The sequence below is a fragment of the Lactuca serriola genome, chromosome 8 (genome assembly GCF_051521515.1).
Source record: "Lactuca serriola cultivar US96UC23 chromosome 8, Lser_US96UC23_V15, whole genome shotgun sequence".
Lineage (NCBI taxonomy): Eukaryota > Viridiplantae > Streptophyta > Magnoliopsida > Asterales > Asteraceae > Lactuca > Lactuca serriola.
The window spans coordinates 159,934,188-160,006,276 of NC_136415.1; the positions used below are offsets into that span (position 1 = coordinate 159,934,188).

The 72,089-nt window shown below is 39.5% G+C and overlaps 1 pseudogene; it reads left to right on the forward strand.

Moving 5' to 3' along the window:
• The first annotated feature begins 16,773 nt into the window (after positions 1-16,773).
• On the forward strand, positions 16,774-17,803 carry LOC145067556 (acetyl-coenzyme A carboxylase carboxyl transferase subunit beta, chloroplastic pseudogene; annotated as a pseudogene).
• The last annotated feature ends 54,286 nt before the right edge of the window (positions 17,804-72,089 follow it).

Below are 72,089 nucleotides of genomic sequence, written 5' to 3' on the forward strand. Positions count from 1 at the left end.
CTGCTGGATCTGTTCTGTCCTCTGAAGCACAATCTTGGTGCTGCCCATCACACGCTGCCCTACTTCTCCCCAGCAAATAGGGGTTCGATACCTCCTCCCATACAACAGTTCAAAGGGCAGCATGCCAATGCTCGAATGATGGATGTTGTTATAAGAAAACTCTGCCAAGGGCAAATACGTGTCCTAACTCCCGCCGAAATCCAACACACATGCTCGGAGCATGTCCTCGAGCGTCTGAATTGTCCGCTCACTCTGCCCGTCAGTCTGTGGGTGGTATGCGGTACTAAAATGCAGTTTTGTACCCAATTCCTCATGAAACTTCTTCTAGAACCTGGAAGTGAAACGTACATCTCGATTTGAAACAATCGAGATCGGCACTCCATGTCGCAATACCACCTCTCTCACGTACAATTCTGCCAACCTCTCCACGGTAGAGCTCTCACTGATGGCCAGGAAGTGAGCACTCTTCGTCAACCTGTCCACAATCACCCAAATTGCATCGACACCCCTCGCGGTCCTCGGCAATTTGGTGATGAAATCCATGGTAATCTGTTCCATGCGACATCCCTCTTCATACAGGGCCACCAATAATCCTTTTTCAGGTCCAAATACATCTTAGTGGCCCCGGGATGGATCGAGAATTTTCGATCGATGAGCCTCTTCCATCAAAATGGTACATGTTCCGCCCACGGACGGTACCCATATCCGACCCTGAAATGTCATAAGCCCCCGGCTATCGGTAACTCATTCTGATACCAACCCGACAACTTGCTCTCTCTTCTGGCTTTCGGGCTTCACAGCCTCAACGTGGGCCCCACGAATAGCATCCAACATCAGGGTCATCACTGTCAATCTCAAACAGACATCTCGAATTAGGGCGCCCTCCGCCCTACGGCTCAAAGCATCGGCTACAACATTAGCCTTGCCCGGGTGGTACAGGATCTCACAATCATAATCCTTGACCACGTCCAACCACCTCCTCTGGCGCATATTCAGGTTGGGCTGATCCATCAAATACTTCAAGCTTTTGTGGTCCGTCTATATCGTACACCGAACTCCATACAAATAATGTCGCCAGATCTTGAGGGCGAACACTACCACTCCCAACTCCAAATCATGAGTGGGATATTTCAACACATGAGGCTTAAGCTGCCTTGATGCATATGCTATCACATGCCCCCTCTGCATAAGCACCGCTCCCAATCCGTATATCGATGCATCACAATATACCACAAAATCTTCCATCCCTTCCGGAAGGGCTAACACAGGGGCTTCGCATAATTTATGGCGAAGTGTCTCGAACGAGGTCTGCTGCTCCAGACCCCAAGAAAACGCAACACCCTTCCGGGTCAACTTGGAGAGTGGCACAACGATCTTGGAAAAATCCTTAATAAATCTCCAATAATAGCCGGCCAAACCCAAAAAACTCCTGATCTCGGTAGGTGATCTCGGCACCTCCCACCTCATGACCGCCTCAATCTTGGCCGGATCGACCAATATCCCATTCTGGTTGACGAGGTGCCCCAGAAACTGAACCTCTCGTAGCCAGAACTCACACTTGGAGAACTTGGCATAAAGCCTCTCCGATCTCAGACCTCCGAGGATCTCCCTCAAATGCTCCTCATGCTGCTCTCTGGATCTCGAATACACCAATATGTCGTCGATGAACACGATCACTGAGCAATCCAACATCGGTCTGCACACCCTGTTCATGAGATCCATGAACACCGCCGGTGCGTTGGTAAGTCCGAAAGGCATCACCACGAACTCGTAATGCCCATAACGAGTTCGAAATGCTGTCTTCTGGACGTCCTCCTCTCGCACCCTCACCTGATGATAACCAGACCTCAAATCGATCTTGGAGAATCAAGATGCTCCCTGCAACTGATCGAACAAATCATCGATCCTCGGCAATGGGTAACAGTTCTTGACCGTTAGCTTATTCAACTCACGATAATCAATACACATCCGGAGCGAACCATCCTTCTTCTTGACAAAAAGAATAGGCGCCCCCTATGGCGAACTGCTCGCCCTGATAAACCCCTTCCCCAGCAGCTCCTGAAGCTGCGAGGATAACTCCTGCATTTCCAGAGGCGCGAGACGATAAGGCGCCTTGGTGATAGGCGCAGCTCCCGGAACCAATTCAATACCGAACTCTACCTACCTCTCCGGAGGCACACCCGGCAACTCCTCTGGAAACACATCCGGAAACTCATGCACTATCGGGACCTCATCAACTGACTTCGGTCTCTCTGAATCAACCCTCGCATCCATCACATACACCACAAATCCCCTACAGCCCTGCTGTAGACTCTGTCTCGCTCTGGCAGCCGGACAAAATGCTGACCCCGTACTTGTACCCTCGTCGTACACCGTAAGAATTCCCCCACTAGGGTCTCGAATCGTCACCAATTGAAGCTCGCAGTCTATCACAGCTCCATATTGGCTCAGCCAATCCATACCCACTATAACACACACGTCCCCCATCACGATCGGAACCAGATCTATCGGGAACTCCACATCGAAGATCTCAAGGACACATCCTCGAATCACATCCGAAGCATACATTGCTCGCTCATCAGCTATGGAAACTCGCAGAGGTCGATCCAACGCCTCTCGACGGACACTAATATGCTGACCAAATGCTACGGAAACAAACGACCGACTCGCACCTGAGTCAAATAATACCAACGCAGGCACAGAACTCACAAGAAAAGTACCTACGAATATCATCATATAAGCATAAAACTCAACTCAAATAAAATATGAAAAGAGAATACATACCAGCCACAACATCGGGCGCCGCGTGGACCTCCTCCGCGGTCAACTGAAATGCTCTCCCATGAGCCTTCGGGGCCTCGGCCTTCACCGGCCGGACCTCGGTAGCCCTAGCAGCATGCGTAGATCCCTATGTTGTCCCCTGAAGAAGCTGAGGGCACTCGGCCTTCCGATGGCCGGTCTGGTTGCTCTAAAAGCAAACTGAAAATCCCTTGGGGCAATCCCTCACGATATGCCCCTCCTTCCCACACTTGTAGCACACCCCAGCCCTGTACGACCCCTCGTGACTCTTACCGCACTTCCCACAAGTGCGGCCCTTCGCGCCCCCAAATATCAAATCAGCGGGTCTAGCCCGCTTGGCTGCCGGTTGAGACTGAGACGGTCGTCGATCCGCTCTCTGTGACTCGGCCTCCTCCCTGGCCTGAGTCTCCAACTCGATCTCCCTCTTCCGGGCATTTGCCTGGAGCTCAGCAAATGTACGGTAATTCGAGTTCGCCACGAACTCCCGAATATCCCTCCTCAGAACACTCAGATAACGGATCATATGAGCCTACTCAGAAGACACATGCTCAGGGCAAAACATCGCCCTCTCATGAAACTTCCTGGTGATCATTGCCACAGAATCAGTACCCTGCTTGAGGGTCAAGAACTCCTGAATCAACCGTTCCCTCTCCACCCAGGGAACATACTCCTCTCTAAACATAGCGGTGAACCTCTCCCAGGTCACCTCGGAAGTCTCAGCCAAAGTGAAGTTCGCCATCACGAACTTACACCATTCCTTCGCTCCCAGGCGGAGCTGGTTGAAGGCGAACCGAACCCTCAAGTGCTCTGGACAAGAAGACGTATAGAAACATCCCTCGATGTCAGAGATCCACCTCATAGCAGCAATCGGGTCCTGCGTCCCGTCGAACTCTGGTGGCTTCGTGTTGCTAAACTCCCGGAACAACAATGAGTCACCTCCCTGAGGTCTGGCAGCAGCAACAGCAGCAGTAGCCGCAGCTGCAACAGCCTCAGTAAGCGCTGCGTACCGCTCATCAAAAGTCTCAATCAACGTGGTCTTGATGTCCCCAAACATCTCAGGAATCTCAGCCCGGATGGCAGCAGCCACCTCCTCATGAATCAATCGACGGATCTCCTCGTCGCTGACACCACTGCTCCCAGGTGTGTGTCGAGTCCCAACCATGATGCCTCTAAAATACAACGAAAATTATCAGAGACTCGATCGAGCATACACATACTCGATGACGCAACCCTACTTGTCCTCTGTTGTCTAAAAGATTCTTACTTGGAATGCCCACTGATCCGGTGTCTTCAGTAGTACGGGCCCAATACTACTGACCACACCGCATTAGCATTCACTCCAATTCCTCCTCCTTGGATCTTGGATTACAAGTACTCTATTCACATGAGCTCCTAATTGCTATCTACTCGCTCTCAAAGCATCTCAGCAGCAGAAATCTCTTAGGCTAAGGCATCACAAATCAGGCCACTCTAGTCCTAATATGTATACCTAGCCTACTCTAGCATGCATAATGTAACATAACATATCTCATATCACATAATGTAAGGGTACTTTTGGGGATTCACCGTTCGGGCGCTGGCTGATCGTACACATGGCTCTGCTCTGTTGTCTCAAAACACTTTTTACTCTTTTCAAAAATTTTACTTCATTATCAAAATTTTCCTCAAATCCTCAGTTTGAGTTCAGATACGCCCGAAGATGCATCTGAATCCCTCAAACCAAGGCTTTCATACCAACTTGTAACAACGTAAATTTTCAAAACAATTTTTTTCATTTTTAAAACATTCATTCGTTCACAAAATAATGTCAAAACACATCACATTGTATCAAATGTTATCATCACAAAACATCTCCCCAGAATCTCAACATAAACTCCAATACGTGTGTGTGTACGAATCATGTCGGCGCCTTCCCGCGCTCATCAATAGTACCTGAAACACATAACACAACAACTGTACGCATAAATGCTTAGTGAGTCCCCCAAAATACCGCATACAACACATACGCCACTCGAGGCTAAAATACGACCCTCCGGTCGATGTGTCTCAGCGGGACCCTCCAGTCTCGTAGCTCGTTGGACCCTCTGGTCCGGTCATAGCTCGTTGGACCCTCCGGTCCGGTCGATAAAATCATACAACATATAAATATCACACAGCACATAATCTCATACATAACACATAAGACCCTCTGGTCATCGCATAATACCACTCTAGGTAATGTATAGTGAGAAGACTCACCTCGATGTCTCGGTAAATATCTGACTCGGAAGAACTGTACTCAACCCTAAAAGTCGACAAGGTCAACGGTCAAACTTTGACCCGACTCGTCGAGTGCACTAGGGCGACTCGGCGAGTCTACACGTGTCCACTGACTCTCTTAGTCTCTCTCTTGGCACATCGAGTCCTCCCCTTACTCAACGAGTTACACCTGGCATGAATCGCGGGACCACTCCGACTCAACTCGCCGAGTCTCAAGAACAACTCAGCGAGTTCCAACGTGAACTCAGACCCCTGACTCTCCCTGACTCACCGAGTCATTCCCCCAACTCGGAAAGTCCACTCAAAGAGTGATTAACGGGAAACCTTCAAACTACTCGCCGAGTCTGTTCTTCGGACTCAGCGAGTTCATGCCATGCACAAACTCTATACAACTCCTAAGGTCAGATCTGTTCCATACAATCATATATCTGGCCTCCCCAAGCATGATAATCACGTAAAGTTCGGACCTTGGCACTCATATAACATCTAAATGGTCCAAAATGGTGATTTAGCCCCAAAAATGACATCCCTAGCTCATGGTTCCCAAAAAGACTCATAAAGCTCCAAGGGTTAAGGCCTCTGGACCTCTTTGGGTCCAGATCCAAGACACAAACTCGAGAAGGGACCAAATGCTCCACTTAATCAACCTCTAAAAGGGTTAGAAAACCCTAACACTAAGAATCAACACCAAAAACTGAAGAAGGTCCGAGAATAATACCTCAATACAATCTCTATGAGCTCAAAAACCACCAAAATCGCACCTCCTTCAGCCTCCTCTTTCCTTGATCACTTCCTTCTTGCAAAAATACCCACAAAAGGACCAAGAATGGCCTCTCCTTCCTCAAAAACGTTCTAGATCTCTTAGGGTTTTTCTCTGGGGGTTGGTGGCCGCAAATGACGGCCCTAAGGGCCTTTAAATAGGTCTCAAACCCTGGAAATTAGGGTTTTCTTAAACAGCATGGACTCGCCGAGTCCACTCGTGAACTCGCCGAGTCCAGCTGTGAACTCGCATACGAATCCGCGACCATACTCGGCGAGTTTAGACGCCAACTCGCCGAGTCTCCCCACAAAACCCAAAAATAAAAGAACAAAATATAATACCTAGGAATCCGGATGTTACAACTGTACCATAATTTTAGGTATTTTGGTTGCAATTCGAGAAACGATTTTGTAATCTCGTGGGGATTTCATTCTCGAATTGATATTTTGCGTAATTATTTTTGTTTGTCAAGATAACTACTTGCACTATTGTGTGTCTTGGAGGAGCTATATGACTAGGAGCTCATCATCAATTTTAAGAGAAGCAATCAACGATCCAGAGAATATTATTTTAACAGCTAATAAGAAAAAGAATATATGAGAATATTGAAGATCACGAAAGTCCAAAGACTGGAAACAACAACATGACAGAGAGAATGAATTTGGAGCAATATATGATGTGCAATAGTAAAAGCAGAGGCTTTGGAGTAAGAAAGACAACCTCTCAAAATCTTAATTTTGAACTAAAGGGGCAATTTCGTCATCTATTGAAAGAAACGCCATTTGTTGGAAAGGATCATGAAGACGTCATCCAACATGTAGAAGATGTAATCAAAATTGCAGACTATTTCAATCTACCAAATGCTTCTCAAGTTCAAGTAATGCTATGAGGTTTTCCTATTACACTCATAGGAGCATTTAAAGACTGGATCAATACAACACCATCAAAAATTTCAACTTGGAATGAACTGAAAGAAAAAAATCCTTGTAAGATTACGTCCTCCATCGAAGATTGCAAAGAAAAGAGAGCTGAAATCCAAAATTTCCAACAAGGAGACGAAGAAACATTTTATGAAGCATGAGAGCGCTACAAATGAATGTTGCAGAAATGTCCTCAACATAACCTTAACGATCACCAAGAGGTATAAACTTTTTATAATGTTTTAGATATTACAACTAGGCAATTAATAGATATTAGGGAACTGATACCTAAGAAATTACCGGTTGAAGGTAAAGAAATAATAGAATACTTAGCATAACACTCATACCAATGGTTATCTATTAGAGACATTTCTGTTAGAAAGAAAAAAGAAATAAATCATTTTGATGAGATAGAATCTTTGAATGCTAAAATTGAAGATGTGGGCAAACTAATGTGAAAAATACCTTAATTTGTACATGCTATACAATTAGGTTTTGATAATTGTAATGGACCACAAACACTTTAGGTATGGAATAAGCAAATATATGTTATGCAATAGATTGGTATGAACTTATAACCAAGAAAGGATGTATACCTCATGATGAGTACATAAAGGAAAAGGAAAATAGATATAAACAAACTAGTGTTGGGTTTTATTTAAGAAAAACATTAGAACAAGTTCTTTCTCAACCTGAAAAGAATATTCACTTAGAAGGTATAGTTACAGAGTTTAATTTAGCTTCTAAGAAATGACATGATGAATTAGAAGTGGCCATGAAAAGACAAAGTGCTATAAGAGAACCCGCCTTTAGGAATCAACAAGCTTCAATTCTAAACATAGGAAATCAAGTTGGTCAAATTTGCATAGTTCTATAAGAAAATTTTCATGGGACACTACCAAGATATAATGAAACTAACCCAAAGAAAACGTGGGCATAAGGAGTCCAGCTAAAGACTCCATAAAGAAGCGCTTGCGGGAAGCAACCTGACATTTGGTTTGAAGTTTTCTTTTTTTTTTGTTTGTTTAATGACTAAATCTCATTCATATTTATTTATGAATTAATAAATTATGTTTTAAGGTTGAAATATAGAAAAAAATCATAAAAATCACAAGTTTAGAACTTTCCATAAGCCACGCCGCGACAAGACAAGAACATCGTGCCACAATTTTTGATAACGAACTTTAAACCCTAGAGCGACATCTATCGCGGTGCCAATATATTATCACCCTAAGATTGAAGCCGCAAAAGAAATCTATAAATATTGGATGTCTAATTCTCAAAAGTCCATAACAATTATTTAGCTCTCTAAAAGTTTAAAAGCCCTCATTACTTTTCTCCTCTTCAAAAAGAAAAAATGTATGATATTTCTCACTTTTATTCTCAAATTTAATTATTGTTCGATTACATTCTTGATTTATACTAATTTATATTCGAAGACCCATTCTTTCTTCATAAGATGATATTTTATTATGCTAAATTCCTTTTACTAAGAAAAAAAAATTTCTGAATTTAAAACTTTTGTTTTCTATTAATGAACTTTAGTGGAATATATTTTTATTGAAAGACTGTTGTTTTAGAAGAAATTTTTGAAAAGAACATTTTACCAGTTTTCGCATCGCGATTGGTAAATTGTGTCAAGAAAATCATACTGATCAGAAAATATTTTTATTTTACAAATTATTACCTAATGACTTGATAAAGTTATTACAAATGTCAAGGCACAAACAAATTTATGAAGTTTAAGAGAATTCCTTGGGTACAAAAGAATCTATTTAACTCTTGTTTGACAAATCTAAGAGAAAGGGAAATCAAGATTCCTAAAGCACTTGATTGGGGAACCCTTGCTTCAATGGGAATTGATCAAGATATAGTTGTGCATCTTACAAAGTCAATGATGTTAGAAGATGAATACTTGACCCTAATTTCTATAACATGGAACACCATATTCATCATGAAGGATGTGATTTATAAAGAGTAGGTACAAGAATTATATGCAATTGTAATCTTGAAATTTGAAGTTAGTAATTATCATGAAAAGGGAGACATAACTTTCTGTCTAGGAGGAAAGGCTAGAGAATGTAGGTTATTAGAATTGGCATGGAGGTATGAACTATACACAAAAGAGGAAGCTATGATCAAGGAATGCAACCAATACATATTAATGTTTCCAAGAAAGAAATCAAAAGATTTTGATCACCAAGGTGCTTGGGAAAAAATGGATATGAATGCTTTGATTTAAATGCACCATTTAAAAGAATCAAAAGTCTTGTGCATGGAATCGTACACCAAATAATTGTAAATACCATCGCTTATCACGAGAATGAATATCTTATTTGTCATAGTGACCTTTACCTCTTAAGCAAGCTATTGAAATTTAAAGAAGATGTGAACTTGCCATATTGTCTTGTAAACTATATAGGAGTTCATAGAGGGGCACCACCCCATAACAATGTTATTGAGGATTCCACTTTATAATAGGGATTGCCAACTCATTTGATATCTTATCAAATGAATTGATATTGAGTATGAAGGGTTATGCACCAAAAATCATGGATATGGATTTCCTTAAATCCATTAATGCTTTCGAAGAAATTCAAGGATTTAGAAGATTGAACAAGGTGAAAGAAGAAAGTGAAGAAGAGAAATGGAATGCAAAAAAGGGTATCGATCAAGAAATATAACAGGAGGCAAAAGAAGGAAAGGAAAGGAGAATACTAGAAAGACTACATCTAAATTGGATGAAGAATTGAAGAAAGCAGACATTAGAGGAACCAACAATGAACAAATGATTAAGGGCCTCATGAAAATAGTTTCCACTGTAAGAGAACACTTGGATGAACTTCATAAGATGGTGTATTGGGCAATATATAAGATATTGATACTAAAAGTAGATAGTGACAAACAATTACCTAAACCCTCGAGTGAGTTTGAATAAAGTAATAAGGACAAAAACAACGAAAACAAGATAGAAAGTGATTATGAACCTAAAGAATATCCAAGTAAGGATGAAGAGGATAGAGATGAAAAAGATAAAAAATGGAATGATGATATGTTTGAAGAAGAGTTATCAGATGGAGAACCACCTGATTACTTCAATGATGATGATCCAATGGATATTTATAACATTTCAAATGATAAAGACTAAAAGGAGCAACAAGTAAACTTGGGATGTTGTTAATTTAGTTATCTTGTTATTGAGTTTTAGTTTTAAGCATTGTTTTTAAGCTTGTTTGAGTATGTTTTTATTTTGTTTTCTAATCATTAATGCAACGAAATTATCATTTTGCATGTCAAATTTTTCTTTGAAATTTAGGATTCGACTACATATGCTTTTTATCCACTCATCCATAGTAAATAATATACAATAAAGCTAAGTGAGGGGTCAAGACACTACAAAAGAAAGAAATATACGCCTACAAGAATAAGGGAGTTTAGTGCTCGATCAACATAAGCCTCTTTATCTACATGTAGAAAATAAAAATGCTTATTGTATGACAATTGCGTCGAGAACATTGTGTTCGCACCAAGAAAATATGTCATTTACCAATAATAAAGACTAATTTTTGCATCGCAAATTCAAATTCTTGTTGAGAGTATATGTTGTACAAAGAAACGAATGACTTTGAATATATATAATTTTCAGTTTTATCAAAAAAAAATAATTATAAACTCAGTAAATGTGTGTATGTGTGCGTCTGTGTCTGTGTCTGTGTCTTTCAAAGAAATTCAGGTGTTAAAGCTAGTAAAATTAGTACTATATGTGAAAAAGCAATATCTAGGAAACATACAAAGGAAATGTGGAAAGTGGTATCTCAATAAGAAACGTCATTTGGGAATAGCATCTAAGAGAATATATATATATATATATATATATATATATATATATATATATATATATATATATATATGTGTGTGTGTGTGTGTGTGTGTGTGAAGATACCCTTATTAAAGACTTTTAACCTCAAGGTATTTTTTTTCAACTTTCTATATATATATATATATATATATATATATATATATATATATATATAGTAACCTGAAAAAATACCTTGAGGTTAAAAGTCTTTAATAAGGGTATATTCGAAGGGATGCAAAAGTGTGTATGGATCATACTAAGTAGTAAACATTTATGAAGAGTGTGAGTATTTGTTGTTTCGAAAGTTATTTAGGATTACACACAGATTATGTGCATTGTAACTGAGTTTATATGGAAGATTTAAATTACGGATTATCTTAAGTAATTGTTGATTAAACTAATTGTTTTTTGCTCAATGACTAGCAAAAGTCAAGTGTGGGGTATTTTGATATGTCATAAATTATACATATTTTAAGGGATATATTTTATACTTTTTTGGACACTTTTATAGATATTTGATACTAGAACATTATAAATTTGTATTTTGCATATTAAAAGGACTAAATGATAAAATGAAAGATTTTAAAGTGTATTATAGAATAAAATTCATGACTTAGAGACCAACCATATTGGTCCCAAACCCTTTGTATATTCATAGATTGGATAAAAACAATAAAGAACAATGAAGAACACAAAAGTATCAAAAATATATCTTTCACCAAGAAAGAATGTTCACACCAAGAGAACGAGTTTCACAAAGCAAATGACATTAAGCCGTCACAAAGACCTAATTAGGGCTTTACTCGAAAACATGAATATATACCAATCTAATCTAGTGAATCCCTTCAATCAAGGGATTGTATCTAATTTTCCTATAAATTAATCTAGTATATAAGCAATGTATCAAATCAGATCTTCACCGTATTCGGATATCAGTACCAACACATCATATGCTAATTAGAGCATCAACATCAACGTCAGGGCGACATGCTGATCAGCTTCAGTAAATAGTACCATCGAGGTATAAGAGTTCAGCGTATCACCTAATCAGTGTGTCATCAGGGTATAACCATTAGCGTCTAGACATACTGATCAATCTTCAATAGATTGTGTCTTCATTCCTTTGGTGCCAATAGAGTCTTTAGGGTCTCTTAGTCATCAGAGCATGTTCTTCAGTCTTCGACATATGAGTTTCCATCAGCATATCTTCATATTAACTAACTATAACTAGTGTATATATTTTTCATCATAAAATCTATAAAATTGAGTGACTCAAAAATCTTCCCACATTTGATGGTGTCAAAACTAAACTAATAAAGAATCAACTAATAAATAAATACAATTGAAGTAATGTGTTGATTTTTGCTCCCCCTTACATTTAGCTCCCCCTTAGATTTATAACATTCCTCTTTCAAGAGTGTCGGTTATAAAAAAAAATAACATCAAATAAAGGTAAAGGATATGATAGGTGTATCACACTAGTGTACTGTTACAATAGTAGATCATTTACATAGTTTTACGTAGCCTCATCATCGTATGGTTTTATACACTAAATCATTAGCTACTTCGATTAGAAGAAAAAGGTCGAGAGTGGGTAGGTGTGTGCAATACATTACGGTACATGATATACCCATCGGCACAGAGTTTTCAAGTTCTCATCAGTGTCTGGCATTTTGAATTGAATCATAATGTTGGATTAGGTGTCTAAGCCCATAACTATCATTGGTATGTACTTGAATTGATTGTAGCACAATCCTTTTGGGTTGCCCTCAAGACTAGCAACCGGGAAGAATGATTATGGAGAAAGAGGTTGATTTATTAATTTGATTATTAAATTGTATTAAGTAATTTGTTAATATATTATGAGAATAATATGTTAATTACAAATAGTAATATTTAAATAATATTTAATCAAATATTAATTATAATTAATTTTGGGATTGAATGAATTAATTAAAAGTGTAGGGACTAAATTGCAATTGTTTAATAGTTGAGCAAGAGGCATTCTAGAACCCTCCATAGGCATGGATGGTTTTGACATGGTTTAGGGTTTCTAGAATGGTCCTTATTGGATAATCAAGAAAGTGGATAATTACCCGGTTTAAGATTATATTGGACTTGGGCTTATCTAGGGTTCCTGACTGTAGTATATAAAGGGGTTTACCTTGAGGATGTTGGCACTTATTCTTACAGAACCCTAGCCAAAAAATGTCCTCCTCTCTCCTTCTCCTTAATCTCCTTTAATTTCTCGTGTTGGGTGTGAGCCATTAGAGGTGTGACAATTGTGACACATTTTATCAAAGCTTCAACAACATCAAGGAATTAGATTGTTATTACTTAATAACAATCAAGGTATGTTTTATAACCCTTTATAATGTAATTTTCGATTATATGCTAGTATCCTAGGGCTTACACATTGTTCACATGGTATGTTCAGTTAGAGAAAGCGTAGATCAATTTTTAGGGTTGCATGCACACATAGGATTATTGGTATGCTCAAAACCCATCAGTGGTATCAGAGCGTAGGTTTAGTTTTCTATTGAATTGATATTAATGTGAACTTGAATAAGGAGGTTTTAAAAGAATTATCATTTTGTTCTCGCAACACGTTGTGGACATCCTCCAACACGGCGTGTTGATCTGTGTTTTCCAACCCGACACGGCGTGGTGATTGCTCACCACAGCATGTTGTGCCGTCAGATCCTAAAAATTTGATTTTTCAAATATCTCATGGACTGATAAAGATAATTACCTAAATATTGTTTTGATTGGATAAAACTGAATATTTTAAAATGTAATTTGATATCCATATCTTTAATTCATGGTTGGTTATATTTTTAATTTAATTAATTGAACATTAATTTTGAAATTTTAAAATACAACCTAGTATTTTTGAAAAGTTTTAAAAATACACCCTTATATTATATGTAATATTAAAAGTCTAATATATATATATATATATATATATATATATATATATATATATATAAGCCAGTCGAACCGCTAATACGCATCATTCACGAAGCCGATCTATAAAGGGAGTATAAGGAAATTGTCTATAAAATGACGATTGAATGGATATCTACTCTAGCCCACCGCTTCCTTGGTTTGTGGAGGGTTGTCAGCCAAACGGGTTTGATAGAACACTTAATCCTCATTAATAATTATAACGAACCATAAAGTAACTAAATACACTTTTACAAGAATTCTCAATCTTAGTTACTTTAGGAAAAATATGAAACTGTATTCTAACTCATGAAATTGCACAATGCACCTTATTGGTCGTTAGTGCAGCGTATGTAGTTAACCGACACACTAATATGGACTAATAATGTTGGTAATGGGTATCTCGTAAATTATCATAGATTAATGTAGCGTGTGTGGATAACTGGCACATTAAAATGAGATGATAAATGACATTGAGAGTACCAAGTTAATTTGCATGGTTATTCACATCTTGCTTGTCATCCTCGGTATCCCAGTCACAAATAGAAGAGCATAATCGAGATTAAACATGTCATTGAAAAGTTCAATGATTCTCAAAAGATCTAAGAATTTCATTCAAAACTTAATTCGTTAAAATCTCGTTTTCGATGGTGAAATTGGTAAATCGTCATTTACCTACCTTTATATAATTTGCAATTAGATTACGACGTCCCTTTTCTAAGTTGTAAATTATGTAGTTAGATCCTAGCCTTGATATTTTATTTGGGTGTTATATTGAGGAATTTTCTTATCTAACTAAAACTTTCCTTTCTTTTTATTCTGATGTATACTCTGTGACAACTCAAAAATTTCTATCTTGTAAGTCAATCAAATCAATCAAAAGTTCATACTTGTTTCAGTTATCTTTTTATGAGTTAAGGGTCATATTATGAGTTTTGGGCCTAGTACACTTAAGGGATTGTGTGTTAGGAAGTGTTAGCAAGAGATCATTGGACTGCATTAAAGCCGGAAACACCTTCAAAAGAGGTTCATGTCCACAAACTAGGTTCACGGCTGTGAACTACCCTCCCCTATATATATGGGTGTTAGCCATTTTTCTCATCACTTCTTCATCTTCTAGTCGTGAACATCAAGGTCTTCTCTCAAGTATCATCAACTGTGAACCCTCCTTTCTCCTCAAAAGTGTAAGAAACACTTCCCTTTTCTTGTTATTCGTATGAAACCCTTTGATTCCATCTTTGATTCATCACCTTTTCTTCCAGATTATTAGGTGTTCTTGGGCCATGAACCATCCCAGGGGCGTGAACACATCATCTTGGCCATGAACACATCAAGTGTTCTTGGGCCATGAACCGCTCTTGGGCCGTGAACCCTTCTCTCTTGACTGTGATAATCTTTCAGCCTTTCATTTTCGGTTCTAACACTTCATTGTAAGTGTTTCCTAGTTCCTAAGGTTGTCTTTTAGGAATGAATGAATGAATGTTTTTGTTGTTCTAAGAGAAAAAACAATTACGTAGTATTTTTGGGTCCTTACAAGTATTATTCCCTAGTCTTGTTATTTTATATTTTATTGACCTTCGTAGATTCATTTTTTGTTTGTTTTGGCCGCATTCTAGATATTTTTTATTCATCCTCTAAAGCTTGATTCGTTCATGTTATCCATTATTTAGGTGTGTTCTGACCGTTGTTCAACATTTTAGAGGCTATCTATGGAATTTGTAGCATCACCAACAAGTAGATTCAAATAAAAATAGACTATGAAATGTTGTAAGATTTACATCATACATCCTATTATCATGTTCATTTATAACATTACCATTATATCTCAAATCATTGTTATACCATTGTACAACAATAAATATAAAAATTGTAGTTTAATTTCGGTATCGTGTTAATAGTTGTTTTAATTATGTATAAAAAATTTCTTAAAAAGATTACTTAATATATATTAATGTTATAAAATGACAATCAATAATATGCAATTTGTTGTTTATACCACTTATCTTTTAATTGAATTCAAAAGGTCACTAAATTTTTTTCTTTATTTTCATCACATCATTAGAGTGCATTTTGATCAGGTAATTAGTTCATATTTGATGTCACAGTGAATGTAATGTCAACGTTAAATAGACATAAACTAACAAATTTTCCATATTAAATGTCACAATGAACGACATAGATGATTCAGTTATCGTGTTGCAATTTACCTCAATAGTGTAATGAGAACATATATGTATATTAAATACAATTTTGAAGATAAGTGAAAAAAAAGGAATTTTGTTACTATCAATAATAGTCATTTTATGACATTGACAAAGATGCACAAATGGTCCATGTGGTTACAAATAAATCACATATGGTCGTGATGAAAAATTTGTTATAGCAGGGGTCCTTAATTTTAGAAAACGTTACACAATAAGGTGTTGTTTATTTTTTTTTGAGGCAAAATGTCTGCAGTCTGCGGACCATATCTGTAGACCTCTGCAGCAGAAGAGGTGGATCAAACGCCTGCAGTCTGAAAAAAGAAGATTGTTTGTTTTTTTAGCATCTGCAGACTACTGAAATAAAATAAAATCTAAATAAACTGATTTTTTTAATATTTATATGACTTTTTTATAAATAATTAACAAATCTAGATCAACTTTTATGTATTATTGTATAAAAGATGAAAATAAAAATGGTACGAATTAACATATATATTTGATAAAAACCAACAATTTTGATCACAAAGTTATATCTAAACATTGTAATTACGAATCAAAGAATTTGATACATTAATCGATGGAAATAAACTCTGAATTTTTCAATTAAATCAATTAAAAACGTACCATAAATATTTTTCCAAGAAATTGACGATAGTGTATTAAATAATGTTTAATAAAATTTGGCATAAAAATATAAGAATGTATCATGATTCTTTTTTCATATTTATATAAACAACTTCAACAACCATTATTGTAATAAATCTTTATTTATAAATTTGTCAAAATATCATGTTTGTGTCATCAAACTTTTTTTTTTAAGTATTGTAATTTTTTTTCTTCAAATTGTTTATCATTAATAAAGTCAGAATAAATATAAATTTAAAAAAATAAAAAAAAATAAAGATATATGTGTTTTTTAGGCTTGAAGAGGTTAGAAGACTCTGGTCTACATCTACGCCAAGAAGAGGGCACACATACATTTTTAGGTCGGCAGTCTTCAAAAAAACAAACAGTCTGCGATAGCTAATGTCTGTGCGTGGTCTGCGCGACGCAGACAGAAGAGGCCAAGAAGATCTGTAAACAAAAAACAAACAACACCTAAGTCCTTGTGACTAAGACCCTAAAATTAAGGGTTAAATATTTTTGAATGAGTGATACATCATTTTCTTTAAATAATATTTTTTAGAAAATGATCCCCACCTCATCCCCATTCTCTCTCACTAATTTCATGATTTGATGGTACTTTACTAGAAATGCAGAATTTTGTAGGAATTAGATATGAAGAACGAATTAACCAATAGAAGTTATGTTTTTTGATTCGTTGGTGATCAAAATATAGAGTGAAAGTGAAATTAAGATTGTTGAGAAACATATAACAAATAGAAAATTTAGAAAAAATCGAGGATGGATGAACAACATATTGATTTCCTTGATTAACTTTTGTAGTTTTTGCAATGATAGTTCCATATATGGTACTCAATATATTTGGAATAATCATATTAATAGTTGCATGGGTAGTCTTTAGTCCTATATTTGTAATGATAGTTACATTGTAAGTGAGTAAAAATTCAGTAACAATTACAATACTAATTTCGTTTTTGGTAAAACTGAAATAGTAGTCAAAACCAGGATACCATAATAAGTGAACAAACTATACCAAAAATATCTACTAATCTGGGCGTAACTCAACAATATCGGTATTTGTGGGTTTAATGTAAAATATTTTATGAATTAAATTATATTTTAAATAAAAAATGAATCTTTGTGAACAATATGGATACCATTTGAAAATGAGTAGTTTAGATGAAAATCGATCTTTTAATCGACTTCATATGAGCCTATGGACAAATACATGCTATCTCTAGATCCCATTGAATTTCATTCGAAGGAAGATCCTTATAAAAATCAGATCGATTCTTATAAAATAAATACAAGATTAACCGAGGTATTTCAAACATTCAGAAGGAAACTAAACGGTAATATTGTGGAAATTAGGGTTATGGGTTTTCAGTTTATAAGGGTATTATGGGATCCAAATGATGGGTTTTGGTCATAAGAACATCCTATGTGCTCATACAAACCCTAATGCTTGGATCTAGGTTTCTCTATTGTACATGCAATTCATCCAAGACTATAAACCCTAGATCTAGCATATGATAATCAATATAACATATAATTAAGGGTTTAGATCATACCTTGATTGTTATGTAGCAATAACAATCTCAAATCCTTCTTGTATTGACTTTAGAAAGCTTAGAGTCACAAATGTCACTCATCTAATGGTTCACAAACACCAAGAGCAAGAGGATGAAGAAGAGAAGAGAAGGAGGCTACCCAAAACGTGTGGAAACCCTAGAAGGAAGCTTGTCCACGTTTTTGGGGCATAAGGGTTCTATATATAGTGAGGCTATTAGGGTTATCTAACAAGGAAACCCTAATTTGGGTGCTTAAGCCCTAAGCAAGCCATGGACTCCTTTCCTTAAAGGCCTTGGACGATTTCTAATGGGTTTCCCCATAGAATTCGTCCACTCCTTAATATAAGGCAATCCATAGCCCAATTGCAATTATCTTATAATTACAATTCCAGTCCCTTAAGTTTAATTAATCTCTTTTAGCCACAGACTTAATTCTTATTAATTCTTGACTAATATTAATTAAACAATATGATTTCTCCTTTAATATATTATTCTCATAATATATTAATAAATCATATTTAATCCTTTCTCTCCATAATTCATCCTATCAAGTTGCTTTGGTGAAGGCAACCCAAAAGGACCATGCACCATCGGGTCAAGTACATACCAAAATAGTTATGGACTTAGACACTAATGGTGGACTTGATCAACACACAACTTTGTGTACTCGATCTCCTAGTCCTTCACTTGACATTTTGTCAACGAATTAGTCTAATTTCCAAATATGAAATTTCTCATTCATCATGCAACCAAGTTGCGTGATTCCAAATTTCTGTCCAACTGAAACTTGGGCGATGAGAAACTCTCCTTATTTGGTAAATTTTCGACATTTCCATAATTAAGAATCAAACTCATTATTGCTAATAATAGAAACATTCAAACATCAATTTTTCATATACACCATTGCAAGGATAAATAAATAATATAAAATCAAAATTTATTTTATTGCGGAAAAAATTTGTCCTTACAACGCAATTCATTGAAAAACTATGCTAATACATATTTCTTAGCAATCTAATTCTAACTCTAAGTAGTACCTCAAGAATCTAATCTTCAAGTAATGCGATCGAAATCCATTTCTTCACGGTTAGATTCTGCTCACTTCTTCCCTTAAGCTTCCTTTCTTTTCTTCGATCCTACAAAACATCAATTGTAATCTTATCACATTATGTATTAAGAATATAGAATAGGAGCTTAAAAGAGTTAGTCAATGGATTTTACCTAAAGCAAAGCCATACGTTTTGACTCTCCCATCTCTTAGATCTCTTAGGTAAATAGGGCAGCTTCGTCTCCAATGCCCCTTCTCTTGGCAATAAAAGCAAATTGACTCTTTTGGGACAGGACATGGAACTACTTCAGACATTGCCTTTCTCTTATGATCAAACTTTTCGATCATAGCATGTCTTTCGTTGCCATTCTCTATATCCATAGAGGTCTTGAAGGCAGATTCACCAATCAACTTTGCTTTTCTATTTCACCAAACCATTGTTGATTCAGCAGCAATAAGCATATAAGTGAGATCTATAAGGGTCACGTCGCAGTTCATCATATAGTACTCTCTTATGAACTCACTATATGAGTTAGGAAGTGACTGAAGAACCCAATCAACAGCCATCTCCTCACAGACAACGGATCCCAACATTCTTAACCTATCAATGTGTGACTTCATCCCTACGACGTGTGCACACACCGACTTTCCTTCTTTATGTTTACTTGCCAAAAGGGCTTGAGTGATCTTGAACGTTTCAAGCCTTCGAACTTGTGGGTTAGGGAGAATGATTGGAGGATGAGGAGGAAGTGAAACATGATCTCTTGTTCCTTGATCGAATCGTGGAATATCATCTTCATGTGGAATGCTTGTTCCACTGGATTTGGGAAGACCATAGTTGTCGAACTTTGACATCTACAAAGCGGGAGAAAACAAATTCAAGTTAGTTGATTGATTGAGTCCTTAGTAAATCACTCAAATGAGATACTAAGGCTAGGACCCAACACAATACGCTACAACCTAGAAAAGGGATGCTGTAATCTAGTTGCAGAATATTTGAAGGTAAGTGAATGACGATTCACTGATTTCCACCATGAAAAATGAAAAAGAAATTTAAGTTTTAAATCTATGAAAAATCCTAGATCCTTTGAGATTCATTGAACATTTCAATGGCATGTTTAAATCTCGATATGCCCCTCTAGTTTGTGACTGGGATGCCGAGGATCACAAAGCGGGTGTGAATAACCATGCAAACTTACATGGTGCCCTCACATGTTACAGTCACCCATTCAATGTGCCGGTAAACCACACACGCTCCACCGAACTATGACAAACATTGAGTCACCCTTTGCTACCTTTTCTTAGAACCATTTAGTGTGTCGGTTAACCACACACGCTCCAGTAACGTCTTCGCAAGGGCACAAAGTGTAATTTCATGGCATTGCATCAATTCACTTTTGCCTAAGTAACTAAGATTGGGAATTTGTAGAACATTTAGTTACTTTTGTACTTCATTATACTTATAATGGAAGGTTTTGTCCTATCATACCCGTTCGGCTAACGACCCTCCACTAGTCAAGAGTGTGGTGGGTAAGAGTGGATACCCATTCAATCGCCATTTTATAGGCAATTTCCTTAAACACCCCTTATAGATCAGCTTCGTGAATGAGGCCTACTAACGGTAAGACTGACTTTTACTCATACATATATATAATGTTAGACTTTTAATGTTATATATAGTATAGGGTGTATTTTACACTTTTAAAATACTAGGAGGTCAAATTTAACAATTATACCTTTAATTCAATTAAATTGTAAACCAAAACATTTATGGATTTATTAAACCTCTTTTAATTATACACCTTAATTAATTAATAAAACCATAAGGGTGTGATTTGAACTTTTCAAAACAATACTAGGGTTTTAGAATTTAACATTCCTAAATTAAACTTTTAATCAACTTTTAAATTCCAAAACTTGAGGGAAAGTTTTGAAACATTTCAAAACATTAGGTTTAGAATTTAAATATACATCAAAATTAGACTTTTAATCAAAATTTAAATTCCAAAAATTGAGGGCAAGTTTTGAAACCTTTCAAAACACTAGGGGATCAAATAACAAATAATCTAAATTAACATTTAATCACATAATTATCCATATTTGATTTATTTAATAATTTCTTGCAAAACAATTTACCAATTTAATCAAAATAATTAATCAATTATCACATAAGGAAATAAATATTTTATTAATTGATAAATATCTTCAATTAGATCAAGAATATACTCATATATATCATAAAATTGGATTTATATTGATCTAATATGATAAAGGCAAGTATCTCAAAGATAAACAGCAAGAAATCCTGATATTTGCTCTTTCTGACGCTTGGACTCGCCGAGTACCCCAATGGACTCGCCGAGTCGAGCCTACTCGCCAAGTCCATCAGACAGATACACAAAAATCGAATTTTTTAACTTGAACAAACATACAAGGCATCAATACAATAGAAACCAATCAAGGCTCTGATACCACTGATAGGTTTTGGTCATAAGAACATCTTATGTGCTCATACAAACCCTAATGCTTGGATCTAGGTTTCTCTATTGTACATGCAATTCATCCAAGACTATAAACCCTAGATCTAGCATATGATAATCAATATAACATATAATTAAGGGTTTAGATCATACCTTGATTGTTATGTAGCAATAACAATCTCAAATCCTTCTTGTATTGACTTTAGAAAGCTTAGAGTCACAAATGTCACTCCTCTAATGGTTCATAAACACCAAGAGCAAGAGGATCCAGAAGAGAAGAGAAGGAGGCTGCCAAAAACGTGTGGAAACCCTAGAAGGAAGCTTGTCCACGCTTTTAGGGCATAAAGGTTCTATATATATTAAGGCTATTAGGGTTATCTAACAAGGAAACCCTAATTTGGATGCTTAAGCCCTAAGCAACCCATGGACTCCTTTCCTTAAAGGCCTTGGACGATTTCTAATGGGTTTCCCCATAGAATTCGTCCACTCCTTAATATAAGGTAATCTATAGCCCAATTGCAATTATCTTATAATTACAATTCCAGTCCCTTAAGTTTAATTAATCTCTTTTAGCCACAGACTTAATTATTGACTAATATTAATTAAACAATATGATTTCTCCTTTAATATATTATTCTCATAATATATTAATAAATCATATTTAATCCTTTCTCTCCATAATTCATCATATCAAGTTGCTTTGGTGAAGGCAACCCAAAAGGACCATGCACCATCGGGTCAAGTACATACCAAAATAGTTATGGAGTTAGACACTAATCCAACACCAAAGTCATGGTAAACTTACATGTATGTTTGAATATGCTAATAAAGAATCCATGCCTTTTATTATAGTGTGTGCTTCCGAATGGAAATGCATGCAAGAATGAAGTTTGAGTTTGATGCAAATGGCTAAAATATTTTCTTATTTATCACATTATCAATAAGGTGAAACATAATTTTGGTACCAATTCTTACATATTCTACTAGTTGGAGTGACAGCTAGTTTTGGTATGTTGGAAGATATCATTATTGTCAAACCCAATGCCCAGTTGAGAACCTTACTGCTCGAACCTTACTGAGAATAGTTGGTACAAAGTGTTATCAGATCTCTTTTATGGTTATCTAGGTTTTACGCTTTTGGTTGCACCAAACCTTTACGACCACTCCATATGTTGGTTGTATGTTGACTTTCATGGACAGGGTGTATCATCGGGTGTGTTATCGTCACATACATTATCTTTATTCATGATATTCTAATCATTACACCTTTTCATGTGTATTATGTGTTTGTCTTGTTGTTTTCTATTTTATTGACCCTTCTAGCTTCATTTGTTGTTTCTTTCGGTCACATCCTAGATATTACATCATCGTCTTCCGAAGCTTGCTTTGTTCAAGATATTCATCATTTTGGTTCATTCAGAACATTCTTAACCATTATATCTTATATTGTCATTATGTCGTAGTACAATGATAAATATTAAAAAACTAAATAATTTAATTTTAATATTATGCTAATAATTTTTATTTTAATTATGTAGAAAATGTTTTCTTAAAAAAGTAGTGAGTACATATTCATGTCATAAAATGAAATTCAATAATATGAAAAACAAAATGTCACTTATTGTTTAATTGTGTTCAAAAGGCCAGTAAACTTTTTTCTTGGTTTTATCCTACGATTTTAGTGCATTTCACTTGGATATGTATGTCATATTAGATGTTGTAGTGTATGTAATGACAACGCCTAATAGATGTAAATACATATTTTCCCTATCAAATGACACATATGATACAATACTAGTTCATCATGTTGAAATTTACCCCCATGGTGTACTAAGAAACCTATAAATGACATTTAATTCACTTAAAAAAATAAGTGACATAAAAGAGAAAAAATATTATTATTGGTTGTCATTTTATGATATTGACAAAGTTATACAAATCATCTATGTGGTTATAAAGTAGACCACGGATGGTTCTAACGGGAGTTTTGTTATACTAGCAGGCTTTAATTTTAGAAAACTTTGCACACTAAGTTCTAACGGGAGTTTCGTGAACAATCCCTCTTGTTTTTCACGTGTTGGAGCTCACCCTTTGTAGAACACCAATGTTTTCTTCATTTTAGAGATGACAATGGGGCGGGGAATATAAATGTATACTCATCTAATCCACATCTTCATCCTTAAATCCTCATTACGATCTTCATCATCACCCCCACTGGGAGAATATAAATGTATCATCATCCGCACCCCTAATGGGGACCGGGGATCCCCAGTAGGGATTCAGGGATTTCTTTTTCTATTTTAATATGAAAACTTTTATGTTAATAAAAACTCTAAATTTCAATTTTACCAACATAACTTTAAAGATTTTAAAAACATAAAAATATCCATATATTGCATAAAAACTATAAACAATTTATCTACTAAATTTAAATACATACATGAAAAATCAAGTAGAAATTTTTTTTATTAGAGTGATATTTTAGATAAAATAGATAAACCAAGGAGAAAAAAATTATCCACGATGTTAAATTAGATAAAAAAAATAAGGAAGAATAAAATTCCAACCAGATAATTATTAATGAGTCGGGTTACTTGGATCAAAATTTAGGTATTATAAATTATACTATAAATGTATGTTTTGTATTATTTTTATATATTAACATATACCGGAGTCGGGTCGAGTGTCAGGGATTAGGGTATCTCATTCCCATTTTTTTATTCGGGGATTCCTCATCCCTGATCAACTTAGGTGAATCAACATAGGGATTCACCGATCAAATCGATACGGGTTTTAGGTTCCCCATTGGAGGTGGAATTTTTTTTTCCATCCCTACTTCATTATGATAAGCAATTTTCTTTGGAAAAATATCAATATCTTTCCACGTAACTTTCTACTACCCACTTGTAGTTGCTATATTTGCCATAGGATACTTCATATCCCTTATACAGAAAAAATACCACTCATGTCCCTTGATTTTCCCGAACTCTTAGAACAACTGAAATTTAAACATTTCATAGTATTCTACTTGATCAAATCTCTGGTTGCAGTTGGAATCCGAAAAATTGCTCACTTGAATAATATTAATATAAAAACTACTCAACTCAACACCAAGATTTTCGAAAACGGCTAATATCATTCATTAATAGGGGAGATTGTATGCGAGATAATCGACCTTTCCATATTGTCATTTCATAAATATTTAATTTTTTTTAGTTGTGTTAGTCATAAGGATTTAAGACGCAAGATTTTCCAAATTTAAGGACCATCAGTATAACACATTTCCTGTAAGAGCCATTTGTGGTGTCTTTTGTAAATCACAAGGACCATGTGTGTAACTTTGTTGAACTTTTTATTATAGTATGTATTTGTGGATTTCCATAGAAATGTGTGTTTTGCCTACTAATACGGATCGAACATCATTTTCAAGAATGAGTATGTCTGTCGTCTTCTTCTTATATTCAAATAATTCCATCCTTAGTTTTATAATTCTCACAATTCTATAACCTATAGATTTAAAGAATTGATTTAATTAAAATTATATATTATGGATATGATTGATAAAACTGAACGTTGACTGACATGTGATGAATCTCTCGAATCGATAACTTATGAGTTTATCATAATTACAAATTTGGAATTATACAATAAGTGTTTTGTAATCTATTATGTTTTTGTATAATTTGTTAATGTTTAGTAGATTTAACAAATAATGTTAATGTAGCCCTACAAAATGTTGGATTTTGGTTTAAGAGATCCTTTGTGTTTTTTTATTTTTTATTTTTTTTCTTTTGGCACCCAAAGGCATAAAATCAAAGTTTGCCTGCTAAAAAAGGAATCAGCCGGACTTATAGTAGTCGGTATCTAATGTAACGTTCCAAAAATCAAGGGTAAAAATTTCATTTTTCAATACAGTCAAAACACATATATCTTTTAAATCCAAGCTTTCCAAAACATTGTTAATTAAAAAACTATTTATCATATTTACATCCCAAAATCTCATAATGCGGAAAACACGGGTGTGTGTGCTGCGATCAAGTCGGGTCCTTCCTTTCCAATCCAATGATACCTGAAACCATAAACAAAACTATAAGCACGAAACTTAGTGAGTTCCCCAGAACATACCCCATATAATCACATAACCATATCAATCGCGTAACCCATGCATATCAACATATAAGGAAACCATGGAGACTCTCCAAGGTCTTACACACATAATCAGATAATCCATATCAACTACACAAGTCGTGCATATAAACAAATAGGGATGCCTGGAAACCCTCCAAGGTCTTACTCCGGGTGCCCTACAAACCTTCTAGGGTCTTAGCCCACTTTCATATGAATCATGCATACAAACATATGAGGACGCCCTGGAAAACCTCCAGGGTCTTACTTCAGGTGCCATGGGAACCCCCACATGGTCATAACTAAGGATGCCATGGAAACCCTCCACAGTCTTACACCCTAGTGCCTCGGGAACCTCCCGAGGTCTTGACTAAGGATGCCATGGAAACCCTCCAAGGTCTTACACCCTAGTGCATCGGGAACCCGCCAAGGTCTTCCATGCAAGTATCAAAAAGACAACTAGCATATCACATACCACATAATCAACTAGTATACCACATATAACTAATTGCCATGGGAACCCCCGCATGGTCTCCATATAAACACATAATGTATCGATAGCACATCCGTAATAATCATCACAACTAGATAAATGGGTCGGCCTTGGTGCCTTCGACTCATTGGTATGGTGGGAAGACTCACCTCACACTGATGAAGTCCAAGGGATAAAACTCTAGCTGTTGGTTGACAAATTCCCAAACTGTCAACATCAAAACAACACCCAATTAATAATTGGGTTCCAATACACAACCATAAGTCCATGCTTGGGGAAAAAAGACTACTTTACTCCCAAGCTAGCTTGATACAAAATCAAGGCCCAAACTCACACTCTAAATGCCCCCAAAGCCCAATAATCAACCAAGGCCCAACATATGGCCCAATTTTTCCAAATTGGGCCTAAACCTCTAGATGGACTTATCTTGAGGCCCAATCATTTATTCTAGTCCAAACATTTGGCATTCCGATGGTCCAATATCTTATAATCATCAAGGCCTAATTTTGGCCCACTTATGGCCTAATTTTCCAAATTGGGCCTAATCCTTCCTAATGGGCCTTATCCTAAAGCCCAATAATTTCCTTAGTCCATAAACATGTTCCCATTTGGCCCACGAAGGCCCACAGCAACCCGGTGCAAGAAATGACCCAACAAGAACCCAAACCCAATTAAGGTTTTTCACATAAAATGACGATTAGGGTTAAGTGTTCTTACTTAACCCATTAAGGACATAATCCATTAAGTCCACCACTACACTAGTCTAAACATACAATGTGGTCAGGCGTAATTCAAAATTCCAAATTCAATGGTCTAAGCGCGGGTCTCGACAAATCCAAAACTCACATTTCCAAAATTAGGGTTTTCTAAACCCTAATTAGGGTTTTCTAAACCCTAATTAGGGTTTCCAACCCAATCACACTCCAATTAATTCATTTGTTAAGCTTTTAGGTTAATTAATTGTTAATGAATTCGGGCACCACCCACTACCACCTCGGGTAGGGATGGTCAACGGCGGCAGCCACCACCACACGATGGTGGTGACGAATTTCCTTAATTATTCCGGAAAAATACAATTATACAACATAATATACAAATAAACACACACACACACACACACACACACACTCAGCCACCCTTATGGCGGCAGGCGGTGGTTAGAGGCGACAGCCTGTAACGACCCAAAATTTCACGTCCAAAAATTTTGTTTATAAAACATTACATAGAAAACGTTAACAATTAAAACATTGTTCAGTTGAACCACTTCACGTCGAAAACCAAATTAAAAACCACAACATTCGATCAATCAAAATATCAGAGTATCAATCCCAGAATAAACTCGTAACTGCGGAAACAAGAGAGTGTGTGTGTGACATGTTGCTACCGCGCCGGGTCCTTTCCCCTAGCTGAGGAGGTACCTGAAACCAAAACTGAAAACCGTAAGCACGAAGCTTAGTAAGTTCCCCCATAATACCTCATACCATGCAAGTATATAACAAACAACGTTCAGCTAGGAGTTACGGGCCTCGCCCACACTCGGGAAGATACGGGCCCTGCCCACACTTTGCTAGCCGGGAGATACGGGCCTCGCCCACACTAGTGAAGATACGGGCCCTGCCCACACTTCGCTAGCCGAGAGATACGGGCCTCGCCCACACTCTACTATTTGGGAGATACGGGCCTAGCCCACACTCCAACCTTGGAGAGATACGGGCCCTGCCCACACTCAACCGCTAACCCATAATATACAAGTATCACACAGACAACAAGTATAAGCAACTCTATCATATTGACACATATATCGTACTTGACTAAACCCAGAGATACAGGCTCAGCCCATACTCTAGTACTAACATCTCGTCTACACGGGTCGGCCTTGGTGCCTTGACCCGTTCCTACTGGAAAGGAAACTCACCTCGAAATAGCTGCTAATCTGGTCGATAACTGACTGCCTACTGTTGCTCCGGAAATCCTCCGGCTGCAAATCCCACAACATACTCAATCAATCACTGCTAACTGTCCATTGGGTAAAATGACCATTTTACCCCTGATCATGCCATAAGTCAAAGTCAGAGTTGACTTTCAGTTGACCCAACTCGCCGAGTAGGCTCTCCAACTCGCCGAGTCCCTATCCAATCGATTGTCCTGGATCCCGTCCCTACTCGTCGAGTTAGGCGTTGACTCGACGAGTTCTTCTTCTAAACTGAGGTTCAAGTCCTTCATCCTACTCGCCAAGTTGTATGAACAACTCGCCGAGTTCATCTTCATCCGAAGAACACTTTATACTGTGACTCACTGAGTTGTATGAACAACTCGCCGAGTCTTTTCTTGATCTAAGGAGATTGCCTTGAACTCGCCGAGTCAGGGCATGGACTCGCCGAGTTCCTCCATGGATGAGTTTGGCTTCCAACTCACTGAGTCACACCCTGTGACTCACTACACCCACTCGACACAACGAAAAGGGGACAACCCGGGGACTCGCGAGCAGACTCGCCGAGTCTGATGAATCTCCCTTTCCCTCGCCCTGCCGATCATGGACTCCAGGGTAGGGCAAGCTGAAAAGCTGACATGCTCCCGGATGTCAGCTCGTAGCATATCATGATAACGGATCTCCGCCACAGTCTCCGTCGTCTGCCTCATGTCCAAAAACTCCCTGGCCAGCTGCTGAAGCTCGACAGCCGGCGCAAACTCTGCCCTGAACCTGGTCACAAAGTCCGACCAGGTCATAGCCTCGATAGCTGAGGCTCCCAACGAGTCACCCACTAACTCCCACCAATCCCGGGCTCGATCTCGTAAGCACCCTGCTGCATACCTCACCTGCGACCCATCGGGGCAGAAGCTGGTCAATTGTGCAGACTCGATGTCTGCAATCCATTGCCTGGCAGCAATGGGGTCTTTCACCCCGTGGAAATCCGGCGCACCACTGCCCCTGAAGTCCTTAAAGGACGGTGTGCGAGATCCTGACTGGCTAGATGCCATGTCGCTCCTGAACGCCCTGAGGCGATCCTCCATCAACTCGATGATCCCTTCCTTGATCGACCCGAAGATAATGGGAGTCGACTCAAGGATACCCCTGGTGATCTCTGACGTGATGAACTCGCATAGTCCCTCATCTACCGGCTCGGAACCTGATCCCGAACCTGGCCCCTCTCCTGAACCGCCATCTATCGGCCTCGATTGAAGTACCACCATTCTGCAATACATAATAACACACATTAGTGATACTGATACTTCCTGAGGGATCACAACTACTTGCAAGTTCCCTGGTCTTATCTTGGCCCTCCCTAGTTCGGGTACGGATCCTCTGCTTTCAGTAGTACGAGCCCATACTACCTTCCACATCTATCCGTACCTTCTTCAAGGACTGCCTCGACTCCACCAGATCCCTTCCTCTACGGCTGATCACTACTATACTCATCCTAGGCTTGCCCTAGGGAAATCTCAGACTCCACCCTACCAGGTCCTCAGCTGCTGAAGGCCTCTTAGTAGTGCCAATTAACCATTACCTGAACACCATCACATGTGGTGAGGCTCGGATAATCCTTCGAGTAACAGGCTCACCCCTACAACGATTAGACTCAAACGAGAGTTGCGCAATAGGGCCAAATCTATCACTCTAAGATTATTCAACCCTGATCACATGTGACGTGATGTATTCACCTAATGGCTAACTCCCACCACTCAGAGTCCCACAAAGCACAAAGCAAGCAGCATTCGAACTAAGGGAACAATCTCATTCAACTCTATCGGCTTACAGGAACTGTACTAGCATACAATGCTAAGCTCATACCATCAGGCATAACCTAATCAGGCTATCCTACTTGCTGTCTACTCAATACTAGCATGCAATTCTCATACAGTTGAAACACATAAAGCAGGCACATAAGGCATCACTCCTAGATCCTTAGTCCTATTCTAGCATGCTGTTCTACAAAAGTTGATAAACATAACATAAACTTGTATGGGTACTTTGGGGAATACTTACTTGAGCTCGGTCGTTCGCGCACATCACACACTTCATTCTTTCTCAAAACTCTTTCCTCAATTTTAGAAAACATTTTCTTTTAGAAAATATTTTAATCCCTCGATTTGAGTTCAGACACCCCCGAAGGTGAGTCCGAATCCCTCAAACCAGGGCTTTGATACCAACTTGTAACGACCCAAAATTTCACGTCCAAAAATTTCGTTTATAAAACATTACATAGAAAACGTTAACAATTAAAACATTGTTCAGTTGAACCACTTCACGTCGAAAACCAAATTAAAAACCACAACATTCGATCAATCAAAATATCAGAGTATCAATCCCAGAATAAACTCGTAACTGCGGAAACACGAGAGTGTGTGTGTGACATGCTGCTACCGCGCCGGCTCCTTTCCCCTAGCTGAGGAGGTACCTGAAACCAAAACTGAAAACCGTAAGCACGAAGCTTAGTGAGTTCCCCCATAATACCTCATACCATGCAAGTATATAACAAACAATGTTCAACTAGGAGTTACGGGCCTCACCCACACTCGGGAAGATACGACCCTGCCCACACTTCGCTAGCCGGGAGATACGGTCCTCGCCCACACTTGTGAAGATACGGGCCCTACCAACACTTTGCTAGCCGAGAGATACGGGCCTCGCCCACACTCTACTATCTGGGAGATACGGTCCTAGCCCACACTCCAACCTCGGAGAGATACGGGCCCTGCCCACACTCAACCGCTAACCCATAATATACAAGTATCACACAGACAACAAGTATAAGCAACTCTATCATATTGACACATATATCATACATGACTAAACCCAGAGATACGGGCTCGGCCCACACTCTAGTACTAACATCTCGTCTACACGGGTCAGCCTTGGTGCCTTGACCCGTTCCTACTGGAAAGGAAACTCACCTCGAAATAGCTGCTAATCTGGTCGAGAACTGACTACCTACTGCTGCTCCGGAAATCCTCCGGCTGCAAATCCCACAACATACTCAATCAATCACTGCTAACTGTCCATTGGGTAAAATGACCATTTTACCCCTGATCGTGCCATAAGTCAAAGTCAGAGTCGACTTTTAGTTGACCCGACTCGCCGAGTAGGCTCTCCAACTCACCGAGTCCCTATCCAATCGATTGTCCTGGATCCCGTCCCTACTCGTCGAGTTAGGCGTTGACTCGACGAGTTCTTCTACTAAACTGAGGTTCAAGTCCTTCATCCTAATCGCCGAGTTGTATAAACAACTCGCCGAGTTCATCTTCATCCGAAGAACACTTTATACTGTGACTCGCCGAGTTGTATGAACAACTCGTCGAGTCTGTTCTTGATCTAAGGAGATTGCCTTGAACTCGCCGAGTTCCTCCATGGATGAGTTTGGCTTCCAACTCACTGAGTCACAGCCCGTGACTCACTACACCCACTCGACACAACGAAAAGGGGACAACCCGGGGACTCGCGAGCAGACTCGCCGAGTCTGATGAACGACTCGCCGAGTCGTCGCCATGCAATCACTAGATACGCGATTTTGCTCGATTCCAGTCCATGCCATTTACAGATCTGGGTCCTTAGAGCATGAATGACACGTAAAGTTTCCAACTTTACGTGTAGATACTCACCAATGAGGGATTTAGGGCTCAAAATGCCTCAATAGAGTAGATCTAGGGTGAACAAGCAACATGGGTCCATAAAGGTAACATATCTGTGCTCCTGGAGCTCAATCTTGCCTAGATCTAAAGGCCAATCAACTTATTACGACTTATATTGCACATACAAGCTTGGGGATTGGCTCAAGAATGACTTAAATGAAGTAATAAGCATAGAAACAGGGGGAAAACGGGTTATACCTCAAAGGAACTGCTGAGAGAGCACAAAGATGCTTGGATTCCTTCCCTTCCTCTTGATCTACTCCCCTTTTGACTCAAAACCTTCAAGAACACACAACAATTGCTTCAAACTCTCTATAAACAAGCTTAAAACGAGGGTTGGGAGCTCTGAGGGTGAATGGGGGCTGGCCTGGGGCGGATATGATGTTTAAATAGGGTGCAAACCCCTGAAACTTAGGGTTTCATCCAACAGCGGTGACTCGCCGAGTCGCCAACTTAAACGTGTCCCGGGTCCCGTATCTACTCGGTGAGTCGGACCTATGACTCGCCGAGTCCAAGGCTAAAAGAAAAGAGAATACCCAAATAAGATTTACGTACCAGGAACCAGGTGCTACACAGCCACCACCTCACGGTGGTGGTGATGGCTTTTTCTCATGAAGTCCGACCAAGCAACGGTACACATGACACATCTTTTCCCAGAATATGACACAGCCACCCACCTGATGGCGTATGGCGAGGGCAGTGGCCTGAGATGGCGGCAATAGCAACGGCTAACGCCGGCAGAAGGTGATGGTGAGTTTTCTTCGGTTTCCTGGCCAAGCAAAGATCTGTACAACATTAAACTTATGAAATACGTTCATACAAAAAACCAAATCACGCACACAGCCACCTCCTCACGGTGGCTGGTGGCGGCAAAAGAGATGACAGAAGTAAATAGAAGCGGCGGTAGCCACCATGGTTGGCTGCCATGCTGGTCCGCTAACGTTCCGGCCATTAGCACCCATCAATTTACACTGAAACATACACACATACCTCCACGAATGAACTGAACATGCACCGAACATAGCCACACTCGAGGCAGCAGGCGGCGGTCAGAGAACATTTGACGAAACGGACCAGCCGCAAGGTGGCAACGGCGATAGCGAGCCACAACGGCGACAACAACGAGGATGAACTGGGGGGGCGTGCCCTATTAACAATGAGGGATATGGAGGCTACCAAATCGTTCAGCTGGTATCCCACGACCATTGTTGGCTTGTAATACACACATTTGACGGCCATGCGAGCAGCGATAGTGAAACTCGACGGTCCTTGCGTGACTGAAGCGGCGACGGCTGGAGCATGGAGGTATAAGGGTGACGGCTGAAGATGCATTAGGTTTAGGGTTAAGGTGTTGCAACGGGATGGAGAGGAGGCACCGAGTGTAAGTCCCGCTTCCTTCAATCATATGCATGTTTCACACATTTGGTCCCTCCCCATGAGATCTTTTTCAAATTAAGGCTATAATGTACAAAGCAGCCCCCAACATCCAAGATTCATAACAATTCAAGTCCCAGAATTTACCATTTAGCCCTCAACATTCCAAAATCCTTTCAATCTAAGTCCAATAATTACCAAACACCCCCTGACTTCTGAAAATCTTTACAAAATAAATCCTGGAAATACACTTTAACCCCCCAAAAATCCAAATTATAACATTTGGCTCCCCGAAACCAACACTCCGCTAAATATTATTGATTTTGGCTAAAATAATATAAAGTAATAAAAAAATTACATCTCGGGGTTTTAGAGTTTATTATTTATTTAATTTCAAATGGGATGTTACAACTCTCCCTCACTTAGATCAGATTTTGTCCTCAAAATCATTCCTTACCAACCCCAACACGCCAAACAGCCTGGGTAACCAAGCCACAGTTCTGAGCATACCATATCTTTCCCAAAGTAACCGGTACCAACCCTTGCAGGGCTCTCCAATCTGAGATGAACAAACTCCCTTCAATATCCGACAACAATCCCTCGCGAATATAATATAACCACTCAATCTTGAAATCTGAAATCTTGAGAAGGTCTGATTCCTTGACAGACCGCCCACAATAAATCATTCTTAAATCCACTGCACTTATCTCTCAACTGGCTATTCAGCTTTTGATAAGCTGAGGTTCCCACTAGAAACAGAGTTGCAGACCAAATTTCTCTGCAAAATACTTATACCTGACAAAAGCTCAGATAATCCTTCAAGTAGGGGACTTATCCCTGCAACGGTTAGATTTCAACAAGAGCGGCGCAACAGAGTCAAATCAACCATCGTGAGATTATTTAATCCAACTACACACAAGTTAGCGTATCTGAACCCACTTTGACTCTTCTTTCTACCATTTGCTGCTTTTCGAAAGCAGCCGAGACCTCCCTGATCTCATCCTTGAAGGGGATTGAGCATTCTAACACTCCTATGGTATACATGCAACCCTAAATACCTTGGATCTATGTTTTCTCTATTATACATGTAAACTTGAACTTTCCAAGGTATTACCCTAACTAGCATACAATCATTGATACTTGGGTAATATAAACAAGTTGGAAGACATACCTTTTTTATGTATCTTGATTCCATGGAGCTTAATGTGACATCCCCAAAAATCACGGCCAGAAAAGATCGATTTTGTTTATGCTTTGTTTAAAAATCAGAGTAACATTTTAAATAAAAGTGTTGCGGAATTTGTCCCAAAACAAAATATGATAGAGATTTATCAAAAGCATTTCCGTAGAAATGTATTTCATTAAAAAAACTCGGGATGTCATGTTCGATACAGATCATAAGCATAAACAATACAACATAGGCCTTACTACATTATTCCGTATTTACAGGCCTAAAATCCATTAATCTCTCATCCCAAGATATCACATCTATGCTCATGCGCCACTACCTGTAATACAAGAAACTGAGTGGGTCAGGCTTGGGAGCCTGGTGAGCACATAGGGTTTTCAACACACAATAAATAAGTTTATTAATTTCCTCAACCAACAATAACCCGATTACCCATTCCTGTTATCCTCACATTACGTCCCTAAGCATCTATCATAAAGGACCTATCCTAAGGATTATCATCGGGATGGACACTAATGCTAAGGGGATTCCTCAGCAATAAATGTCCTTAAGGCAACCATGTGGGGGATGGAGTACATCTGGTGAGCACACAGTTCAAATAAACACACAGTTCAAATAAACACCTACAGGTTGCGAGCCTGCTAGTGTTCCACTGGACTGTCTAGAATAGTCCGTGGTCGTCATCTATACTCCGCTAGATGACTGGATCATCAATAACATCTATAACGAGGCCTCTCATTATTTCATTTTATCACACAACAACTAATACATCTACCCATGTTTTACCCAAACATTTTCGTAGATATAAAATAAATATACAGTTTAAATCATTGAAAACATGTATAAAAATGTTCATCTAGCATAGATAGCAAGTATTCCGGTAATATGCACACATAGCACGTAATTCATATAAAATACTTCATATCTATGTGTAAGCTAAAAGTAACTATGCACTCACTTGAAAAGGTGGTGAATCTGAACACAGACAGCGCTTTGCTTCTTAAAAATAATTTCCTTCGACGAAACCTAGTATTATTACCACTAAAATTTAGTCTATTATTCGCCGAGACTAATTAATAGTCTAGCTATTATTACTAATATATAAGCGTCAAACAATACTTATATAGCCCATAATAATAGCCCAAGTACTTATTATAAGTTCCTAATAACGTTACTATAATTAAATAAACGATATATTAAAAATAGCGTAAGCGTAGCTCACTTACAGCAGGTTTTATAGAAAACCAGGCTTTGCTTGGAGCAGCATTCCCGAGCCGAAAAGCTCTTCTTGTCGGAGCCTTCGAGCACTCCGGGGCTTCTGCCTCGTGCTAGGGAGGTTCCTAAGGCTTTTCGGGGGGTTTCGGGGCTAAAGAGAGGTTCTAGAGAGAGAGTAAAGAGAAGAAAGAATGAGAAAGGTGTGAAGAAAATGAGGGTGGGAGAGGTTCTATTTATAGGGTGAAAATTGGCTGAACTTGGTGCCACATGTCACCATCTAGTGGCAAGACTTGGGGAGAAAGCAATGGCCAAGATTGTGCCACATCACCTATTTTCGCACAGCACACTTTCGACTTCTAAAATCCGTAACTTTCACATACGACCTCCGTTTTTGACATTCTTTATATCCACTCGTAGGTAAAAATAATATATACAACTTTCATTTTTACTCTGTCGGCTAATTCTCGACCGATCTTAAATTTAACAGTACAAGGAGATTATATTGTTAAACGTCCGCGTAAAATTCATAACTTCTACATACGGACTATGTATTCTTCTGTCTTTTTACCGTTGAGTTCCTATTAATGAGATCTTCAACTCTCATTTAGGTCGCGTAAGTCAAAAACCTCTCGAACTAAAATTCGAGTTTCAGGTCGTGCACTGCTAAGCCGAATCTTAGAAAAATCATAACTTTCTCATACGAAGTCGGATTTGGGCATTCTTTTTATGGATGTTATCAATTTAACATATACTACAACTTTAGTTTAGATCACTAAGGCTAAAAAGTCCTCCATCGTAAATTCACTATTTACGTTTCCCGGTGTCGTGCCGGTTTTGCCGTAAAACTTCGACGGGTCATAACTTCTTCGTTATAACTCGGATTTTGGCGCTCTTTATATGTACGGAAACCTTATAAAATATAATACAACTTGGTTAAGATTATTTATTCTAAATAATCTTTTGCCGAAAAGTTGTTTTCGACCCCTATTATCTCTAAATTGACTAGCCCGGATCTACGGGCGTTACAATTATCTCCCCCTTAGGATGATTACGTCCCGGAATCATCAACGAAACAGGATTGTATAATGACTGCATACGTTATCTCTTCATCCTGGGTAATAACTGTAACTTCTATGTTGCTTCGAACGAGTATCTAACTCTTGGACTCCTTGACTGCAGGCGGTGCTCGGTCTTGCACCTGCTCGTTAGACTTTCAATCATGACCTTCGTGTCACAACCTCATTCTTTATCAGAGACTCCTTCTTCTTCTTAACAAACTTAGGATAAGTTAATTTGATTACTATAATTGACCGATGTGTCATATTCTAATGACCTATCATCGTATGTAGCAATGCTTAGACTCATGTCTCTTAGAGTCAAATTCCGGAATGGAATATGCCTTCCTTCATCGTCTAATGTGATATAATCACATTTTAACATGTAGCATTTTTAGCTACCAACTTCTTTAACAATGAGCATGATACTTCTATTGATCGCTTTGATTTCAATCGTTTGGTTTAAGTCGGATGCTACATCAAACTTGGTTATCTGAACCACGTAACTTACTCATCGTAGTCGGACTCAATGTGATATAACCACTAGGGTCGGGATAACAACAATCTTCTTAGTCATTACTGAAACAATGGTAACGACATACTTGAATAAAACAAAATCAATTACTAGTTTCTTGGTAACCTTGTGACTTTCCCTGATCCAAGTGTGAGTCCTGTGCTTCTGGTAGTATAGGCCTCTACTACCTTTCACACCTACTCATACTTGTCCCAAGTATTGTCCCGTATTTTTCCAAGTCACCATACAAGAAAATCACATAGAAACTTAACACATAAAATATCAAAACGAAGGTTTTATATTATTCCTTGAAACGATTACATGGGTGTTCAAGTTCACCCTAGATTATGCCTCTAATAGGCTACACCATATGACACTATCTACATGGCTTCTTCATAACTTGATCTCCATGTATCCATCCTCACTCCTGATTCCTTGCATCGTCAGCTGCTTCGTCTAGGATCATATGGAATGCTCTTGCCTTTGGTTTTGGCGGAATGTTTGGTCTTGCCGCCTCTTTCTTTTTCGGTCAATCCTTAGCAACATGCCCTTCTTCACGGTATTCATAACACACCGTTTTGCTGGCGGTGCACTCATTGGCGTAATGTCCAGCCTTCCCACACTTGTAGCAAGTCACTTCTTCGCTACATTTCCCAAAGTGATTCTTCTTGCACTTCTCGCACCATTTCACTTTGTTTCCTCCTCCGCTAAACTCCTTTGAACCAGACTTGATCTTCTTATTGGGCCTCGTAGACCCCTCAAACTTCCTCTTTTCGCCAACCTCAATCTTGTTGGCAGCTCTTCCCTTAATCATATCTTCCACAGACTTGGCAGCCCAGATAGCTACCTCCAAAGTAGGTGCCTGACGCACTGGCACCGCGTACTCCCATGGAAGTCCCTTTGCGTACTTGTCGATTTTCTTCAGCTCATCCTGAACAAGGCGCAAGGCGAACTCCATCTTCTATGTGAAGTTGTTGGTGTATTCATCAATTGACATGCTTCTTTTCTTCAAGGTCAGGAACTGGTTCTCTAGCTCGAGTAAGTTTTGAGCTGAGCAGTACTTTCGTTTAAATTGCACCAGAAACTCTGCCCATGCCAGTTGCAGGGGCTCATTGGGGCTCAAAGTCTTCCCTAGGGTATTCCACCAGCGAACAGCGCCTCCTCTGAATTGACGTACTGCAAACGTGGTTTGTAGCTTGCCTTTGCAACCACATGTCATGAAGGCCAATTCCATCTCTGAGATCCAATCCATGACCCCGATCGGATCTTCCTTCCCAGTGAAAGTCGATGGCATGCAAGTTAGAAAATCTTTGTACTTGCATCCATTCCTCTCAACTCCTTCATCATGATTGTTCCTCCTAATCACCGGGGGATCAGCTTAACCAACGGTCCCACTGTCGTTCCCTTTCTCAAACTGCCCGTCATTCAGCTCGGGCTGTTCAATAGGCATCGTAATTTCCTCTCGAGCTTGTTGAAGTAAACGCCTTGTTTCCTCCATTTGACGATCCAACATCATCTGGATCAATGCTTGCACTCCAGCCATCGTGATTGGCTCGGGTGCAACTTCTACTACGACTAGTATTTGTTGTATCACTGGGGGCTGATCTCGGTTCCTATTTGCATTCACGTTTCTGCTACGAGTCCTTGCCATCTTGATCTATACACCGAATAAGGTGAATCTAGATCTTTATTTAGGATTGACGTTTAAATCATCCTTATCACTCCGAAATGTTTATACGCTAGTTCTAATACCGTAGTTAAACGCTTAGAATCCTAAACACATAAGGTTTCCAGATCCGGTCGGCAACAGACCATAGATCCGAACAAATAATAGCATGTCAGGCACAAAGCCTTTAGCACATAAAAGCATTTTAGGCATAATTCATAAAATAAGCTAGTGCTCACACCTCACAATCATCGCTTAGCATTCTAAGTTTAAGTCTAGAAATCCTACAAATTCCTAGTTCACTTAAACTAATGCTCTGATACCAACTGTGACATCCCCAAAAATCATGGCCAGAAAAGACCGATTTTGTTTATGCTTTGTTTAAAAATCAGAGTAACATTTCAAATAAAAGTGTTGCGGAATTTGTCCCAAAACAAAATATGATAGAGATTTATCAAAAGCATTTCCGTAGAAATGTATTTCATTAAAAAGACTCGGGATGTCATGTTCGATACAGATCATAAGCATAAACAATACAACATAGGCCTTACTACATTATTCCATACTTACAGGCCTAAAATCCATTAATCTCTCATCCCAAGATATCACATCTATGCTCATGCGCCACTACCTGTAATACAAGAAACTGAGTGGGTCAGGCTTGGGAGCCTGGTGAGCACATAGGGTTTTCAACCCATAATAAATAAGTTTATTAATTTCCTCAACCAACAATAACCCGATTACCCGTTCCCGTTATCCACACATTATGTTCCTAAGCATCTATCATCAGGGACCTATCCTAAGGATTATCATCAGGACGGACACTACTGCTAAGGGGATTCCTCAGCATTAAATGTCCTTAAGGCAACCATGTGGGGGATGGAGTACATCTGGTGAGCACACAGTTCAAATAAACACACAGTTCAAATAAACACCTACAGGTTGCGAGCCTGCTAGTGTTCCACTGGACTGTCTAGAATAGTCTGTGGTCGTCATCTATACTCTGCTAGATGACTGGATCATCAATAACATCTATAACGAGACCTCTCTTTATTTCATTTTATCACACAATAACTAATACATCTACCCATGTTTTACCCCAACATTTTCGTAGATATAAAATAAATATACAGTTTAAATCATTGAAAACATGTATAAAAATGTTCATCCAGCATAGATAGCAAGTATTCAGATAATATGCACACATAGCACGTAATTTACATAAAATACTTCATATCTATGTGTAAGCTGAAAGTAACTATGCACTCACTTAAACAGGTGAAACGACCCTAAAACACGACCAAAAAATTTCGTTTTTCAACATATCCAAAAACCATAAACTGAGTGTCATATCATAAACCATACATAATGTATCTCATAATAATAATAAACACTGTGCGGAAAATGGTATTATATCCATGTCATATAAAAATCAAGAAAATAAATCAACTCCCAGGATAAAAGCTGAAGCTGTGGTGTGTGCGATGCCATCATCCCGAGCTCTTCCCTCTGCTAGCGGAAGTACCTGAAACCAAAACTGAAACTGTAAGCACGAAGCTTAGTGAGCTCCCCCAAACTACCACATACCAAACATACTGGGCCTTGCCCACTGCATCGGACCGAAGTCCGGAACCGACTGGGACCTTGTCCCCTGCATCGGACCAGAGTCCGGAACTAACTGCATCGGACCGAAGTCCGGAACTGACTGCATCGGACCGAAGTCCGGAACTAACTGCATCGGACCGAAGTCCGGAACTGACTGATCATGGCATAGCATAAAACATAACAACTATTATAAACACATAAACTGCATACTACATCGGAACAGAGTCCGGAACACATAACACAAACAAGCTTGTATCACAAAGACATCAAGCACACTAACTACTGCATCAGACCAAGGTCCGGAACTACTGATAATTGAACGGGCCGGCATTGTGGCCGTAGACCCGCTCCTACTGAAAGGAAACTCACCTCGTGAACTGGCTGCTGAGTGTATGGCTCTGGGAGCTAACTGCTGCTGCTCCGGTATCTCCCCGGCTACAAGTCCATAAACACACTCAATCAAATACTAAATATTGCACTGGGTAAGATGACTCTTTTACCCTAGGTCAAAGTCAACCCTCGGACAAAGTCAACTCTCGGTCAAAGTCAACCCACAGTTGACCCGACTCGCCGAGTTGAGCCGCCAACTCGCCGAGTCCCTGCTCTCACTCCTCGACCCTACTTGCTGCTACTCGTCGAGTATGGCATCGACTCGACGAGTACTCATTCGATCCAAGAACTCAGACAATCTTCATCCGACTCGCCGAGTCATATGAACAACTCGACGAGTTGTTCTTGAGCTTAAGAAGATTGCCTTGGACTCGTCGAGTTGTATGAACAACTCGCCGAGTCCCTCCATTACTGAGTCTACCCTCAAACTCGCTGAGTCCACTCCACTACTCACTGGTCCCACTCGACACCGCGAAAAAAGGAAGAAATCAGGGACTCGCGACTCGACTCGCCGAGTCGTTCTTCCGACTCGCCGAGTCACCGCCATGCAACTATTCTACACTCGATTCTGCTCGAATCCAACACATACAAATGATAGATCTGAGTCCAATAAGTTGATTTACCACGTAAAGTTTCCAACTTTACGTGTACAAACACATGAACAAGGGAATAAAGGCTAAAAGATGCTTAAAAGGGGTAGATCTAGGGTTAATATGCAAAATAGCTCCATAAAGGCAATAGATCTGGGCTCTACAACTCCTAAATGAACAGATCTAAGGTTATCTCGACATAAGAGAGCTTCCATATCAACATAAGGCTTTAGAAAAGCATAAACAAGATCTAGAAAGGGTCTTAAAGCATAAAAGGGAAGGAAATCTGAAGAATACCTGAAAGAGCTCTTGCTTTCCCTTGAATCTCTGCTCTACAATCCTTCTCCTTGCTCCTTTCTTCTTCTCCTTCTTCAAGCCTTCACAATTAGCACACAAAATCACTTAGAATCACTCAAGAACGAATTAGGGTTTTCTCACAGCTTATGAGGGTGAAGGAGGCGAGATTGGGGGCTATAAGGTGGCTTAAATAGTGGGCAACCCGGGGATTTAGGGTTTCTCCCAGACGGACAGACTCGCCGAGTCCAGAATATGGACTCGCCGAGTCGCCAACTAACACGTGCTCGAAATCCCGTCCCTACTCGGCGATTCAGGCTATGAACTCGCCGATTCCCTTTACAAAACTTCAAAATAAATACCTAGGAATCCTCATACCGGGAACGGGTCGTTACAATTCTCCCCCACTTATCTCAGACTTCGTCCTCGAAGTCTGCTACGGCTGAATCTGCAAATATCTCTGGGTAGTGCTCTCTCATCTCTTCCTCAGCCTCCCACGTCCATTCCGATCCCTTCCGGTTCTGCCACTCCACCTTCACTAACTGAATTACCTTGTTCCTCAAGGTCTTGGTCTTCCGGTCCAGAATCGCGACCGGCCTCTCAATATAATTCAGGCTACTATCAACCTGAATATCCTCTAGGGGAACGACTGCTGACTCATCCACCAAACACTTCCTCAACTGAGACACATGGAAAGTGTTGTGGATCTGACTAAGCTCCTCAGGAAGATCTAACCGATAAGCAACCCGACCCACCCGGGTCAAAACCCTGAAAGGACCAATAAATCTGGGGCCCAACTTGCCCCTCTTCCGGAACCTGATGACACCCTTCCAAGGTGAGACCTTCAGAAGGACCATATCTCCCACCTGGAACTCCAAGTCTGAACGCCTCCTGTCGGCGTAACTCTTCTGCCGACTCTGCGCAGTCTGCAATCTACTACGGACCTGCTGGATCAACTCAGTCGTCTTGAGCACCACTTCTGTGCTCCCGATGACTCGCTGACCGACCTCGCCCCAACAAATCGGGGTCCTACACTTCCTCCCATACAACATCTCAAAAGGAGGTCGATCAATGCTCGCATGATAACTGTTGTTATATGAAAATTCCGCCAGCGGAAGATACGTATCCTAACTGCATCCGAAATCAAGAACACATGCCCTAAGCATGTCCTCGAGAGTCTGAATCGTCCTCTCGCTCTGCCCGTCTGTCTGAGGGTGGAAAGCGGTGCTGAAATGGAGACGAGTACCCATCTCGTCGTGGAACCGCTTCCAGAATCTGGATGTGAAACGGACATCTCGGTCTGACACCACCGATACCGGCACTCCATGACGTGCCACAATCTCTCGCACATAGATATCGGCTAACCTTTCCGCCGATATACTCTCCTGGATCAGAATAAAATGGGCACTCTTCGTTAACCGATCCACTACTACCCATATCGAATCCACTCCTCGTGCGGTCCTGGGGAGCTTGGTGACAAAATCCATGGTGATGTCCTCCCATTTCCACACGGGAATGTCTAACGGCTGCATCCTGCCGTGAGGTCTCTAGTGCTCCGCCTTGACCTTCCGGCATGTCAGGCATCTCTCGACGTACCAGGCGACGTCCCGCTTCATGTAGGGCCACCAATAATCAGGTCGAAGATCTCGATACATCTTCGTCGCCCTGGGTGGATAGAAAACCGAGACTTGTGAGCCTCATCCATCAACACTTGCCGTACTCCACCCCAGTACGGTACCCACACTCTCCCATGAAGCATCAGCAAACCACGACTATCATAATCAAACGAGGCTACTCGGCCCACGATCCTCTCACACTTCTGTCTCTCCTCCTTGAGGCCCTCCACCTGAGCCTCCTTGATCGGCTCCAACAACGGAGTGCTCACTGTCATCCTCAAACACAGATCTCTGATAGGGGCCGCCGACACTTTGCGGCTTAGGGCGTCGGCCACCACGTTGCCCTTCCCTGGATGGTAAAGGATCTCACAGTCGTAATCCTTTAGCACATCCAACCACCTCCTCTGCCTCATGTTCAGACTCGGCTGATCCATAAGGTACCTCAAACTCTTGTGATCTGTGTAAATAGTACAACGGACCCCATAAAGGTAATGCCTCCAAATCTTGAGGGCAAACACAACCGCCCCCAGCTCCAAATCATGGGTAGGATAATTAGCCTCGTGAGGCTTCAACTGTCTCGAGGCATAAGCTATCACATGGCCTCGCTGCATCAATACTGCTCCCATACCTGTGATCGAGGCATCACAGTAGACTACGAAGTCCTCTACTCCCTCTGGCAAGGTAAGGATCGGAGCCTCACACAATCTCTGTCTGAGGGTCTCGAACGCTGCCTGCTGCTCAGGCCCCCAACGAAATACCACCGACTTCTTGGTCAGTCGGGTGAGCGGCACTGCTATCTTGGAGAAATCCTGAATAAATCTCCGATAATACCCTGCCAACCCTAGGAAGCTCCGAATCTCAGATGGAGACTTTGGGACCTCCCACTGCATCACGGCCTCTATCTTGGCCGGATCTACCAGAATACCCTTCTGGTTGACGAGGTGACCAAGAAACTGCACCTCGCGCAACCAGAACTCACATTTGGAGAACTTTGCGAAAAGTCCCTCCCTCCTCAAAGCCTCCAGCACCTCCCGCAGGTGCTCCTCGTGCTGCTCCTGTGTCTTGGAATATACCAAGATATCATCTATGAACACTATCACTGACCGATCCAGCATCGGCCTACACACGCGGTTCATGAGATCCATGAACGCGGCTGGAGCATTGGTGAGCCCAAATGGCATCACCACAAACTCATAATGACCATACCTGGTCCTGAAAGCAGTCTTCTATACATCCTCATCTCTAACCCGCATCTGATGATAACCAGAGCGTAGATCGATCTTGGAGAACCAAGACGCTCCCTGGAGCTGATCAAACAAATCATCTATCCTCGGAAGTGGGTAACGGTTCTTCACCGTTACCTTATTCAACTCCCGATAATCAATACACATACGATGTGACCCATCCTTCTTCCTCACAAACAGGATCGGCGCTCCCCAAGGCGAACTGCTCGGCCGAATGAAACCCTTGTCTAACAGCTCCTGCAGCTGTGTAGACAACTCCTGCATCTCAGGGGGAGCTAGTCGATACGGTGCCTTGGCTATCGGAGCCGCACCAGGAATGAGGTCGATCCTGAACTCAACCTGTCTCTCAGGAGGTATCCCCGGCAAATCCTCGGGAAACACATCCGGGTAGTCTCGAACAATAGGAACATCATCAACTGTCGTCTTTCCCTTCTCCCGGGCATCCAAGACGTAAGCTACAAAACCGGCGCAACCCTGCTGAACATAGCGCCTCGCCCTGGCGGCGGAACAAAAGGTCGGTCCGCGCTGTGGCCTCTCGCCCTGAATCACTAACTCTCCCCCACTGGGAGTGCGAACCCTCACTAACTGAAGCTCACAATCAATCACCGCCCCGTTGGGGCTTAGCCAATCCATGCCCACAATAACCTTATTCCCTCGCAGGGGAATAGGTACCAGATCCACTGAAAACTGCTCATCAAATAACTGAAGAGAACACCCTCTATGCACTCTGCCGACCCTCACGGTCCTATCATCCGCGATCTCAACCTCTAATGGACAATCCAGCTCCCCTGGAGCTCTACTAAATCTCTTGCTAAGCGCAAGCGATACGAATGATCGGGTAGCCCCCGAATCGAATAATACCATAGCAGAAATGTCGTTCACATAGAACGACCCTGAATAAAACATACAATTATAAGCAATATACAATCAATAATAATAAAGAGGTAAAGGGAAGATACATACCCGCCACCACATCAGGAGTCGCTCGCGCCTCCTCTGCTGTCATCTGAAACGCCCTACTCTTCGCCACTGGCGCATCAGCTCGGCCCTGCCAGCCATCTGTAATCCTCAAGGTAGCAGGGGCAGGTGCAACCACCTTCCCTGCTACAGCTAAACCCGGACACTGAGACTTTTTATGTCCCCTCTGATTGCACTGAAAGAAAATCAGATCTGATGCTGCAACGGAAATAGCAGGGGCCGTACAATCCCTACTCAAATGCCCAATCCGACCGCACTTGTAACAGCCGGAACTCCCTGCCTTGCACGCTCCCTCGTGCAATCTCCCACACTTGCCACATCGACCGTGGCTCTGCTGACTCCTAGATCTGTGATCTGAAACCTTGGGCTTTTTGCCCGAACCGCCTGACCCCGAAACCGCCTCCGGTTTCCTCTTCTTCTCCATCTCGAGATCAATCTCCCTCTCCCGAGCCCTAGCAATCATATCTTCCAGCGTTTTACAGCTGGACCGGCTTACAAACTGGCGGATATCGCTCCGCAACATCTCATGATAGCGGTCCTTCTTCATTTCCTCATCAGCTACGTACTGAGGAACGAGAAGAGCCCTCTCCCTGAACTTGGCGGTGATCTCCGCCACTGTCTCTATAGTCTGGGTGAGGTCCTGAAATTCCCTAGCTAGCTGTTGCACCTCAATGAACGGTGCAAACTCCGCCCTGAACCTGGTAGAGAAATCAGCCCAGGTCATGGCGTCCAATGTTGCATCATCCCCAATGGCATGTCCGACGTCCTCCCACCAATCCCGTGCCCTGTCCTTCAGAAGACAGGACGCCAATCTGACCTTGTCCCCCTCGGGACACCTCCTAGTGCGGAAAGCGTTGGCCACATCCGCCAACCATCTAGTACTCGCTATGGGGTCCCGCGCCCCATGATAGTCCGGAGCTCCACATGCCCTGAACTCCCTAAATGTAAGGGTGCGCGACCCCATCATGGCCGCCACCTCGGCACGGAAGGTGCCCAATCTCTCATCCATCAGCTCTAGAATCCCCTCCTTGATCGAACCGAAGATCACAGGAGTCTGCTCGATAATGATGCGCGTAATCTCCGAAGAAAGAAACTCTCGGGTCTGCTCATCCATGCGCTCATCCCCCGAGCCTGAACCTGATCCCTCCCCGGCACCTCCGCTGCCGGCTGCTGGTCTCGAACGCAAAACCACCATTCTGAAACACACACAACTACATCAGAAAACGGAAATATCTCAAGGGATCATTGATACTACAACTAGCTTCCTGGTCTTGTCTCAGCCTTTCTTGATTCGAGTACGGATCCTCTGCTTTCAGTAGTACGGGCCCATACTACCTTCCACATCTATCCGTACTTTCTTCAAGAACTGCCTTGACTCCACCAAGTCACTTCTACTACTACTGATCTCTGCTACTCTCATCCTAGACTTGCCCTAGGGAAACCTCAGACTCAACTCAACTAGTCCTCAGCTGCTGAAGGTCTCCTTATAATGCTAATTAACCACCACCTGAACACCATCACATGTGACGAAGATCAGATAATCCTTCAAGTAAAAGACCCGTCCCTATAACGGTTGGACTCAAACAAGAGCTGCGCAATAGGGCCAGTTCCAGCACTCTGGGATTATTCAACCCTGATCACATGTGGTGTGACGTGTTCACCTAATGGCTAACTTCCATCACTCAGAACTCCCACAAAGCACGAAGCAAGCAGCATTCGGATAAAGGAAACATACTCAGGCAACACTATTCTCAAAACGAGAAACTGTACTAGCATACCATGCTAAGCTCACACTATCAGGCATAACCTAAACAGGCTATCCTACTGCTGTCTACTCAATACCAGCATGCAATACTCATAAAGCTGTAACACACAAAACAGGCACGTAAGGCATCCTCCTAGATCCTTAGTCCTATACTAGCATGTTGTTCTACTGAAACTAGAACAATTAATCATAATAATAAAATTTGTATTGGTAATTTGGGAGTACTTACTTGAGCTCGGCTGATCGCATGCACCACACCCTTATCTTGTTTAAAGAAATTTCTTTCTTTCTAAGTGCTTTCAAAATCCTTTTAGAAAACATTTTCCTTTTTTAAAAAAAAAATCTTTTTATTTCCCCTTAGTTTGAGTCCAGATACACCCGGAAGTGTATCCGAATCCCTCAAACCAGGGCTCTGATACCAACTTGAAACGACCCTAAAACACGACCCAAAAATTTCGTTTTTCAACATATCCAAAAACCATAAACTGAGTGTCATATCATAAACCATACATAATGTATCTCATAATAATAATAAACACTGTGCGGAAAACGGTATTATATCCATGTCATATAAAAATCAAGAAAATAAATCAACTCCCAGGATAAAAGCTGAAGCTGTGGTGTGTGCGATGCCATCATCCCGAGCTCTTCCCTCTGCTAGCGGAAGTACCTGAAACCAAAACTGAAACTGTAAGCACGAACCTTAGTGAGCTCCCCCAAACTACCACATACCAAACAATACATATATAAAACACATATTGGGCCTTGCCCACTGCATCGGACCGAAGTCCGGAACCGACTGGGACTTTGTCCCCTGCATCGGACCAGATTCCGGAACTAACTGCATCGGACCGAAGTCCGGAACTGACTGCACCGGACCGAAGTCCGGAACTAACTGCATCGGACCGAAGTCCGGAACTGACTGATCATGGCATAGCATAAAACATAACAACTATTGTAAACACATAAACTGCATACTGCATCGGAACAGAGTCCGGAACACATAACACAAACAAGCTTGTATCACAAAGACATCAAGCACACTAACTACTGCATCAGACCAAGGTCCGGAACTACTGATAATTGAACGGGCCGGCATTGTGGCCGTAGACCCGCTCCTACTGAAAGGAAACTCACCTCGTGAACTGGCTGCTGAGTGTATGGCTCTGGGAGCTAACTGCTGCTGCTCCGGTATCTCCCCGCTACAAGTCCATAAACACACTCAATCAAATACTAAATACTGCACTGGGTAAGATGACTCTTTTACCCTAGGTCAAAGTCAACCCTCGGACAAAGTCAACTCTCGGTCAAAGTCAACCCACAGTTGACCCGACTCGCCGAGTTGAGCCGCCAACTCGCCGAGTCCCTGCTCTCACTCCTCGACCCTACTCGCTGCTACTCGTCGAGTATGGCATCGACTCGACGAGTACTCATTCGATCCAAGAACTCAGACAATCTTCATCCGACTCGCCGAGTCATATGAACAACTCGACGAGTTGTTCTTGAGCTTAAGAAGATTGCCTTGGACTCGTCGAGTTGTATGAACAACTCGCCGAGTCCCTCCATTACTGAGTCTACCCTCAAACTCGCTGAGTCCACTCCACTACTCACTGCTCCCACTCGACACCGCGAAAAAAGGAAGAAATCGGGGACTCGCGACTCGACTCGCCGAGTCGTTCTTTCGACTCGCCGAGTCACCGCCATGCAACTATTCTACACTCGATTCTGCTCGAATCCAACACATACAAATGATAGATCTGAGTCCAATAAGCTGATTTACCACGTAAAGTTTCCAACTTTACGTGTACAAACACATGAACAAGGGAATAAAGGCTAAAAGATGCTTAAAAGGGGTAGATCTAGGGTTAATATGCAAAATAGCTCCATAAAGGCAATAGATCTGGGCTCTACAACTCCTAAATGAACAGATCTAAGGTTATCTCGACATAAGAGAGCTTCCATATCAACATAAGGCTTTAGAAAAGCATAAACAAGATCTAGAAAGGGTCTTAAAGCATAAAAGGGAAGGAAATCTGAAGAATACCTGAAAGAGCTCTTGCTTTCCCTTGAATCTCTGCTCTACAATCCTTCTCCTTGCTCCTTTCTTCTTCTCCTTCTTCAAGCCTTCACAATTAGCACACAAAATCACTTAGAATCACTCAAGAACGAATTAGGGTTTTCTCACAGCTTATGAGGGTGAAGGAGGCGAGATTGGGGGCTATAAGGTGGCTTAAATAGTGGGCAACCTGGGGATTTAGGGTTTCTCCCAGACGGACAGACTCGCCGAGTCCAGAATATGGACTCGCCGAGTCGCCAACTAACACGTGCTCGAAATCCCGTCCCTACTCGGCGAGTCAGGCTATGAACTCACCGAGTCCCTTTACAAAACTTCAAAATAAATACCAAGGAATCCTCATACCGGGAACGGGTCGTTACAATTCTCCCCCACTTATCTCAGACTTCGTCCTCGAAGTCTGCTACGGCTGAATCTGCAAATATCTCTGGGTAGTGCTCTCTCATCTCCTCCTCAGCCTCCCACGTCCATTCCGATCCCTTCCGATGCTGCCACTCCACCTTCACTAACTGAATTACCTTGTTCCTCAAGGTCTTGGTCTTCCGGTCCAGAATCGCGACCGGCCTCTCAATATAATTCAGGCTACTATCAACCTGAATATCCTCTAGGGGAACGACTGCTGACTCATCCACCAAACACTTCCTCAACTGAGACACATGGAAAGTGTTGTGGATCTGACTAAGCTCCTCAGGAAGATCTAACCAATAAGCAACCCGAACCACCCGGGTCAAAACCCTGAAAGGACCAATAAATCTGGGGCCCAACTTGCCCCTCTTCCGGAACCTGATGACACCCTTCCAAGGTGAGACCTTCAGAAGGACCATATCTCCCACCTGGAACTCCAAGTCCGAACGCCTCCTGTCGGCGTAACTCTTCTGCCGACTCTGCGCAGTCTGCAGGCTACTACGGACCTGTTGGATCAACTCAGTCGTCTTGAGCACCACTTCTGTGCTCCCGATGACTCGCGGACCGACCTCGCCTCAACAAATCAGGGTCCTACACTTCCTCCCATACAACATCTCAAAAGGAGGTCGATCAATGCTAGCATGATAACTGTTGTTATACGAAAATTCCGCCAGCGGAAGATACGTATCCCAACTGCCACCGAAATCAAGAACACATGCCCTAAGCATGTCCTCGAGAGTCTGAATCGTCCTCTCGCTCTGCCCGTCTGTCTGATCCCACATCGGCTGGGAAGGATAACTAAGCATTCCTTATAAGGGTGTGGATACCTTCCCTATCACAACGCGTTTTAAAGTCGTGAGGGCAGCAGATCCCATAAGAACTATGTAGTTAAGCGTGCTCGGGCGGGAGTAGTACCAGGATGGGTGACCCCCTGGGAAGTCCTCGTGCCGAGTGGCCCAAAGCGGACAATATTGTGATACGTGCCAGAGGGGGATGTTACAACAGGTGGTGAATCTGAACTCAGACAGCGCTTTGCTTCTTAAAAATAATTTCCTTCGACGAAACCTAGTATTATTACCACTAGAGTTTAGTCTATTATTCGCCGACACTAATTAATAGTCTAGCTATTATTACTATTATATAATCGTCAAACAATACTTATATAGCCCATAATAATAGCCCAAGTACTTATTATAAGTTCCTAATAACGTTACTATAATTAAATAAACGATATATTAAAAATAGCGTAGGCGTAGCTCACTTACAGCGGGTTTTATAGAAAACCAGGCTCATGCGCCTGGTTTTCAACCCACAATAAATAAGTTTATTAATTTCCACAACCAACAATAACCCGATTACCCGTTCCCGTTATCCTCACATTATGTTCCTAAGCATCTATCATCAGGGACCTATCCTAAGGATTATCATCAGGACGGACACTACTGCTAAGGGGATTCCTCAGCAATAAATGTCCTTAAGGCAACCATGTGGGGGATGGAGTACATCTGGTGAGCACACAGTTCAAATAAACACCTACAGGTTGCGAGCCTGCTAGTGTTCCACCGGACTGTCTAGAATAGTCTGTGGTCGTCATCTATACTCCGCTAGATGACTGGATCATCAATAAAATCTATAACGAGGCCTCTCTTTATTTCATTTTATCACACAGCAACTAATACATCTACCCATGTTTTACCCCAACATTTTCGTAGATATAAAATAAATATACAGTTTAAATCATTGAAAACATGTATAAAAATGTTCATCCAGCATAGATAGCAAGTATTCAGATAATATGCACACATAGCACGTAATTTACATAAAATACTTCATATCTATGTGTAAGCTGAAAGTAACTATGCACTCACTTGAACAGGTGGTGAATCTGAACTCAGACAGCGCTTTGCTTCTTAAAAATAATTTCCTTCGACGAAACCTAGTATTATTACAACTAGAGTTTAGTCTATTATTCGCCGAGACTAATTAATAGTCTAGCTATTATTACTATTATATAAGCGTCAAACAATACTTATATAGCCCATAATAATAGCCCAACTACTTATTATAAGTTCCTAATAACGTTACTATAATTAAATAAACGATATATTAAAAATAGCGTAGGCGTAGCTCACTTACAGCAGGTTTTATAGAAAACCAGGCTTTGCTTTGACCAGAATTCCCAAGCCAAAAAACTCTTCTTCTCGGAGCCTTCAAGCACTCCGGGGCTTCCGCCTCATGCTAGGGAGGTTCCCTAGGCTTTTCGGGGGGTTTCGGGGCTAAAGAGAGGTTCTAGAGAGAGAGTAAAGAGAAGAAAGAATGAGAAAGGTGTGAAGAAAATGAGGGTGGGAGAGGTTCTATTTATAGGGTGAAAATTGGCTGAACTTGGTGCCACATGTCACCATCTAGTGGCAAGACTTGGGGAGAAAGCAATGGCCAAGATTGTGCCACATCACCCATTTTCACACAGCACACTTTCGACTTCTAAAATCCATAACTTTCACATACGACCTCCATTTTTGACGTTCTTTATATCCACGCGTAGGTAAAAATAATATCTACAACTTTCATTTTTACTCCGTCGTGGATATAAAGAACGTTTCACAAGGAGATTATACTGTTAAACGTCCGCGTAAAATTCATAACTTCTACATACGGACTCTGTTTTCTTCTGTCTTTTTACCGTTGAGTTCCTATTAATGAGATCTTCAACTCTCATTTAGGTCGCGTAAGTCATAAACCGCTCGAACTAAAATTCGAGTTTCGGGTTGTGCACTGTTAAGCCGAATCTTAGAAAAATCATAACTTCCTCATACGAAGTCGGTTTTGGGCGTTCTTTTTATGGATGTTCTCGATTTAACATATACTACAACTTTAGTTTAGATCACTAAGGCTAAAAAGTCCTCCATCGTAAATTCACTATTTACGTCTCCCGGTGTCATGCCGGTTTTGCCGTAAAACTTCGACGAGTCATAACTTCTTCGTTATAACTCGTATTTCGGTGCTCTTTATTTGTACGGAAACCATATAACATATACTACAACTTGGTTAAGATTATTTATTCTAAATAATCTTTTGCCGAAAATTTGTTTTCGACTCCTATTATCTCTAAATTGACTAGCCCGGATCTACGGTCGTTACACTTAAGAGCTTAGTGCCTCAAGTATGACACCTCAAATGGTTCACACAACATCACCAAAATCTTGGAATAACTTGAGAGAAAAGGTTCTTATGGTCAAATCGGCTAGCCCTCGTGTGTATACACACTAGTGCCAATTTCTTGAGCCATGGGGTCCTTATATATGGTGGATATTAGAGTTACACCATGTAACTCATCTCTTTCCATATTCTTCATGCTCCATGGGTTAAAACCTCCATGGAGTATCCATGGGTTACTCCATGGGTTTAGCCCAACATGAAGAAATATGGATCATAAGCCCACATATATAATAAGGAATGATTTACACAATCAATCCCCATATATTTAATTAGTCTCCTTTTGATCACAATATTAATTACAAATTAATTCTTGATCAATACTAATTAAATATTATGATTTCATATTAATATATTAGAACTTATAATATATTAACAAATCATAATTATCCTTTTCTCACAAAAGTCTATCCAAATTGTTCTGATGCCATGCAACCCAAATGGACCATGCCAATCGGGTCAAGTCTAAAACTATTATTGCGTATGACTTCAAAACCCGACTAGCAGTCGTAGCTCTTAAAAGCTGTTATCGAACTCTGAACAAATCCATGACGCGTCCATTAGATAGGGTTCATATATTTCTCCATTTTAGATATCATCTGGAATGAGACATGGATTATAATCATTCTCTCTGTCCATTTGTTGTTTCCCGATTTCTGATTTATGACGAATGACTAATTGAACAAATCAAATCAGTCTTGGCTTGGCCAAGCACTTCGGGGTGTCATCACTAAATCATCGAGGGGCCCACAAATATCATTTTTATCCCTTCAAAGGTAAAAGGAATGGATAAACTCCGACTCATATGCTTGTTCTACTACTTGTTGAATCATACACAAATGCACGTTTTATAACATCGAGTTACCAATGTGTTTTCGTACAATCAATGTATAACCAACTCATAGGCAACAACTCATATCTCTAGGTTTGAAGAATATAAGATATTATCGTCTCATGATCACTCGTGATAAGATCCATAAAGTAGTCAAATGAGTGTGGGTTTAATCCAATACTTAGAACTTATGAGCACTCATGAATGTTGCAGCAACTCTTGCTATGTCCACTACCTTGGACATCTACAAACCAGCTTCATGACAGTCTTGATTCATATCTACTTCCAACATATAACCGACTGTGGATGGTTTGAACAACTTAGTCATTCAGGAAGAATGCCCTATTTGTTCTGGAAGTCAAAACATGCAAAGTGAAACACAAGAATAATCGAATCCAATATGGTCTCAGAACTTATTAATATAAATAGAACACCTTTTATTTATCACCATATTGATTACACATTATTCATTGCATACTGTTTCAAACTATCAACTTTATACATGAATTAAAACAATAGATGTCCTATTCTCCGAGCATGTACACTATGTTTTCTAAACACTAGTCATGCCATACACCAAGTATGCACACTATGTTTTTCCAAACATTAGTTATGCCATACACCAAGTATGCACACTAAGTTTTTCTATGATCTTTACTTTGTGAAATAGATCGATTGAACATAATTCCAATGATTCTCATTTCACAATCCCAAATCCTTACCGCAAATGTAAGAATTCAAATTCCTGCCATTTACCTAAATCTGTTAGATTCTAAACTTATATGCATTGATCCTCTTGTAATGATTATGCACAAAGTCACAAATACTTGTCAACAAACATTATGGAGTATTCCAATGGAGATCAATTCCATGGAAACGAAGTCGCATATTCAAAGTACATTGCTGTGAACATCCTTCTTGCATTAAGTGTTCTAATCTTATACAGATTGAATAATATATACCTATGGAGACAACTCCATATTCCCATTTTAACTATCACTTCTGAACAAGAACTGCCTCTTTTCAGAATATGTCAATATGATCCTTCCAAAATTAACACTATACTTCCAACTGTCCCTGAGCAACCAATCTTTGGTAAACCTTAGATTGTCCTAGATAATTGCTTAATCAAATTAGGCATATCTAGTTCTAGTACTTTTTCCCTCTTAATGCTCTAGGCATTTGCAAAAATTTAGAACAGGTGAATATTATAGCACATGCAATCGATCCTATATCTGAAGCATATGAGACACGATTCATGATGTCTCATATAAAGACTAGACCAGTCTTTTTCTATAATATTTTTATTTCTATTAAACATGTTCACAAAATTCATATTATGAAAAGGGATTCCGTAATCATAATCGAATTTTAGAACGCACATAATGGACCCATATATAGAATTTCCTTATGTTGATCCATTCCAACATAAAATTCATATATATCCTTGAATAAAGATGATTAAGACCTCAATCTAAGTTTTTAGAATTGAAATGAAGTATAATTTTCTTTCCCTTAATTATATCAAAACAACTTTTCCCAATTGAAACTTTTGTTTTCTATACTTAATATTGCTAACTTGCAACATTTATCATAATTATAATGCTCCCACTAACATGATGATTATTAGCATAACACTTATGCTCCGACTAGCTTTGGCATGTACTCAGAAATCAGTTGGACTTCTAGAAATCAATACTTTATTGACTTTCTTACCAAAGTTCAAATTTCTGATACGAGATGCTTTGATAAAACTTTATCAAGATCATACACCTTTCGTTAGATAGCACACATGTGTGTTTAAACAATTTTCAGAACTATGAAAAGGGATGTCGTAATCATAGTCTCAATTGTTTAGACCTTTGCCATTCCTCACAAGTCCATGTTAGTGTGCCGGTTAACCACACACGCTCCACTAACGACTTTGAGGATGCAAATATCACAATTGCTATCTTCCTAAAATCTACTTAGTGAAAGCGTTTCCTCACCATCATTTTCATGAATCGGAGAGAAACCTTATGACACTTAGATTTTATGGTGTATGTGTTCCTATCCACGTGAATTTTTCAAAACCATAATCTCAAGACAAGGTTAGTGACAATTCTAAACTCATATGGATTGAACTTGTGCAGTCTTAACTTCTTGCCACCTGACAGCACAAGGGCCTGCCATTGCTTCCAAGTTGTTAAGCAACCAATTGAGAACTCTCATAACTCATATGCACAGCTAACTTTAACTGGAATAGGCACAGAAATAGGAATATGTCAACACGATAGGTTATAAACCTCATGTCGTATGCTAGTGATACACTACAGGTTTTTATTCTTGATTAGATCTTGAAGCATTTTCAAGATCTATAAGACTCCCACTGTCCTCTTGACATATATGACCACTTGCCAAATATTCAAGAGATATTGCGGATTCTTTATCAAGATAAACACTTCACACAATTGGCCTTAGTTGGTCTTTGTTTTATCCAAAACATCACAACTTACCAATTTCAAGTGTACAAGAGTATGACACACTTTACTCTTACATTTAACTAGTGTTAATAAACCTTTCTTTAATATATGTCACTCAAGTTACAATCTTGGAGTATGACTCTAAGAATTGTTTGGAACAAAATGTGACTCATCTTCTTGATTTAACCACTTCAACAATTCACGATTCCTCTTCTTAGCCATCGGAATGCACTAAGATGTCCTTAGAGAACCAATTATGATATGTTTTCTTAATCATTAAGATGATCACAAAACATGATACTAAAGTACTCTCCCATCTTTTCAGAGTTGAGAAACTTTTATCTTTCTGCCTAATATGATTCTTCTCATTCGTTCTGCCATACATCGAAACTTTTCCAATGTTTTAGAATTATACTTAAACTAGTAAGTATAATCATATTTACTAAACTTTAGTAAATCATGACGAATAGTCTTATCGATCTTTTGTGGTGGACTTGATCAGTGCACAAGAATGTGTACTTGATCCTTTAGTCCTTCACTTGACTCACATATACATGTGAACAAGGAATTAGTCTTAATTTTTCCAAAGATGAAAGTTCTCATTCATCATACTATACAACTTGCATGCTTCCAAGTTTCGGTCCAATTGAGAACTTGGGTGATGAGAATCTTTCCTTATTTGGTAAATTTAGACACTACCACAAATGAAAGAATCAAATTCATATTTCCATTATTGCCAGAAACATACAAATATCAATTTTCAATAAAAGCCATTACAAGGAGATATAAACTAAAATAAAATCAAATTTTTATTTATTTATAAAATGCGGAAAAACTTTTTCCTTACAATGCAGTTTTAAATGAAAACTATGCTATTACATATTTCTTAGCAATCTATGATAACTCCTTAAGTAGTAGCTCAAGAATCCGATCTTCGAACCATGCGATTGAAATCCATCTTCGCGACCAGATTCAGCATACTCTTCCTTTAAGTTTCCTTCCATTTGCTTGATCCTGCCATACATCAAAACGTATTAAGAATATCCAAATAGGAACTTAATTGAGTTAGATAGTGGACTTACCTGAAGCAGAGTCAAACTTTTTGACTATACCTTCTCACAGATCTTTCAGGTACTTAGGGCAGCTTCACAACCAATGCCCCTTCCTTTGGCAATAGAACCATATGGAACCTTTAGGAATGGTACACTGGACTACCTCAGACTTGCCTTTCTCTTTACCATTTGGTCAACCGAGTTGACTATGGCCAATCTCTTTCTGTTGGGAAGAGAAAGTTTTTCTGGATATTCAATGTTACCATTGTCAATGTCCATGATAGTTTGGGAAGTTGATCTTCTAATCAAATTTGCTTTGCTAGTGCTCCAAATCATTGTTGATTCAGCAGCACCAAGCAAATAGATAAGATCATTAATGGTCATGTCATAGTCTGTTACATAGTAGTCCTTAAAGAACTCACTATGGGACTTAGGAAGTGATTGAATAACTTAGTCAACATCCAACTTCCTCAAGACTTTGACACCCAACTCTCCCGGCTTGTCAATATGTGACTTTATCTCCAAGATGTGAGCACACACAAACTTTGCTTGCCAATAGGGCTTGAGTGACCTTGAACTATTCAAGAACTTGTGGGTTAGGGAGAATAATTAGAGGAGGTGGAGGGAGTGAAGAATGATTTATGGGACATCATCTTCATTAGGAAACCTTGTTCCAAGAGTTTTCGGAAGATCAAAATTGTTTGACCCAGACATATTTTGGGAGATATTCAAGATAGTTGATTTAAAGTTCTTAATATAACACCCAATATGAAATATTAAGGCTAGGACCCAACACAATATTTTATAACTTGGAAGAGGGATGTCGTAATCCAAGCTATAGAATATTTGAAGGTAGGCGAATGACGATTCACCAATTTCCACCATGAAAAACGAAATAATTTATTAGGTTTTAATTGGATTTGAAACTCCTAGATATTTTGAGATTCATTGAACTTTTCAATGGCATGTTTCAATCTCGATTGTGCCCTCTCAAGTTTTGTGACTAGGATGTTGAGGATCACAAAACAAGGTGTGAATAACCATGCAAATATACTTGGTACCCTTAATATTTACCCCTCGATCGATGTGTCGGTTAACCACACGCGCTCCACCGATACTATGATAAACATTTAGTTACCATTTGCCTACCTTGTTAAATCAAGCTAGTGTTCCGGTTAACCACACGCGCTCCACTAACCGACTTAAGCAAAGTGCAAAGTGTAATTTCATGGGTTAGCACCAAATTCACATTTTCCTAAAGTAACTAAGATTGGGAATTTATAAAAGTTTAGTTACTTAGTATTTATCATTAATGTTTTTAATGAAGGGAGAATTCTAGTCCTTGTCCTATTCGTTTGGCTAACGACCCTCCACCAGTCAAAGAAGCGGTGGGTGAGAGTGGACACCCATTAAACTGCCATTTTATAGGCAGTAACCTTATACCCCCCTTATAGACCGGCTTCGTGAATGAGGCCTACTAACGGTAAGATTGACTTGCTCTTATACATATATATATATATATATATATATATATATATATATATATATATATATATATATATATATTATTAACTTATAACACTATAAATTAAAAGGGTTGAATTTTAACTTTTAAAATTCTACGGGTTTAACTTGGAATTAAAGTATTCATGAGGGGAAACTTTACAAATTCCAAAACATGAGGGCAAGTTTTGAACTATTTAAAAACTTTTAAATTCCATAACTTATGTGTTTAAAGTAGTTTTAATGAAAAACTCTTCAAGTTCCATAACTTGAGGACAAGTTATGGAAGACTTTAAAACATTTAAAAAATGAGACTCTCCATTTTTCATAACTTATGGAAATCTTATGAGTTTTAATAATCATAAATGTGACATTTCATATAACTTGAGGACAAGTTACAAAAACACATATTATGAACAATTTTTAGATTAATTTGGATTGAAAACATATTATCACATAACTTTTCTATTAATCTAAATCAACTCATAAGAACAAGATAATTCAAATCAAACACTTTTCATGTAATTAGCCTAACCATTAAACTAATACAAAACATGAATCTATTGACAATTATCTATGAAATTGGATTAGCATGAACATTACCACATCAAAAACAGGTTTACAAGTTCAAAAACAGCTTAGGGTAATGTTCCTATTCCAATTCCAGCCAAAAACGTCGAATATATGTTGTCTGGGGTCCAACTCGTCGAGTGCATAAACCAACTCAACGAGTTGGATGATTTTACACATGGACTCGTCGAGTCCATCAGTGGACTCGGCGAGTCCCCAGCCCAGAACAGCAAAAACATCAATTTTCAGCAATTTGCATCAAGTATAATTGAAAACAAGCCTAGGCTGTGATACCACTGAAGGGTTTTGAGCATTCTAACATTCCTATGGTGTACATGCAACCCTAAATATCTTGCTATGTTTTCTCTATTATACATGCAAACTTGAACTTTGCAAATTATTACCCTAACTAGCATACAATCATTGATACTTGGGTAATATAAACAAGTAGGAAGACATACCTTTTTTATGTATCTTGATTCCATGGAGCTTAAGAGCCTAGTGCCTTAAGTGTGACACCTCAAATGGTTCACACAACATCACCAACATCTTGGAATAACTTGAGAGAAAAGGTTCATATGCTCAAATCGGCTAGCCCTCATGTGTACACACACTAGTGCCATTTTCTTGAGCCATGGGGTCCTTATATATGGTGGCTATTAGGGTTACACCATGTAACTCATGTCTTTCCATATTCTTCATGCTCCGTGGGTTAAAACCTCCATGGAGTATCCATGGGTTACTCCATAGGTTTAGCCCAACATGAAGAACTATGGGTCATAAGCCCACATATATAAGAATGAATGATTTACACAATCCATCCCCATATATTTAATTAGTCTCCTTTTGATCATAATATTAATTCCAAATTAATTCTTGATTAATACTAATTAAATAATATGATTTCATATTAATATATTAGAACTTATAATATATTAACAAATCATAATTATCCTTTTCTCACAAAAGTCTATCCAAATTGTTCTGATGCCATGCAACCCAAATGGACCATGCCAATCGGGTCAAGTACATACCAGTTATAGTTATGGACTTAGACACTAATCCAATAATCTTATCTGTCAACTACTCGGAACATCGGACACATAACCAATTTCTAGGCCAAAAACACACGCAGCAGTCCCACACGACCTCCGAATGATACATCGTCTGACAATAACTGCCCTATCTATACCGAGACTCATAGCTCCTTCAATCCTTTGATCCATCCAATCATGATAGGCCGACAACCTGTCGCCACTGAATCCGATGCAAAAAGGTGAATGCTACCAAAATAATTATAGTCTTACATCATACCCGGTCTCCTTCGACCTACCATCTCCTGATTCCAATTATGTTGTTACCTACTCACAACCTTGCGAACTGGCCCACCCTGGCCTAAGTCATCTGAACGGATTCGTGAATTTTGTGGCTACCATGTACTCTTTCTGCACTTTCCACACTATTTGGTCACTAGTGAATGATACGGCTCCCCCGTAGTCTTACAACACTTTCCATACTATCTGACTACTACTGAATGTTACGGCTCCCTCGTAGTCTTACAACACTTTCACCCTAACTGTCTGTTAGTGAATTCTATGGCTCCCCCATAGTTTTACAACACTTTCACCTCACCACAATCACATCCCTACGCCTTTCCCCCAATCTATCAATTCGGAACGCACACAGAGTTGAGCACGCACTCGACCGAACACCCAACTAAACTCACTCACGACTGGAACCCCAACTTGCTTCCCCAAATTCTACTATCAAGCACCAAGAAGATGCGATTCACGTGCTGGGAAATTTTACCGAACTCCAAACTTGCACGACCCTCAAACCAAACAGCCACTTGGGCCGCCATTTTCCTCGATGGGGATGAGAAACCCATCCCGGTCTCATACATGCTCCTGTCCTGAATACCTACACGATTCTCCCCCACTTAGATTCGACTAATTCTTCGTAATACATGAGATTTGAAGGATTCCCAATCCTTCTTAATCTTACATAACCAAACTGCTGACAACCTGTGCTTACTCATGCTAGTGTTCTATTATTGGCCCAAACCCCAAAGACCACACAACTCCTACAGATCAGACGAACACTTCTCGAATCCTAGAAAAACTAATAATATCAAATGCTTTGAAATGATGCCATACTTATATCTTGAAGTCCAAATAACCGATGCCCAGACCAAAGCCTCCGCAGTAGACCACTTCCCTTGGCGCTTCCAAAAGCTAACCCAAGCACAATGGCTAAGTCACCAATCCTGCCTGTATACCTTCCGCATCAAGTCCCTGAACTGATCTCGACCATAGACCTGGATAACGTTGAACGCTCCAAACCAGCAAAGAGAGAAACGACCTTTTACTAACCATCCTGTAACTCACGGTATGGAAATGGCATATAACAATGTTTGATGGTATAACCCAAACACAAGCTTTGAAACAAACCTTGAGGTACACTTACCCAAACCCTTGGAACGAAAACTCCATCGTGCAGTTTCTCGCAAGTGTTGCACTAAGTCCGGCCTTGTTGGCCTCTCAAAAGCTGATCTGAACTCTGGGTATCTTCCTGAGATCCTCCACTAAACTCACATGACCTAAACCTCTCTTATCAAGGTACTCCAAATCGATCTTCTGCCCTCAGCTCTGGGACCCATACCATTCACGGTATGGAAATGGCATATAACAATGTTTGATGGTATAACCCAAACACAAGCTTTGAAACAAACCTTGAGGTACACTTACCCAAACCCTTGGAACGAAAACTCCATCGTGCAGTTTCTCGCAAGTGTTGCACTAAGTCCGGCCTTGTTGGCCTCTCAAAAGCTGATCTGAACTCTGGGTATCTTCCTGAGATCCTCCACTAAACTCACATGACCTAAACCTCTCTTATCAAGGTACTCCAAATCGATCTTCTGCCCTCAGCTCTGGGACCCATACCATTCAGGGTCTCGCACCCTGGCCCACTCACCAGCTTAATCGTCAATGGTTGAACTGCAATAGCTGGAGTGACCTCTGCTCTAAACTGGGGTACTAACTATCCCTAAGACATAGGCTCCAATCCTGAAAGTGCAATAGATCGCACATCAATCCTTATCGTCTGATACAAGAGATCCAAGGCTAACTCAAAACCTTGGTCGTCCTTCCACTAACTGGCTCACCACCGGAGCCGGGACCAAACCCTGGTCCTTCCTTATGTGTGCTCATCCTCATCTGGCAAAGATTTTATCCCCACTATCAGAGCATAACCAAGAATTCTCCTTCCCATAAGCTTCTTAAATTCTCCAAGACTCTCACCGATTCGAGTATGGATCCTGTGCTTTCAGTAGTACGGGCCCAATACTACCTTCCACACCTATCCATACTTTCATCAACAATCCTTTTGAATCCTCTAAGTCACTTCTTCAAACCATTGTACCAGTACTCATTGAACCATACTACTAGCCCACTGCAGCATATCCTAGGCTTTCCTAGGTTCCCAACCTCACCCTGCCCTCAGCTGCTAAAGAACTTCCATTAATGTCAACAAGCTACCTCATGAATATAACCACATGCAACAGAGATCGGATAATCCTTCGAGTAAAAGTCTCAGCCCTAGAACGGTTGGACTCAGACGAGAGTTGCGCAATAGGGTCAAGTCCATCACTCTGAGATTATCCAGCCTATGTTACATGTGACTTAGCATATTCACTTAGTAGCTAACTCACATTGCTAAGAGTCCTACAAAGCACAAAAAAAGCAGTATTCAGACAACGGAAAACTAACCAACTTACTCAATTCAAGCAATTCTATCCATACATACAATTCGCAATCAGGTAACTCCTGTCACTAATTTCATCCTAGGCTTACCCTAGGGTAATCTCCGACCTATGAACTATCATAGAACATTTGGCCCACATACCACAACTCATGTTGTCCACATCCACCCTTACTATCGGCTGCCTTATGCATGCAAATTATACATATAGCAGTATCTAATAGACTGTCGAATAATAGACTCTACCCTAGGGCCACAACCATACCTAACTAGCATGCAATTCACAGATTCATAAATCAAGTCATAATAAATAACACATATGGGTATTTTGGGGAAAACTTGCTTGAACTCGGCCGATTGCATGTACCACACCCTTTCTTGTCTTAGAAAATCCTTTCCTTGAAAACATTTTCCTTTTGAAAATTTTACAGATCCTCAGTTTGAGTTCAGACACACCCGAAAGTATGTCTGAATCCCTCAAACCAAGGCTCTGATACCAACTTGTAATGGCCCAAAAATCAAGGTTAAAAATTTCATTTTCCAATACAGTCAAAACACATATATCTTTTAAATCCAACCTTTCCAAAACATTGCTAATTAAGAAAACATTTATCAGAGTTACATCCCAAAATCTCATAATGTGGAAAACACGGGTATGTGCGTTGCGATCAAGTTGGGCCCTTCTTTTCCAAAATGATGATACCTAAAACCATAAAAAAATTGTAAGCACGAAGCTTAGTGAGTTCTCCGGAGCATACCCTACATAATCACATAACCATATCCATCGCATAAGCCATGCATATAAACATATAAGGAAACCATGGAAACCCTCCAAGCTCTTACACACATAATCACATAATCCATATCAACTACACAAGTTATGCATATAAACAAATACGGATGCCCTGGAAACCCTCTAGGGTCTTACTCCGGGTGCCCTAGAAACCCTCCAGGGTTTTAGTCCACTAACATATAAATCATCCATATAAACATATGACGATACCCTGGAAACCCTCCAGAGTCTTACTTCGGGTGCCATGGGAACCCCCACATGGTCTTAACTAAGGATGTCATGGAAACCCTTCAGGATCTTACACCCTAGTGCCTTGGGAACCCCCCGATGTCTTGACAAAGGATTCCATGGAAACCCTCCAAGGTCTTACACCCTCGTTGCTCGGGAACAACCCGAGGTATTCCTTGCAATTATCACAAAGACAACTAGCATATCACATACCGCATAATCAACTAGTATACCGCATATAACTAATTGCCATGGAAACCCCCGCATGGTCTTCACATAAGCACATAATGTTGATGGGTTTTGAGCAAAACATCAATCCTATGGTGTACATGCAAACCCTAATAGCTTTTGGATCTAGTTTGTCTAATGAATATGAAATCGAATATCCAAAGCTATAAACCCTAGATCTATCAAATAAGAACTGAAATAAGGGTTTAGTAATTACCTTTGATTGTTATATTGCAATAACAATCAATTCCCTGCTTGGATTGGCTTCAAAAGCTTAGTGCCTCAAGTGCTGCACCTCTAATGGAGTCACAAACACCACTAAGCAACTAGATGAAGAGGGAGAAGAGAGGAGGCTGCCAAAATCGTCTAGAAACCCTAATCCAAGAGTTCACCACGTTTTGGGGGCCATAAGGGTCCTTTATATATGTAGGCTATTAGGGTTTTCAACTAGGAAACCCTAATATGACTGCTTAGGCTTTAAGCAGTCCAATGGACCATTCCAGAAGTCCCTTGGATGATTTCTTTATGGACTCCCATATAGAATTCGTCCATTGCCATCTAATGGATCCTAAGCCCAACTTTGCAACTATCTTATAATTACAATATCAGTCCCCTAAGTTTAATTAATCTCTTTTAGCCACAAAATTAAATATCAATTATTTCTTGACTAATATTAATTAAACAATATGATTTCTCCTTTAATAAATCATAATTAAACCTTTCTCTCCTTAATTCATCCTACATATTGCTATGGTGAAGGCAACCCAAAAGGACCATGCTCATAATCGGGTCAAGTACATACCAAGATAGTTATGGACTTAGACACTAATCCAACAGTCTCCCACTTGGATAAGTCTAATAACTATTTTCCGTATGACTTCAAAACCTGATCAGCAATCGTAGCTTTCAAAATCCGTTGTCAACTCTGATCTTATCAGATACGCGTGTCCTTTAGATAAGGGATCATATATTCCTCCATTCTCAAGATATCGTATAGATACAAGACATGAATTTCAATCATTCTCTCTATACTATTTCTCGACTTCCAATTTATGACGACTGACAACAGACTATAATTGAACACATCAACTTAGTCCCGGCTTGGCCAAGCGCTTAGGTGTCATCACTAAATCATTGAGGGGCCCACATATATCGCTTTTATCCTACTTTGGGTAAAAGGAATGGATAAACTTTAACTCATATGATTGCTTGCATTCACTGATCGTATCACACACAACAATAAGTTTTATAACACCAAGTTACTAGTGTGTTTACTTATTATCAATGTGCAACCGACCAACAAATAACAACTCACACGTCTCAGTTTCAAGAATATACAATATTATCATCTCACTAATCACTCGTGATAAATCCATGAAGTGATCCAAGTGAGCGTGGGTTTAATCCAATACTCTAATCTTATCAAAGCACTCATGAACTCTATAGCAAACTTGTGCCATGTCTAAACACTTCAGACAATCTACAGACAGATTCATGACAGTCTTCCTTCATACCTACTCCCAACGTATGACTGACTGTGGATGTTTGAATAACCTAGTTCTTCTGGAAGTCAAAACATGCAAACTGAAACACAACAATAATACTTAATCCTATATGGCCCCAAACTTGTGAGAGTAAATAAAACACTTCTATTTAACCACCATATTGATTACTCATTATTTATCGTTTATTCTTTCAGAAAATCAACTTATTACTCGAATTACAAAAATAGCAGTCCCATGCACAAAGCAAGCACACTATGTTTCCTATGGTCCTTACTTTGTGAAATAGAGCAATTGAAAAACCTTTTCAATGATGCTCATATCACAATTCCCAATCCTTATCATTAGTGTTAGAACACAAGGTTCTTGCCACTACTAGAATATGCTAGATTCTAACATTTTATGCAACGATCCTTTCGAAAAATCATAGCTCAAAAGTCACCAAGACTTGGCCAATGAAATTACAAAGTACTCTATCGGAAATTGTTACAAGACAATTCCATAGATGTGAAGTATCACATTCAAAGTACATTCCTTTAAACATGCTTCTTGCATAAAATTTTCTAATCTAGACATAGACTCTTAATATCCAACTCCCAATATGGAAACATTTCCACATTTTCCATATGACAACTCATTCTTCATAGAATCTTATCTATTCATAATAATGTCGATATGGTCCATCCAATACCATACTTCCAACTACTCACAAGCGATCAATCCCCAGCGAACTTTGGATCGTCCTTTGATAGTTGTTTAATTATTTTAGTCAAAACCGATTCTAGTCCTTTTTCCCTCTTAATGCGCTAGACATTTGGAAAAAATTTAGAATCGTCAAATATTATAGAATTTGCAGTCAATCCTATACCCGAAGCGTATGGGACACGATGCATAATGTCTTACATAAAGATATGATACTTTATCAATCTTCTGCCATAATATTTTATGTGTCACCTTCTCACAATTCGAACTATGAAGAGGGATGTTGTAATCATAATCGAAATTTGAGAACACACTATGTATCTTTTGACTAAATTTATTAAAATTTCTCAATCTAAGCTTTAGATTTTGAAACGAAGTACAATATTCTCTCCCTTAATTATAGCAAAACAACTTTTCAAACCATGCAACTTTTCAAATTGAATCTTTGTTTTTCTATAATTAATATTGGTAACTTGCAATATTTGCCATAATAATCATACAAGCATAACACTTATGCTCCCAATATCATGATGATCATACAAGCATAACACTTATGCTCCCACTATCTCTCCCTTAGATAGCTCATATGTGTGTCTAAACAATTCAGAACTTATATCAATAAGTCACAAATGTTATACTAATTGCCAAATCTCACAATTCGAACTATGGAAAGGGATGTCGTAACCATAATCGAATTTGAGAATACAATTTTCACAATTGCTATCTTCTTAAAATCTCTCTTAGTGAAAGCATTTCCTCACAGTCATTTTCATGAAGGAGGGAATCTTATGACACTTAGATTTCATGGTCTATAAGTTCCTATCCATGTGAATTTGGCAAAACCAAAGTTTGCGACAAATCCAATCTCATATGGACTGAACTTTCTTAATCTTGATTTCTTGCCTTATGGTAACACGAGTGCCCACCATGTCTTCCAAGTAGTTTAGCAACTTATCCTTACATATCAATGTACTTTCCATCAATCAAGGTGCTTTGCCTTTATGCATTCAAATGAGAACTCATAGAACTCACATGTATAAATAACTCAATTGAATGGCACAAAAACAAAATAATGTCAACACTATAGGTTGTAAACCTCAAGTCGTGTGCTAGTGATGATCGATAAGGTTTATTCTTGATTTTTTCTTGAAACTTTTCCAAGATCATTAAAACTCCCACTGGTCTCTTGACATATATGATTCTCTATGTCAAGAAACATTTCTTGACAAACAAATATTCAAGAGTTAGTGCAGTTCTTATCAAGACAAAACATTCCACATAATTGGTCCTAGTTGGTCTTTGTCTTATCCAAGACAGCACAACTTACCAATTTCAAATGTGCAAGAATAAGAAAACTTTTTCCAAATTCCACATTTGATGAGTGTTATAAACCTTCTTAAGGCTTGTCACTCAATTCACAATCTCGAAATATAACTCTAAGATTCGATATTGGAATGAAGTGTGATCGACTTCTTCATTTAACCATTTCCACAATTCTCGATTCCTCTTCTTAGACATTCAAATGCACTAAGACTCACTTAGAGGATCAATTGAGATATGGTTCTAAATCATTAAGACTTATCATAAAACACAATAAAAGGTACTCTCCCTTCTTCTTAGAATAGAGAAACTTTTATCTTTCTGTCTACTTGATTCTTCTTTATTCGTTCTGCTATTCATTGAAACTCTTTCAATTAACTCAGAATTACACTTATTCTTATAAGTATAATCATATTTACTAAACTTTAGTAAATCATGACGAATAGCTTTATCACTCTTGTGGTGGACTAAATCAATGCACAACCTAGTGTACTTGATCTCCTAGTCCTTCACTTGACACTTTGTCAAAGTATTACTCTAATTTCCAAATATGAAGTTTCTCATTCATCACACAACCAAGTTGTATGATTCCAAGTTTATGTCCAATTAAAACTTGGGCGATGAGAAACTCTCCTTATTTAGTAAATTCTTGACATCTCCACAAATAACATAATTAAGAATCAAATCCATTATTGCTAATAATAGAAACCTTCAAACATCAATTTTTCATACATGCCATTGCAAGGATAAATAAATAAGATAAAATCAAAATTTATTTTATTGCGGAAAAAATTGTCCTTACAATGTAATTCAATTGAAAAACTATGTTATTACATATATCTTAGCAATCTATTCTAACTCCAAGTAGTAGCTCAAGTATCTAATCTTCAAGCAATGCGATCGAAATCCATTTCTTCACGATTAGATTCAACTCACTTCTTCCCTTAAGCTTCCTCTCTTTTCTTCGATCCTACAAAACATCAAAATGTAATCTTATCACATCATGTATTAAGAATCTAGAATAGGAACTTAAAAGAGTTAGTTAATGGATTTTACCTGAAGTAGAGCCATACGTCTTGACTCTCCCATCTCTTAGATCACTCAGGTAAATAAGGCAGCTTCGTCTCCAATGCCCCTTCTCTTGGCAATAAAAGCAAATGGACTCCTTTGGCACAACACATTGGACAATCACAGACTTAGTTCTTTCTGGACTTCCAATGTTGCCAGTGTCCATTGAAGTATGGGAGTTTGATTCACCAGACAAATTTGCTTGACCAGCACGCCAAATCATTGTTGATTCAGCAACTATAAGCAAATAGGTGAGATCAATAAGGGTCACATTGTGATCCATCATATAGTACTCTCTAACGAACTCGCTATATGATTCAGGAAGTGACTGAAGAACCCAGTCAACAGCCAACTCACTTGAAATATCGACACCCAGCATGTTTAACCTATCAATGTGTGACTTCATCTCTAAGACGTGTGCTCACACAGGTTTCCCATCTTCGTGTTTACTTGCCAAAAGGGCTTGAGTGAGCTTGAACTTTTCAAGCCTTCGAACTTGTGGGTTAAGGAGAACAATTGGAGGAGGTGGAGGAGGTGGAGGAGGTGAAGCATGATCTCTTGTTCCTCGATCATATCGTGGAACATCATCTTCATTTGGAAAACTTGTTCCAAGGGATTTGGGAAGACCATGATTGTCAGAACTAGACATCTACAAAACGGGAGAAAATTCAAGTTAAGTTGATTAGAAATCTTGATGTAACACCCAAATGAAACATCAAGGCCAGGATACAACAAAATACTCTACAACCTAGAAGAGGGATGTCGTAATCTAGTCGCATAATATTTGAAGGTAGGTAAATGACGATTTACCAATTTCCACCATGAAAAACAAAAAGGAAGTTTAAGTTTTAAATGAATTAAAACTCCTAGATCTTTTGAGATTCATTGAACTTTTCAATGACATGTTTAATCTCGATTATGCCCTACAATTTGTGACTTGGATGCCAAGGATCACAAATAAGGTATGAATAACCATACGAATCACGTGGTGCACCCAATGCTACTATCACCTAATCAATGTGTCGGTTAGCCACACACGCTCCATTGATCTATGATAAGCATCGAGCCACCCTTCGCTACCAATGCCAAACCCAAATTAGTCTGCCGGTTAACCACACACGCTCCACTAACGTCTCGGCAAGGGTACGAAGTGTAATTCCATGGATTAGCATACAATTTCACATTTTGTCTAAAGTAACTGTGATTTGGGAATTTGTAAAAGCATTTAGTTACTTTATACTTCATTATACTTATAATGGAAGGTTTCTGTCCTATCCTACCCGTTCGGCTAACGACCCTCCACTAGTCAAGAGTGCGGTGGGTAAGAGTGGATACCCATTCAATCGCCATTTTATAGGCAATTTCCTTAAACACCCCTTATAAACCAGTTTCGTGAATGAGGCCTACTAACGATAAGACTGACTGTTTATATATATATATATATATATATATATATATAATATTAGACTTTTAATGTTATATATAGTATAGGGTGTATTTTACACTTTTAAAATACTAGGTGGTTCCATTTAGTAAATTATACTTTTAATTTAATTAAATGTAAACCAAAACTTTATGGGTTTATTAAATCACTTTTAATTATACACTTTAATTAATTAATAAAACCATAAGGGTGTGATTTGAACTTTTCAAATTACTAGGGTTTTAGAATTTAACATTTCAAAATTTAACTTTTTAATCAACTTTTAAATTCCAAAACTTGAGGGAAAGTTTTGAAACATTTCAAAACATTAGGTTTTAGAATTTAAATATTTCAAAAATAAACTCTTAATCAAAAATTTAAATTCCAAAACTTGAGGGCCAGTTTTGAAACTTTTCAAAACATTAGGGTTTAACTTATTTAAATTTCGAAAACAAAACTTTTAAGTTCAAATTTAAACTATAAAACCTAAAGGGTGCAATTTGAAACTTTTTCACAAGATAATTCAAATCTAAATTACAAATAATCAATATTTATCTAATAAAACAAAAGATTATCTAAATTTGACAATTATCTTCAATTTTGGCATGGATAAACTCCAAATATTGATAAAAATCGGATTTTATTAATATAAAACATTTTAGGTAATTATCTACAGCGAAAACAGGTCAAAATCCCAAAATTTGCTCCATCTGCGACTCTGACTCATCGAGTCAAGCATGGACTCGTCGAGTTCACTATGGACTCGGCAAGTTCAGCCACCAGAACCAAAAAAATTCGATTTTAAGCATGAATAATCAACCAAAACATCAAATACATCAAACAAACAACCCTAGGCTCTGATACCACTGATGGGTTTTGAGCAAAACATCAATCCTATGGTGTACATGCAAACCCTAATAGCTTTTGGATCTAGTTTGTCTAATGAACATGCAATCGAATATCCAAAGCTATAAACCCTAGATCTATCAAATAAGAACTGAAATAAGGGTTTAGTAATTACCTTTGATTGTTATATTGCAATAACAATCAATTCCTTCTTGGATTGGCTTCAAAAGCTTAGTGCCTCAAGTGTTGCACCTCTAATGGAGTCACAAACACCACTAAGCAACTAGATGAAGAAGGAGAAGAGAGGAGGCTGCCAAAATTGTCCAGAAACCCTAATCCAAGAGATCACCACGTTTTGGGGGCCATAAGGGTCCTTTATATATGTAGGCTATTAGGGTTTTCAACTAGGAAACCCTAATATGACTGCTTAGGCTTTAAGCAGTCCAATGGACCATTCCAGAAGGCCCTTGGACGATTTCTTTATGGACTCCCATATAGAATTCGTCCATTGCCATCTAATGGATCCTAAGCCCAACTTTGCAACTATCTTATAATTACAATATCAGTCCCCTAAGTTTAATTAATCTCTTTTAGCCACAAAATTAATTATCAATTAATTCTTGACTAATATTAATTAAACAATATGATTTCTCCTTTAATATATTATTCTCATAATATATTAATAAATCATAATTAAATCTTTCTCTCCTTAATTCATCCTACATATTGCTATGGTGAAGGCAACCCAAAAGGACCATGCTCATAATCGGGTCAAGTACATACCAAAATAGTTATGGACTTAGACACTAATCCAACTAATGTATCGATAACACATCCACAATAGTCATCACAACTAGATAAATGGGTCGGCCTTGGTGCCTTCGACCCATTGGTATGG